The sequence below is a fragment of the Protopterus annectens genome, chromosome 6.part1, assembly GCF_019279795.1.
Source record: "Protopterus annectens isolate FY-2018-M chromosome 6.part1, PAN1.0, whole genome shotgun sequence".
Classification (NCBI taxonomy): domain Eukaryota; kingdom Metazoa; phylum Chordata; order Ceratodontiformes; family Protopteridae; genus Protopterus; species Protopterus annectens.
In genome coordinates, this window is record NC_056738.1 from 394683366 (window position 1) to 394755454 (window position 72089).

Below are 72089 nucleotides of genomic sequence, written 5' to 3' on the forward strand. Positions count from 1 at the left end.
CGTGTCATTGTTGAAACAAATAGTAAAGGTAAGAGCACTACAGAGACCTACAAAACCTTATTGCTATCTGCAGGTCTAGCTGTACAGTAACAAACCATACACTCACTGTGTTTAACAACTTTGGATGATATTCATTCTAAACTTAAACCATTCACTTTACTGCTGTCATTGTTTAATTTAGCAATAACCCATGACTTGGTGTGGTATCAAAGGATTTACCCACAGTTGGTGTGGTTTGATCATGAAGGCAAGACATGAGTGATGAACTAAAGCCATCCATGGGTAAATCCTGTGATACCCACACTCAGTCATTGATTATTGCTATCTTACAATGACAGTCACCCAGATTCACTATCCTTCCATGCAGGACTAGTTTAGTCCTGCATGGAAGCAGTAGTTTAGGAGCAGGGTGGCAGAGTGTCATGCATAGTAATGAAGGTGCGCTGCCTGAGCTCCTAAACAGACATGGAGCATGTACGAGTGCAGGGGGGGTGTCTGAGAGCAGAGTTGTCAGAATATGCACACCCCTGCAATCAAGAACAGCAGTGTAAGAATAAGAATGAGCGAGACCACTCATAGGTGTTTGCATACCCCCAGCAACATCCCCCAAGTGTATAAGAGCAATAGTTACAACATTTAAATATGAAGACTTTTTTTTTATGAAACAGATCAAATTTAACCATAGGTGTGCGGGTTTGCCCATCGCTTAGCTATGGTTAGTGCAGCTTAAATGGCACAAGAGGATAAAAAGCAAGATATATGACAATGAAGCAGTACAGCAATAGTGTAGTGGGCAGAGCATTTGCCTTACAAGCAGTCATTCCCAGTTCGAGTCCCACTCCAGTACCATCAATTTTCCATGTCACATCACTGTATGATCAATTTATCTTGTTGCATAACCTACGACATAACATATATTTGTGAATTGGAGTACTGCATTAAATGCAGATGTGAGGTGTCATTGTCATAATGTTGCAAAGTCCACAGATAATCACAAGTGCCCCATACAGTATATGTACACAGGAATCAGGGATACAAATGGAAGGTGAAATGTGTAATGAATGATAAATCCATACAGGTGCGAAATCCACCTGCCCAAGAAACATTAGACATCATTCTCTAAATTAGTGCAGTGGTAAGCGGGTGTAAGCAAAAGTTAGCATAGTTATGCAGTAGTAAGAGGGAGTAAGCATATTTAAGCAGTATAAAGTCCAAAAAGCAGGAAATGTAACCAAACCAAGTAACAAAAATCCAGACCAAGAAGCAGAACAGCCAACGAGTGATTAGTAGAAGTCGAATCCTTTATTTCAGACAAACAGTAACACCAGTAACACAAGCGCTTTCACTCAGAAAATTCTGAGCTTTTTCAAGTAATGACACTGTGTTTTAACAGATAGCTTATATACTTTAACAGCCTTTCCATTAATTGGAAAACCTTGCTGTTAATTAATGGTTTAAAGTGAACTTGTTCTCTTTTGTTCATAAGTTCTTATTTAAAACAACATAAAATTCAATTACTTTTTAAAAATAAAGAATAAAAACATATTCCATGTACCAGCCTCTATCTACACTCTGTACACAATCCCTAGGGGGTAATGACTTCAGTTATCTGTTACATTACAAGGCATAACTGAAACCATCACAATCACACCGACAAACAGAACAGTATGTATGGCAGGAAGCAATAGGCCTGCATTTACCCAAGGTGAATTGTATGGTAATGTACATCCAGATACCTTAAGGCAGTTTACCCCTGATACCCCTCACATGTTGTAACAGCCTAGGTTAGTTATGGTGCATCCCCTCCATAGACTGTCATACAGGGGCATATACCACTGTTACATACACTGACCTCTGGACTGCATAAGGGCACACATGTATTGTGCAGATGAAGCCCACACACATATATGGACCCAACCCCACAATATGTGTGGGGGCCACAACAGCAGTGGAATGGTGGCAGGAATGGCAGCATGACATACTCACAGGCCACTACATAACAACCCCTGACAGCATGTCATATGGACAAAGCCTAGTATGTAGGCGGAGGATAGAGGCTGGAACACAGGCCCATATGTGAAATAGTGTTGTCATATACTAAGCAAGTCGCTGATGTTACAGGATAGTCTGCAACATACCCTTAGTCAGGAATATGAAGTCAGAAACACAAATGGATTTAGCCATGTACTGATAGCACTCATCACACACACTGCCATTGATATATCTGACACAAGACCTGTGTGGTGGACAGGCAAAGCATAACAGGCACACCTCTCACCATCAAGTGGATAGGCACACAGCTGAGAGCTATGCAGACAGACTGCAGTCCATGTTAAACTAGTATGTACACACAAACCCTGTAACACTGGTGCTATACAATGCATACAACAACACTACCCACACTCTGTTTGTAGTTCTGGAACCTCATACAAATACGCAGCTGGGCTGACTGTGCAAGTTCTCTTGTAAGAGGTATTGCTACCTGTGCAAAACTGCTGCCCACACAGAGGAAGGATTCCACCATACAGGAAAGGTAAAGGGACCACACCCACATGATGTAGGGATTTATAGTAGTGGGTTACCATGACAGTGGTAATTGAAAGTACTACACAGCATGCTGCATGCAGGTAGCAAGTGGACGACACTGATTGGTGCAGAGGCCATCACCTGATCATGTGCATCAGCTACAAAAGTCATGCTGCAATCTATTCCAAGCAGCTCAATCCATTTACTGGAGAGAGAGAGAGAGAGAGAGAGAGAGAGAGAGAGAGAGAGAGAGAGAGAGAGAGAAAGAGAAAACATACAGATCTGGATCCAAAACCAGAACCACAACCAAACCAAAAACAGAAACATAGGAAGTAGGCTAAGGCCATAGCCAAGGAGAGAAAAAAAAACTCCTACAAGGACACCATCCACAACAGACCTTATTCCCACAACAGGTATGTGAAGTATATATGCATGTAATTGACTGTAGTACTTGGTCTATAATACTGGGGTAGATGATGTGGAATGATATATATGTGCCATCAGGTGTTGTTGTTGTAATGATGTTCAGCTGAACAACAGCTATGGACATTAGAGTATGTCCCTGTGGGTAGTGGGCCATACCCGTCAAGGTGAGTAGTGGGCCATACATGTCAACTGTGCAGAGCAGCACTGACTGACAAGATGTAAGCCAACATAGTGTGTGTTGTGTAATGGAAAGGATGTATATTACTTTGGCCAGTAGCTGGTGGTGGAAGTAATGTCATAATGATGGACACGTGGGTTCCAAAGCCCACCACTTGCAGGACACTCAGCTTAACATGTATTGTAGCATGCTGAAATGTCATAGGTGTGTAATAGGCTTACCTACAATCTGGCCCTAATATATACCCCCCCTAATGTTAGGCTATGTCCATATGTGGCACCTGTCTGTGTTGTAGCAAGGCAGAACAGTGCAGTTGTGCAGGAGGGAGAGTTAGAGATTGTGGACCTGATATCCGAATGTACACCATATATAGATATGTATATGTGTACACACATGCATATATATATATATATATATATATATATATATATATATATATATATATATATATACACACACACACAAAACCCAAAAAATGAAAATGGAGGTAAAGCAAGTCCATAGACAAGTTCAATAATATAAATAAATCCAAACAAGTTCTAAATATATATTACATTCCTAATATAAATAAATCCAAACAAGTTCCAAACTTCTCCAAAGCCAACTTCATGCTACTCAAGTCAGAAGTGACAAACGTCATGACACCCATGCAGATGGGAACTGAAAGTTCAACTGCTGAATCCTACACTAAGGTACTGTATGAGCACATCCACTCATGCATGAATCATGCCATCCCAAATAGAACCAAAAAGCTCTCATCCAAAAAAAGGAATCCAATCTGGTGGTCCCCTGCCATAAACAAACTTTACAACAAAAGGAAGAAACTTTTGCAGAAAAGAGGAAAATCCCAGGATGCAAAAAACTCCCTTACTAGCCTCAGTAAGAAACTGAGATGCCTCATAAAATCCTCCAAAGCTAGTTACGAAAATAAAATTGCCAAAGATTCCAAAGACAACCACAAAGCATTCTATAACTATGTCAAGAATCTAAATGGCAATGCTCAGATCTGCTCTGAGCTAAAACAGAATGGCATTAAATATACTGATCCGAAGGATATTGCCAATATCCTGGCAGATCGATTCAGTGCCAACTTCACCCCCCTCTCACCCCCTAAATGGCCCATCTCAATACCGGAAGATTGCCAAATTCCTGTAATAATGGCCACACAGGTACAAAACGCACTCTCTAAAGCCAAGAATACAGCATCCATGGGACCAGATGATATCCTGGGCTGTGTACTACATGAACTACAATATGAACTGGCACCTCACCTAAGTGTCATGTTTAATCATAGCCTCACCTCAGGTTTCATGCCCACTGAGTGGCGCAGAGCTACAGTTATCCCAATCCACAAGGGGGGATCCACCTTGGATCCCGGAAACTACCGTCCCATCAGTCTGACAAGCCTTATCTGCAAGGCCATGGAGTGTATTATCATGGAACTTATAAACAAAGACATTGGCAACCTTCAAACACTGGACCCCACCCAGTTTGGGTTTGTGAAGGGCCGAACTTGTCTCCTGAACCTGATTGACTTCTTTGAATCAGTCTCCAGAGCCATGGACAAGGGTAAGGTGGTCCACACAGCCTATCTAGACCTTGCCAAGGCCTTTGACACCATCCCCCACTCTGGAATCATAGATAAACGTACTAAGTTGGGCATTAATCCCTATGTCACCCAATGGGTTGCTAAATGGCTTACTGATAGAACCCACACTGTAAAAGTAGCCGACTCCAAATCCAGCTCCAGACAAGTGACAAGTGGAGTACCTCAGGGTTCAGTCCTGGGGCTGCTCTTGTTTGGCATCTACTTCTCTGAAGTACAGGTCAACACTAAGGGACACTGGCTAACAAAGTTTGCAGATGACTGCAAACTGGGAGCCATTATTGAATCCCCAAATGATGTGGATACTCTACAAAAGGGCCTCACAGAAACAGATGCTTGGTGCCAGAGCCATGGGCTCAAGCTCAATGCCAAGAAATGTATTGTTATCCCCTTTGGGAAAAAACATGTATCCATGAATTACCATATAGGTGGCAGAACACTAAACACAGAAAGTGTGATAAGAGACTTAGGGACACAGGTGGACAGTGGTCTCACCTTCGATAACCACATCGCCACAATAGTCAGGAAATCCTTCTATGTGGCACACCTCATCACAAAGGGCTTTTCATTCAGAAAAAAGGAGGTCATTGTCCCACTGTACTCATCCCTCATTAGACCCATTATAGAATACAACGCCCCATTTGGTATGTACCTCTCAAGACATCTGCAACAACTGGAAAGGCCTCAGAAATACCTCACTAAAAGAATCACAGGCCTAAAGCAGATGCCCTACGCTGACCGCCTTAAAAAACGCCAGCTATACTCTGTCACATATCGTCTACTCAGAGGCGATCTCTGCTTAACATACAAGGCCATGTCAAACCCAGAGCTGTTGGACATGCTACACTTAAAGAAATCCCAATCCCTCAGAGCTACACGCTCCAGGGATCTAAACCTTGTCATCACAATAAACAAAACATGCTGGAGGGATAGGTTCCTGACCCAGAGACTCCCCAGACTCTGGAATAGATTGCCCATACATGTAAAGCAGAGTGCCTCTTTGGACCTCTTCAAGAGGAACCTTGACGATTGGATGAGAGAAAGGAAATTCACCCCAGGGATCACGTCAGTCGCCCTGCTAGACAGGGGTCCAGGAAAGTAAATAATGTGGGAAGAAATAGCCAGGGAATTGTTATGGCTAGGCTTGTATAGGCCCTAGGGCTGATAGCCTAGTACCAACCTATGAACCTATGAACCTATGGCACCAGCTGTAAACCAGACATCAGGCATTCACAAATGACATCTGTCCATATATCATCCCATGTATGTGTCACTGAAAAGCATAGGGGCTGTGAGCATTACAGCAGACATAACTGACACACTAATACACATTCAGCAAAAGGCTGTACACCTGTGATGTTTGGTGCACAGTACATGGCAGGGTGCAAAACAGGTGCACAGCAATAGAGTGTTTTCCAGGGGAAGGGGCATCACCTACTAACACAGCCCATGCATCACACACATGTATACTGTTGCTAGCATGGATTGACTATAGCTGCACTGCATGCTGTTGACTACCATATGTTATGCATGTTGACAGATGGGTAATGGGAGGACTGTGTGTACTATCTTTCTGCAACCTCACCTGTGTGTGTGTGTGTGTGTGTGTGTGTGTGTGTGTGTGTGTGTGTGTGTGTGTGTGTGTGTGTGTGTGCATGTGTGCGTGTGTGTGTGTGGGGGGGTATTTTGTCGGTAAGTGCAACTGGTGGTGTGGAGGGTTGATGCATGTAGGATGTCTGTGTGCATGTGTGTGTGTTTGTGTGGGTGTCCATGTATGCACATGTGTGATTGTGGTGTTGTTCATATGGCAGTACTTCCCTTTGGGATTGTGCAGTACATGGACATGGACTGACACATGAGACACCAGGAATACTTGTCTGATATGTAATCACAGGACTGCTGATAGTATAATAAGGTCTGTAGCATGGAACATGCATTGAGTGGGAAAGTAGATACTAGGTGTACCCTTAATATAGCAATCTGCAGAGAGGTGAACATCAACCCACGTATGCAGCACTACATAAGATTCCAAAAACAGGATTAGTTATTACTTACACTTATTTCACTGAACTGCACTTCTGAAACACTTATAATTGTGCTATACAGTTGATCTACTACATTTTGCACTGTTATAAAGTTTTTTTATTGTTTCACTGCATTTATGTACTGTTTTATACTGTTTTAACTGTACTTTTCATTGCTAATTGCATGTTTACTGAATTACTTAATTGTAAACTGCTTTTTCATACTGAGAGTTGTATTTTCTGTTTGTGAGTGCTCTATCCGAGCTTTTCTGTGCATTTTTGATAATTGTCTGTTTACAGTGAAAAGCATTCTCTAGAGTCTGCTCCTTGATCTGTTTAAAACTTGCATTTAGTGGCTACAGCTAGGAACTGTAATAGTATGCATTACTATAATTGCATTTTTATTTAGTTACTCAATTGTAAACTACTTTTTCATACTAAGACTTGTCTTTTCTCTTTGTGGGTGTACTTTATATGCTTTTAAAGTGAGGTTTCTGTGTTCTGCTCAGGTGGCATAATCTTGATAGAGGCCTATTGTCTAGGCTGGTAGTTTTGTTTGAGTTTCCTGTGTTTCTGGTAGCCATTTTCTGCTGAGTGTCTTCATTATTATTGAGAGTAACAAGGCCTCCTGACCTTCTGTAGTACAAGTGATTGCGTAATAGCAGGGGCTGAGTAGTAATTTGATCTTCCAACTCTTCCATTATTACTGCTATATAAACCCTGTGTCTTATAAAGGCTGTGCTTGTATTGCTCAGGCTCTGGATTGCATTGCATAAGTGGAAATTCCTTAAGATTCCAAGAGCAGGATAAGTTATTTCTTACACTTATTTCACTGAACTGCACTTCTGAAACGCTTATAATTGTGCTATACAGTTGATCTACTACATTTTGCACTGTTATAAAGCTTTTTTTATTGTTTCACTGCATTTATGTACTGTTTTAACTGTATTTTTCACTGCTAATTACATGTTTACCAAATTACTTAACTGTAAACTGCTTTTTCATACTGAGAGTTGTATTTTCTGTTTGTGAGTGCTCTATCCAAGCTTTTCTGTGCATTTTTGATAATTGTCTGATTACAGTTAAAAGCATTCTCTAGAGTCTGCTCCTTGATCTGTTTAAAACTTTCATTTAGTGGCTACAGCTAGGAACTGTAATAGTGTTGTTGTTGTTATTGTTTCTTTCGGCTTTTCCCAGTTAGGGGTCGCCACAGCGGAACTCCGGTCCGCTAACGATTGGCAGTTGATTTTTACATGCTGAGTTGCCAGCCCTAATGCACAACCTTCAACGAAGGTACGCCCATTCACGCATGTCTCCACGCAGAAGACGCTCTAGCTGAGAGTCGAACCGGTCAGCATCTTACTGTGAGGCGACAATGCTATAATAGTGTGCATTACTATAATTGCATTTTTATTTAATTACTAAATTGTAAACTGCTTTTTCATATTGAGACTTGTATTTTCTCTTTGTGGGTGTTCTTTCTATGCTTTTAAAGTGAGGTTTCTGTGTTCTGCTCAGGTGGCATAATCTTGATAGAGGCCTGTTGTCTAGGCTGGTAGTTTTGTTTGAGTTTCCTGTGTTTCTGGCAGCCATTTTCTGCTGATTGTCTTCATTATTATTGAGAGTAACAAGGCCTCCTGACCTTCTGTAGTAGGAGTGATTGGGTAATAGCAGGGGCTGAGTAGTAATTTGATCTTCCAACTCTTCCATTCTTACTGCTATATAAACCCTGTGTCTTATAAAGGTTGTGCTTGTATTGCTCAGGCTCTGGATTGCATTGCATAAGTGGAAATTCCTTAAGATTCCAAGAGCAGGATAAGTTATTTCTTAAACTTATTTCACTGAACTGCACTTCTGAAATGCTTATAATTGTACTATACAGTTGATCTACTACATTTTGCACTGTTATAAAGCTTTTTTTATTGTTTCACTGTATTTATGTACTGTTTTATACTGTTTTAACTGTATTTTTTCATTGCTAATTGCATGTTTACTGAATTACTTAACTGTAAACTGCTTTTTCATACTGAGAGTTGTATTTTCTGTTTGGGAGTGCTCTATCCGAGCTTTTCTGTGCATTTTTGATAATTGTCTGTTTACAGTTGAAAGCATTCTCTAGAGTTTTCTCCTTGATCTGTTTAAAACTTTCATTTAGTGACTACAGCTAGGAACTGTAATCCCCCCCCCTAGTGCTTTGTGTTCTTATACTTGGTGGCTTTGCAGTTGCCCGCCCATACTGTATATTTGATCTGTGACATTCCTCCCAGTCTAGTGTAATTAGTTCACTCAATCTAATAGAGAACATTTGTGAAGGCCAACCCACTCAGATTCTTAATGTTGAATTACCTTCTGTTCCAGCTTTCTCCATTTCCACTTTTACTGGAAAAAAAATTCTAAGCTTGCTTCCCCCCTTTCCTGTGGCAGGTCTTGTCCAGATACGGATTTGCTGTGTCCAGGACTGTTTGTGAGCTCCTAAGCCCCCCCCCCACACTTAACTGGGGTTAAACTATTCCTGGCACCATAAAGTCTGTTCTTTAAACTTTCCCTTACAACTAGCCAGCTTTTTAGTTTTAGCACTCAAATCTGTTTCTTTGAGCTCAGCACTTGTTCATAACTCATTATAAGCACTAAATAAGTTACAAATTACTACAGCACTCAACTTTCCTCACTTGTCTAGGGGAAAACAGTTTTTAGTACTTAATAAATAAGCACCTACTCAGTCATGTCTAAAGGTCAGCTCCTGGTGTTTTCTCCTGTCTACCTGATGAATCTGGGCATTTTGGGACAATGCAGCAATTCCCTCATGCACACAGACAACCCTCTCCTCCTACCACCCATCACTATGACCTGTGAGAGATGCACTTATATAGCCAAACTGGAAGCAAAGCTCTCTTCACCAAAGACTGGCCTAGACAGTCAGGAGGAGAAGGTAAACACTTGCACAGCACCACATCCCTCAAAACCTACACCACCAAAACACACACACAGAAGCACAAAACACACACCTACATTCACAGAGGCTCTCAGTACAAATCGACCCAAACAACGGAGACCTCCAAAGCAGAAATGCAAGCAACCTCCACCCCCAACACAACCCAAATGACACATAGCACACATACTCAGTGTGCCACTCAACTACAGCCCATAAGGCATAATGTACCCAACACTCTAGTCATAGGTGACTCTATAGTCAGGCACACTGATGTTCCACTCACCAGGCTAAACAAGGAAAAAGTTACTGTCAGCTGCCTGTCAGGTGCCAGGATCCGCCACATAACGCACGCACTCAGGTCACTCCACAACAAGTACAAATATGACTCTGTCATTGTCCATGTTGGTGTGAATGATCTGAGACGTACCTCCCTGGACTAAATGAAAAGAGACATGGAGGAGCTCTCTGATCTTGTAGCCCAGGCAAGTATGACCCTAGCCCTGAGTAGCATCCTGCCATCACCCAGAATGATACCACGGTACAAGGACAAAATGATTGACTTTAACAATTGGCTAACCTTATGGTGTCATCCTAAGGGAATCCAGTATCTGTCTGCCTGGGATGACATGATCAACAGACCACGCTGCTTTGCCAGAGATGGCCTGCACCTGTCGCCCTTGGGATTCTGGATATTGGCAAAGGCTCTTGCCACCCCTATAGTGCCTTTTTTCGGCAAGGTTCAAGTGAAAAAAATCACCACCATAACAGGTACAAGCAAGCAAAATCTGAGGGTAATGCTACTCAATGCTAGAAATCTAAACCTCAAAATGCACTCACTCGAGGCACTCCTTAAAATGAAGAACATTGACATCTGTGCAGTGACAGAAACCTGGTTCAAAGCTCCAGAGAGCACCCCTGCATTACCAGGCTATAATTCATACCACACCTTTCGGCCACCAAACCCGGACCGAAACACTAAAGGTGGAGGTGTGTCCATATTCATTAAGGATATCCACACCTTCAAGCTAGTTGCTCAGCATAATGCATCCAAGATTATCCAAGTTCAACTAACTCTGGGCAAAACCGCAATCCAGATTGTAGTTTGCTACAGACCCCCCACCATGCCTCAGGATTCCTACTCCTCTTTTCTTGATACACTGGAAAATATTAAGGTACAACTCAACACTCTAATAATGGGTGATTTCAACTACCCTACCATTAACTGGGAAAACTGCTCATGTACCAACTCTTTTGCACAACGTTTTCTGGAAATCATCAATTCCAACACCTTGGATAAACTTATTCACACCCCCACCAGGGGCAGCAATATCCTAGACCTGGTCATCACCAACATGGGTGACCGATGTTCCACACCAGAGGTCATCTCCTTATTGGTCAGATCTGACCACAAGCTAATCACCCTAGACATCCACATCCCGCTCCTACCCCCATTAGGAAAACAACCGTAAAAATTTCTCCAAAGCCAACTTCACGCTTCTTAAGACAGAAGTGGCAAACTTCACAACACCCATGCAGATGGACAATAGAGGTACGACTGCTGAATCCTACACAAATGCACTTTATAAGCACTTACATGAGTGCATGGATCATGCTATCCCTAACAGAACCAAGATGCTATCCTCCAGAAAAAGGAAGCCAATCTGGTGGTCTTCTGCCATAAAAGAACTCTACAACAGAAGAAAGAAACTGTTGCAAAAAAGAGTAAAATCCCATGATTGGAGGAACTCCCTGGTCAGCCTCAGTAAGAAGCTGAGATCCCTCATAAAATCCTCCAAAGCTAGTTATGAAAACAAAATTGCCACTGATTCTAAAGACAACCACAAAGCATTCTATAGCTATGTCAAGAATCTCAATGGCAACACTCAGATCTGCTCTGAGTTACAGCACAATGACACTAAATATACAGACCCAACTGATATTGCCAACATCCTGGTGGATAGGTTCAGTGCTAACTTTACGCCCCTCTCACCCCCTAAAGGGCCCATCTTTATACCGGAAGAATACAAAGTTCCTGTAATCATGGCTGCACAGGAAAAACCTCACTCTCCAAATCCAAGAACACAACATCCATGGGACCTGACAACATCCCAGGTTGCCTTCTACATGAACTACAGAATGAATTGGTACCCCACCTAAGTACCATGTTCAATCATAGCCTCACTTCAGGCTTTGTGCCTATTGAATGGCGCACCGTGACAGTTATCCCACTCCACAAAGGGGGGCCACAACAGACCCCGGGAACTACCGCCCCATTAGCCTGACGAGCCTGGTCTGCAAGGCCATGGAACGTATCATCATGGAACTCATAAACAAAGACATTGGAGATCTACAAACTCTGGACCCCACACAGTTTGGGTTTGTAAAAGGCAGAGCATGTCTCCTAAACCTGATAGACTTCTTTGAAGTAGTCACCAAAGCCATAGATGAGGGTAAGGTGGTTCACACAGCCTATCTAGATCTTGCCAAGGTGTTTGACACCACCCCCCATTCTGGAATTATAGATAAACTCACTAAACTAGGTATAAATCCCTATGTCACAAGATAGGTTGCCAACTGGCTTACTGACAGAACCCACACTGTGAAAGTAGCAGACTCCAAATCAGACTTCAGACCAGTGACAAGTGGAGTACCACATGGTTCAGTCCTGGGTCCTCTCCTGTTTGGTATCTACTTCTCTGAAGTACAGGCTAACACAGGTCTTTGGCTAACTAAATTTGCAGATGACTGCAAACTAAGAGCCATAACTGAAACTCCTAATGATGTGGACATCCTACAAAAGGGCCTCACTGAGACAGATGCCTGGTGTCAAAGACATGGTCTCAAGCTCAATGCCAAAAAGTGCATTGTCATCCCCTTTGGTAAAAACTCTGTACCCATGAACTACCACATAGACGGTAGTCTACTTAACACCAAAAGTGTGATAAGAGACCTTGGGACACAGGTGGACAGTAGTCTCTTCTTTGATAATCACATCACCACAGTGGTCAGGAAATCCTTCTACGTAGCACACCTCATCACAAAAGGTTTCTCATCCAGAAAAAACAAGATCATTGTTCCCCTCTACTCATCACTCATTAGACCCATTATAGAGTACAACGCCCCTTTTGGTATGTACCTCACCAGACATCTACAACAACTGGAAAGGCCACAAAAATACCTCACAAAGAGGATTACTGGCCTCAAACAGATGCCTTATGCAGACGTCTCAAAAAACTCCAGCTTTACTCCGTTGCATATCACCTACTCAGAGGCAATCTCTGCCTAACATACAAAGCTATGTCAAACCCAGAGCTGTTGGACATGCTCCACTTAAATAAATCCCAATCCCTCTGAGCTACATACTCTAGGGACCTAAACCTTGTTACCACAATAAACAGAACATGCTGAAGGGATAGATTCCTGTCCCACAGAATTCCCATACTCTGGAACAGACTACCTATCTATGTCAAACAGAGCTCCTCATTAGCACGTTTCAAGAAAAATCTTGATGATTAGATGGGTAATAGGAAATTCACCCTGGGGATCACTTCTGTGGTTCTGCTTGACAGGGGCACAGGAAAATAATTTTCTTGGGTGATGAAAGCCAGGGTACCTTTTTGGCTAGGCTTGTATAGGCCCTAGGGCCAATAGCCTAGTACCTACCTATGAACCTATGAATACATGCATTGGGGAATTACTAGACAACACCAGGGAGTATATCCATATATTACAGTTGTCACATGATAGGTTGATTGAGCAGCAGATCTGACATGTACTGAGCAATACTTACACATGACACTCCAGTGCGTGACATTATGGAGTGAACGTAGTAGCCCCTAACATATAGGGGCCATGCCCACGATGTCCAGACATACACAGGGTGAACACTGAATGACAGCAGTGAGGCCATGTTAAACCTACTCCATTCAGGTCAAGGAGGTAATGGCGCAACAGGTCTTGTGTTGTGATCACTCATCTAGGAATTTAAAGGAATGATACATTAATGAGTGGTATTAATGAGTGCATGTTACCAAGTGTGATGCAGGATGGGGAACTTATGTGAATAAATGTAGGACTGTCTGTAAAATCAGGGACAGGTAGGTATTAAGGTGGAATGTGTGTGTGTGTGTGTGTGTGTGTGTGTGTGTGTGTGTGTGTGTGTGTGTGTGTGTGTGTGTGTGTGTGTGTGTGTGTGTGTGCATGTGTGTACTGTTATGCAATGCTGTACAGGTCTTAAAGTGCATTTCTAGTTTTCCCCCACAGGTGGTGAGGTGGGTCAGGGTCCCCCCTGCATGCAATCTGATGTTGGTGTCCATACAGACACCGAAGATGATGATAGTACTTTTAGCGTACCACACTTTATTCAATGCTTTCATCCGAAGACTTCCTCAGAATACAAGATAAAAAGTTCACTCAAATCAATCAAATAAATAATCACATCAATAAAATCATTAATCAATTAACAACCTTTCTTTTTTTTACACATGGTTTCTAAATGATGGTTTATACCAAGGTTGTTAATTGATTAATGATTTTATTGATGTGATTATTTATTTGATTGATTTGAGTGAACTTTTTATCTTGTATTCTGAGGAAATCTTTGGATGAAAGCGTTGAATAAAGTGTGGTACGCTAAAATTACTTTTGACTCGCCTCTGGTTCCTGAGATTTACTGGCATTTTTCTCTTTTTGGTTGGTTTTGCATCTTTTTGTTCATTATGATAGTACTGTTGAGGTACAGGCGGGGTTGTCAGGGGCCAAAACTGCACCATCGTTTGACATCCCCCTCTCAGCCACTCCAACCCTGCACACAGTTACAGTGCCTATATATACACCATCACCAGTGGTGTAACAGAGGGACAGTTGGCGCTTGGTAGCAGTGACCAGGAGGGTGTGGTATCTATGCCTACTGTGTCTGGTCACAACAGGCATAGCTGGATGTCCGGCAGGGCACCACATAGGCAGATATACCGGGGTGCTCCTGGTAAGGCTGCTGGTCATCATGCCCCTGGCAGAAGCACCACAACTGGTACCACCAGGCGCATGTTTCAGACTGTCATGGGGGCGGAGTCACATATGGAACTGTACACCAGACAGGGCCTGAGTATGCAGAGGGCTGCTCTCATATCTGCAAGTGACAACTTTCATGAACTGTCTGGTGCCCTCCATACTCATACCGAGGTCATGGATAGACGGATGGGTGAGATTGTGGGCCTCATCGACCATTGTTTGTCCCTGCTTGAACATGTGGTGGGAGTGCGGCGATGGCCATGTGGACGTATGCCAGCAACACCAACAGCTGGTGATCAACGTGGATTTGCTAGGACACCGAGGTGCTCCCGTAGTGGCAGTACCAGCCACAGTACTGCAGGGGGGGGTGCTGTCCACACCACTCCACAGAAGGCCACATGCACATGGCCCTGGCCAGTCCCAGGAAGGACATAGTTCCAGTGGACATCTGTCGTCATCGGGGAGAGTAGCACACCAAGTCCTGTACCTGGATGTGCCCATGGAACCCCTGGTAGGCACAGTCCGCATGTCCATGGCCAGAGGCGGTGAACTGCACACCCTGCCAGGTATGGTCTGCAGCTGTCCAAAAAACACCTGTATAGGGCAGCCACATGGCAGAACTGTGTGCATGCATACCCACACACTATACAAACACACCTAGGGAAACCCCGTACCTACACACACCACATCACCACTCCCATGTTAACTAATTACAGCCCTCACCCAAACACATGGTGTCAAATGTATAGCCCACCCTCGGTCCTTGGCAAACCAACAACACACCCTGTGCATATGATGATACCTGTGCCACATCCCTGTCATCCATAACATCGATGCAGGGACAGGCTATTATGGTTCTGATGCATACAGTGACTGTACTACAATGCACCAATGTACTGCAGTGTAACATGTTGTCAGGAGTAATGTTTAATGCATACATGTCAGTGACCAGGAGGGTGTGGTATCTATGCCTACTGTGTCTGGTCACAACAGGTATAGCTGGATGTCCGGCAGGGCACCACATAGCCAGATGTACCGGGGTGCTCCTGGTAAGGCCGCTGGTCATCATGCCCCTGGCAGAAGCACCACAACTGGTACCACCAGGTGCATGTTTCAGACTGTCATGGGAACTAGCTGTCCGGCAATGATGCATTATAGCTGTTGGTAATACTGGGTAATTGTGGTCTCCATAATGTTAGCTATTTGTGTCATAGGTGTACATGTGTCAGCAGGAGGATGGTCTGCAGTCATATTCCAGAAAGGGTATGGCACTGTGGTGACACCATGGCTGTGACATATCCAGGGTACAGTTGAACGCATTTCACAGGTTTTTATAAAAGTTATTGCTTGTGCCACATGGACAGGTGACCCACTGGGACATGTATAATCAGCAACCTGATGTAGACCCATCAACATACATGCACACTCTTACTTGCAACACTGGGAATAGACCCCTACTAGGTATGTAGTGCTACTGAACTGTGTTCCTTTCATTGCACACACCACACAGCGTTTAGGGTGAGCTGTGTACCAGTTTACATGTTACATGCAGAACATCCCCAGACATATGCAGTATGGTAATGGGGGATGTAATGGTTGTATATGGACAATACATAGTGTGACATACCATCATATACACATTAACAGACACATAGCAGGCAGACACACATACGAGAGACCTGGGCCTATTGGTGCTAACTAACTTGTCCATGTGTCCAATGTGTTACAGGTAGGCTGCACACAGCACATGCATAACTGGGTTGGATTGTGGTATCAGTTACCTGTATGGTTGATGGTGACAGTGGTCACCATACAGTGGTACACAGGACATATACTGGATGTACCATGGTGTAATGACAGTGTACACAGCACCCACATCCCACAGTGGATATTGTACTCACTGGAACCCATGATGACACTCCGACATACCCACCATCACACATTGCCTATGACTGCGATACAACCCATTGTATATCCCAACAGTGGTACTACAGGGATATGCATCTAATGCACATGCCACAGGCATAGTAGGGTGTTGCATTTCATGCCTCACCTATGGGCAGCAACAACACTATCCATACTATTGTGTGGCAATGCATATTGTAATAGGAGTATGTGGCCTCGGAATGCTGTACCCTAAAGATATACAGACATCCACACATACACACACTTGCCAGAACTCAATGGGTATCCCATGCCTATCGACCCATTTGTACAACACTGCTGTGCTGCTACTGCAAGGCTCATGTAGCCATTAGGGAGAGGAGCTTAATAGGGTACATGCAATGTCCGATACAGCAGCAGCCACTACTGACTATGGCAATGGGTGTTGCGGTGGTTGTAAAAGCCCTCATGGTATTCCCAACTACAGGTGTACTAACACACAGACACTGCTATCCTCAGTAATGCACATGTACACATGTGTCAGTAATGGGGTTCATCGCTGCAGGTGGTCATAGGTATGCACCTGGCTATTGCCCATGGAGAGACGGGTTGTGTAGGGGATGTGTGTGCAGTAGTATCATGCCACTTGCCATGTGCCAGCAGGAAATCTATTGACAGACACCACTGTGGTGACCCTCAGGGTGAGAGTGACATGCATCAGCCAATCCTCTGGGAGCTTCCTGCAAATGGCCATTGAGGTGATCCAGTTGACATGTATGCAACATGTATTACAACACATGATTAGTGTCTGTGATGGAGACCTGTACCCAAGCATGTACTGTTGACTGTGGTACTGTAGTGGAGGTACCCATGGCATGTGGTGAGTACAGGGTGTCTCCTATATGTGCCAGTTATAACACAGTTGGGCAAACATGTCAGTGTCAGTCAAGCATAGGTTGCCTGTATGTATCCAAGCTGGATACCTGCCATCTGCACATCTCTACAGGGACTGACAGACATCAGCTTGGCAAGTAGCTATGCAGTAGGATGAATGTGTCGACAGATAGACATTTGACAACAATATGTATGCCATTGCTACATATTGGAAGGCCTCACTGATATGTGCTGTACTGACAGTAGTCTACAGATACATTCAACATGTCAGATCATTATCCAATAGGGGATATATACTGTGACACAGCTCACACACCAGGAGCATGACAGTGAGGCCTCAGAGTCCAGCTATGCCTGCAGGTGTGCTTGTTGTCAGTACTAAATTTAGCACTCTACTCTTGGCTGGTAGAGCACTGTCAACAGTAGTACCTCCATGATACACTACATGTCAGTGTGACAACACGTAACCTGGGTTACTACCCTTGTATGTAACACATTCGCATGGATAACAGTGCTGTACAGGTCTTATATACTTGTGTGTCCCAGACATGACACTCACACCACTTGCTACTGTAATGGCAGCACATAGACACATGTATTGTACATGGCATTACATACACTTATTACAGATGTCATTACCCTGCTATGTTATCAGACTGGGATGTGAGCACTGGTTACCAGGGCTGAGCAATGCTTAGCCAGTGTCAGTATTGCTGCAATTTAACAGCTAAGCAGATTTGCGCACTGGTAAGTGAAGCTTACACTGTGTAAGCACCCGTATGTTTAACCATAGCTTAGCACCACTTAGCTTCACGCAAACATGTTTAAAGCTGCTCATAACTGCCTTAAGCACTCTGTATCTAGCAGCGCTTGTTATGGCCAGCAACAAAATAAACAGCCCTTGCAGGTATTGAACCCAAGGCCCTGTACACTATAGTCACAACAGTTAATCACTGCAGCATGACAGCTGTGAAGACAGCTGTTGTTTTTCCAATATATCTCTCACTACACATATTGAATAGCAGTGAACAATTGCTTTGACTTCCACCATTGTGTAGTACTTTTTATTGATATTACTGTTGCATCACATATGTTGTTATATCAAAATATGCACATATCAGATACATAGGGTGAGATACATCTGGGAAAGTATACACAACTGTGATGTTTACACATGACAGGAATATGGATATGTACATATACATATGTTGATATATCAATATAAAAACTTCTTCAACTATTGTATAGTGGATGAAATAAAACTTGCAGACACTAAACAGTTCATTAAGCTTTCGCTCTTATTAGATGAAAGAGCTTCCTCAGAATATATATGTGTATGCACATGTAGATATATATACACACATATACATATATGTTTACCATATGTCTGAAGCCGCAGTGGTGCAGCAGTAGCGCTGTCGCCTCACAGCAAGAGGTTCACCTGTTCGATTCTCGGCTGGAGCACCTTCTGTGTGGAGTCTGCATGCCCTCCCCACAGTCGAGTGGCATTCGAAAGACATGCGTAAATGGGCGTGCCTTCATTGAAGGTTGGGCGTCGAGCTGGCACCTCGGCACCGTAAAAAAAAAAAAAACTACTGCCAATCATTAGCGAACCAGAGTTCTGCTGTAGTGACCCCTTAACTGAGAAAAGCTGAACGAAGAACAACATATGTCCAGAACATGGAGTGGAGTCCTACCTCACCACCAATAGTCCCAACCTCTTAGAGCAAGGGGATGGCATGTATGTATTGCAGATATAAATGTAGACTGTTGCTACTGTAACAGGGGTTGTCTTAATAGACATGTTGTGTATGGGAGGTCACATCTGCTTTTGACATGTGCGCCATTGGCTACTGACAGACATCCTAAGGACATCATAGTACAGTACCACTGCTAGCACAGTAATGATCCTGTGGACTACAGCAGAGATATGACCAATATATATGGACAGTCTGACACTCTGTGGTCAGTCCAGAGGAGTACACAAATCCCCTTCATGAGAGATATGTGGACTATGCCTCACAATGTGGATGTTAATAGCCATGTACATGGGTATATCACGTAAATATGGGACTACATATGTCCACACAGTTTATGCATTCAAACAGGCCAGTCTGTCGTGACACATAATACCAGGTGGTGCAGAGGTCACATGGCCACATACTACCAAGTAGTTAGTGACAAACATCTGTACAGAATCCCACTGCTTTGTCAGAAATACACAACAGTTATGGTGGCCTGGCAGCAGTATGTCTTGCAAATAACTGGACATAACTGCACACTGGGTAATTACACTAAGCTGCTAGGCATGTAAAAAGCACTGTTCAAACTACAGGCAGACTGCCACAACATTGGACTACATTTTGTATGGGGGAATACACATGTACCTGCAAATATAGCAGCCTCTACATACATGTCACAGCACAGAGTAACAGACACCTGTGAGAAAGTGCATACCCTTAACCAATGTGAACACAGTCACAGCCACATATGTTGCACAAGGTTAATATGACACTATATGGACTGTCTGATAAACACCATCCTCATATGTGCCACTCACACACTAACCCTACATAAACTTGGTCATGACACAGTGTGGTCCGATACCTGCCTGTCTGTGGTATGGGACACATGTGTTTGGCCCTACAGACATGTGAGCCAATAGGGTGCCATACACTCGAGCAGCGTGTAACATCAGATAGAACAGGACCAAGAATAATGGCATCTACCACAGTCTGTGCACAGGCCAAGGTACGTATGCACAATGCACATACTGTTGACAATCACCATTAGTACACAGACCCCAGTACTGTACACACAACCACAGAATGCCCAGGTTATGTCCTCAGAAATAACCCCTACTATACATAACATGTCTAGCAGTCTGATATCTGACTGGCTTGTTATCAGGTATGATGTCAATAAATAATGGTGTACAGAACATATGCACCTCTTACTGCATGACATATGTACAAAGGTTGACAGACTTGTGGCTGGAGCCACAAACACTGGGCCAATATTGGCATGTTGCTGTGATACCCTCATACATTTACTGTCATACCAGGGTTTATTGTAACATATGTCCTATGGGGGATATGAAGTCAATAACTCTAATGGCTGTCACCATGTACTGACTGCAATCCTCAGACTATGCTTCTGCAGTTCTAAGATAGGTGTTCTGTGAGTAACACAAGAAACATAAGACTCCATACACTGTCCAATCTGCAGATAACCCTGCAGGTGGGAGTTTCCTCAAACACATAACACTGTCATGACAGGTATTAAATCATGTAGACCAGCCATATCCACACACACCCTGTTGAACCAACATTACTCCAAATGCAGAAGAGCAACATTACATTCTGTAGTCATGTCTGGCACACCCCCTCCTGTTTGTTGGCATTTCTCCACAGTGTATGTTGTTAGAGGTAAATCCTAATACCGTCTGTGATGCTGTTTGCCAAACTCCTAACTGAGGTCCTGCTCACGGTGAATGAAAAGGCCCAACACCCACATGATGTTCCTAGATATTGGAGTGTGTTTCCATGCAATTGGCTATGGGAATTTTACCACAGCTGTTCCACATGCAATCAGCTAGAAGGGAACTTCAGTTTATGCAGAGGCCATCAGCTGATCATGAACATCACTTACAAAACACAAGCTGCTGCCTAAGCAAAGCAGGTGTATGTCTCCACATCCACCAGAGAGGGAGTGTGAGAGACAGACAGAGACAAATTAAGTCAGGGAGGGGGTGGGAGAGTAAAACCTAAGCATGTTTGTGCCACACACTTACCAGTACAGTGCTTCAAACCCCTGACTATGTTTTGCTATCACATGTCTATGCAGTTACTGAATGCACCACATAGCTCACTTGTTGGAGAGCTGTCCAAAGGTATATTTGATGGAGAGTGACATCTGCAACAGTGACACAGGAGCGATAAGGTAGGTGTAGTACATGTGCCTGTCCACATGAACAGGTGTCAATGTTAACACAGCCACACTATCTCAGGAACTCACACACATTAACACAGTTGGCAGGGTCAGGAATAGACTTCCTAACTAGCTGGTTTGCCACAATACAGTAATATGCAGGTATCACATACACCACAGGGGTTATCTGGATGATATATGGGCAAGGTATGTGAAGGTATCTGACATCAAATGGCATGCTTCAGTAGGCCAATGGGAGTTCTAGTGAGTGTGAATGGGGTCGAAAGCATTATACTCCATGCACACAGACACAGGGTGCCAGTACTGACATGCTTGGCTGCATTGCTTCACAGGTGTGTAGTGGTTGACTGTGCCAGAAGGCTGTACAAGGCCAGGTGAAGGGTATACCTTGCCATCAGGGCACATGACAATGGTCTGCAGTGTGGCTCAGGGGTGTAGTGTCTGGATTGGCCCACACAGGTGGTTATTGTAGTCACCATCCAGTCATCTGGGTTACTATTGTGTGTGGCCAGGGTTGTGCAATGCTTGCCATGTATGTGTTCTATAGTCCATGACATGGACAATGTCTGGGATGTGCACACATCCCACATGCATGTTCAGTGACATGTGGAACTGTACCTGGGGTGTCTGGCCCATGTTGTGTACACAGATTGTAATCATCAGATGTGCCAGTCCTGGCCTCATGTGGTGGGAAGTGGTAATGGACACCAGGTTGAACCTGCACCTACATTGATAGCATGATACAGGTATTCCCTGGTGTCAGTGGCATCTGTCCTTACAGGGCATGTGTTTAAGGCATGGTATGTCCTTTGTGGGTCACATTTGATGGCACTACAGTTGTTGCAGGTATCCAGAGGGGAACATAATGAAGGCACACTGTCTGCAATTATTTGCCTATTGTAGTGATGGGACAGGGTGCCATGCCCTCTGTAGTCCACTGCAATCACACCATGGTTACTATCTGTGGACAATATACAGGGTACTACCAACAAAGCAGCTGTTGCCTAGGCAAGTGTGTTTGTGTATGGACATGGGTTATGAGTGTTCTCTGGGTAATACAAGGGTTGCTTACTTTATTTGCCAGGCCTTGATGTCACATGTAGAGGTATGGATTGGCACCCCAGCCTCTTGACTATTTGACATCTGTTATCATTGTAAGGCAGACACTGACATATAATAGGCCCACCATATAGGAAATATGCAAAAACCTGTTCCACAATGAGTCCAGTTGTTACACACTCACCTCCACACAGGATATGAATGGCAAACACAGACACACAACCCACACACACAGTTGCCATGTCTAAGATTAGAACTCCTACCTAACTAGTTTATTACACTACAGCATTACACAGTTATAGGACACACCACAGAGATTACTGGGCTACTCTTTCCCCAAATGTGTATTTCACTGGGAATGACATCATCAGGCTTGCCAAAGAAGGGCAATGGAGGGTGTAGTGACTGTGACTGGCCTCAAAAGCATTGCTTCCTACACAGACAAACACACACACATCCACACTTGCCATGTCTGGGAACAGAACCCCTACCAAACTATTATATCACACTACAGCATCACGCTGTTATAGGATGCACCATGGATATTATCAGTCTACGTCTTCCCTAAACGTGTATTTCACTGGGAATGACATCAGCAGGCTTGCCAAAGAAGGGCAATGGAGGTTGTAGTGACTGTGAATGACCTCAAAAGCATTGCTCCCTACACAGGGGAACAAACACATCAACATCCACACTTACCATGTCTGGGAATAGAACTCCTACCTAACTAGCTTATCACACTACAGCATTACACAGTTATAAGACGTGCCCCAGAAAGTACTGGGCTTTTTCTTTTCCAAAGGTGTATTTCAGACTGAATGACATCAGCAGGCTTGCCAAAGTAGGGCATTTGAATTGTAGTGAGTGTGACTAGCCTAAAAAGCATTGCTTCCTACACAGACAGGCACACACACACAGTTGCCACGGTTGGATTAGAACTCCTTCCTAACTAGCTTATCACACTACAGCATTACTCAGTTATAGGACACGCCACAGAGATCACTGGGCTACTCTTTCCCTAAAGGTGTATTTCAAAGTGTATGACATCAGCAGGCTTGCCAAAGTAGGGCATTTGAATTGTAGTGGGTGTGACTAGCCTAAAATTGGCATTGCTTACTACACAGACAGACACACCCACATGCACAGTTGCCATATCTGGGATTAGAACTCCTACCTAACTAGTTTAGCACACTATAGCATTACGCAGTTTTAGGATGTGCCACAGCGATTACTAAGCTACTCCTTCCCCAAAGGTGTATTTCAAAGTGAATGACATCAGTAGGCTTGCCAAAGTAGGGCATTTGAATTGTAGTGGGTGTGACTAGCCCAAAAAGCATTGCTCCCTACACAGACAAACACACGCACACACACAGTTGCCACATTTGGGATTAGAACCCCTACCTAACTAGTATAATCACACTACAGCATTACACAGTTAAAGGACATGCCACAGAGATTACCAGGTTATCCATTCCCCAATGGTGTATTTCACAATGACTGACTTCAGCAGGCTTGCCATAGTAGGGCTATGGGGAGGGAAGTGTCTGTGCATGGGCCATAACCCATTCATCTAGAGGTAGACACAGCACACTCAGGCACACACAGGTTTATATTCTGCAGGTATGTGTATAAAACTGCTAGATGACTACTGCCTTGTACAGTCATGTTGCTCAGTTAGCACTAACACCACAGAGTCTATAATGCTGAGGGATACCAGTGGCTAATTTCTATGGTGAGTGACATTTACACATCATGTGGTTGTAGCCATTTGGCTGTGTGCTGGGTGGGACAGGCCTCATGATTGAAGGCTCTTTGTCACTGTCACTCTCTTCCACACATCTATGTATGTGTACTTTTGGTATGTTATAGTGTGTTGTCCTTGGATATATGTGTGTATTCCAATCCAATGTGTGTGCAAAGCATGACTGGTGCCGACTGAGGAGTGTATTCACTAACATCTGCAACTGTCACATATGTATGGTCCACTCTTGTTGCCGGACATGAGCTTCATTCGTTTAAGTGTGTGAGCATGCCCAGTATGACTGCTCAGTATGTTGTCTGACATTGCCTTCATTTCTCAAAGTGTGGGAGCATGCCCAGTATGCCCTTCTGTATTGAATGTGTGGATCCATTCCAGGTAGATTGTACTCCAGTGCAGACTTTTGTGTTCTACACCTACAGCTAGCAAACTATTTCTGCAAGATATCTGTAGATCAGTTGGCAATATGGGGTCAAATTGGGCAAGGGATAGTGGCTACTGTAGGTAATTGTGTCTGTGCTGCTTCTGCTACATGGTCCTGGTGTTAACAGAGATATTAAGACATGTGTAGTGTTATACACTGTGATGTTTTATGTCCTCAAGTACTGTCAGATAGACTTTTTGCTCACAGCGATGTCCTGGGGAACACAGGATGAATGCAGCTGCGTTCAGTATTGTGGTCAAACGCCTACATATTCCTGCAAACTAATGCCATTCTGGACGGGAAGCTGAAAACACTTGTTGCTGGGTCTGTGTAACTGGTTCAGCACCTTGGTACAGTAGTGGCAGAGGATCCCATACTTGTACATCCATCGATGTGACAGTATGGCCTTATCTTGCTGTGGCAATACCTCACAGCTGTATAGATTCACACAGGTTACCCGGAGGCAGGGGTCATAATTCAGGACATTACCCCTATTGTGGTGCATGGGCAGGTATGTAGCCACCCATTTTTGTGTTTGCAGCCAGGGATAGTATGTGCACATGGCTGTGTTTTGGACTTCGTACATTCCATGCTGCCCATACTCCCACCTACCCTCTATTATTCTATCCTCTTCCATACATTATGCAATCATTCTCTGATACTTTCCCTATAGTTATCACCTCATCACAGCAGTGTAATGGTGTTTTCCACAGTTTATGCGGTGGGACATGGTGGACATGTTACTGTAGTTTCTCCACATGGCCTTGCATATGGGTTCTGTGGACTGTGTTATGTTGTTATTTGGGAGTCCATGACATAACATACATTGGCAGTACGGGTGAGACACAGGCCTTTGACAAAGGACTGTAGGCCATTTGGAAGTGATGCAGGCCAGCTGTAGCAGGCCATTGCATTATGTCAATCCTACAGTACCAGACTGCCATACAGTATATTCCCCTGGGGTGATACGATAGGTGTGCTAGGTGTTCATGCCAATACGTTCTGTCAGTATTGATCTGGTGGTGTGGATGCTAGCAGGGTGCTTCTTGCAGCTAGGGACACACCTGCATGGGACACCTGTACTGCATGCTGCATTCTTTCACTATTGCCATACACAGGAGGGGGTCATATTGTACCATTCCCAACAGCAGGGATAAGACCGGAGAGGTAGCTGTGGGTGGTGGTTGGGTGAGCTGGCAGCATGTGTGCTATGGACACTACTTGCATCTGACTCACATATATGCATGGGGCATTCCACTTATGCTGGCTTGCCCAGGGACATCAGCTGATTCTCAATACTTCATTCCTATGACCTTTGTGATCTGCAAGTGTTTGGCCAGACGACATTGGTATTCCATACTACAAGCCCAGATAATGTGATGCAAAACTGTATGTACAATTCCAAGGGTGTGTCCATTTCACAGTTACACATTATACACTGTCTGTCTGGGGTACTTTTCCCTGTGTACTGCTTGTATATCTGGCCCAACAGTCATGCCACATCCATCTTTCAGTTGGTGACACATATTACCTCCATACATTTACAATGGCTTACTGCTAGAATATGTTATACTGGGGAGCATTGTGTTTGGCACTGCAGTTGTGAGGACTTGGCCCTGTCATCAGCAGCACTGGGCAATGGCCAACAGGTCAAACCTCACCATGCATACATACTGACCACTCTCACTCAATATGAAACACACACAAACCTAACACACACATACCTGCATATTGTACAAATGCTACAATCTATCCTGCTACCTTGACCACCTCAGGTCATCTGTGCACCACTGGTATTATACCTACACATGCATGTTACTACATTTCTACATCGGATTGGGGGGGCACACCTGACTGTTACTACATGTCTACATAGGACTGGGGGAACTCCTGACTGTTACAACGTGTCTACATCGTATGGGGGCACACCAGACTGTTACTACATTTCTACATAGGATTGGGGGGCACACCTGACAGTTTCTACATTCCTACATATGATTGGGGGGTGCACACCTGACTGTTTCTACATTTCTACATAGGATTGGGGTGGCACACCTGACTGTTACATCTTGTCTACATCGAATGGGAGGCACACCAGACTGTTATTACATTTCTACATAGGATTGGGGGGCACACCTGACTGTTTCCACATTTCTACATAGGCTTGGGGGGGCACACCTGACTGTTTCTACATTTCTACATAGGATTGGGGGCACACCTGACTGTTTCTACATTTATACATAGGATTGGAGGGCACACCTGACTGTTTCTACATTTCTATATAGGATTGGGGTGGGCACACCTGACTGTTACATGTTTCCATCGGATTGGAGGGGCACACCAGACTGTTACTACATGTCTACATAGGATGGGGGGGCACACCTGACACTTGTACACATTTGCTATGACTGTACTGGTATGTCAGGTACTCCATTTTATTCTGTATTCTAACCTATCATGCTGGCTAGAAGCATATCAGTGTACTACAGGTCTTAGGTCTGATTGACCTACATATCAGCTCCTGACTTCTTACCCTTCAGAACTAACATTCCACTGCCTGACCTGACGTAGTCTGTCTGTGTAGGCCTGGGGGGGGAGGTTACCCATAGCCATCATTCAGAGGCCTTAGTACAGCCTTTGTTTGTGTTTGTCTACACCTGTCCTGACTGGCATGTGTGTGTCATATGGACACACATGTGGCCCAGCACATTTCCTGCAGTGGGTTTTGTCACCATGTGTAGTACTGACTACTGTGGTGACACCAGTATTTGTTACAGATCTCATGCTGCCACTATAGGTGTCTACTATCTGCTGGCATCCCATTCAGCCACCCTATTCCCTTGCATGCTCACATCCATACCATAGATACAAGTAACAACACATACTACTCCATTCGGCAATTGGTAAGAAGAGTGACTTACCTTGTGGGTGTGCCAGTATTGAGGATGGTGCTGGAGGGCTGCCTATGTCAGATGCACATAGTACACTCCCTATACATGGTTGAGCACAGGTAGTGTCATGTTTGGCATCCCTTTTACTGTATGTGAGAGTCAGAGAGAGGTGTCATTCCCTTGGTCTCTAATGTGTCAGTGTATGTGCTATGCATTGCCTCTTTGCCAAGGCCAAGGCATACTGGGCACACCTCCTTCTGCCTACTGGAGCAGGCTCAGTTTGTTCCACCTCTGAGTCACTCTGTGCCTGTGCAGGCCTTGGCACTGGTGGGGAGCTGTGTGGCCCTGCCTCGTGCTGTTCCTGCTGCAGCTGTTTCCGCAGGATCATATTGTGTAGCATGGCACATACGATGATAATTTGAGTACATGTAGCTGGTGAGTACTGCAAGGCTCCACCAGATGTGTCCAGGCACCTGAACCATGACTTCAGCATCCCAAACACAAGCTCTATTATAATTCTGGTCTGTGTGTGTGCCTCATTATGGAGTTCTTGTTCGGGTGTGTGTGCATTTCTGATGGGTGTCATCAGTCACGGCTCCAGTGTGTAGCCAGCATCCCCCACTAGGTGACCGTAAGGGATATCCCCATTGGCAAATCTCTGGTACAACTGCATCAGATGCCAGATGTGGGAATCATGATAGCTTCCAGGGCAGCCAGCACACACATTCATTATAATGCCATGGGCATCGCACATGACCTGAAATTTAATGGAGGGGAAGCCCTTGTGGTTGATGTAGACCCTACCCCGCTCACTGGGAGGTGCTTTGATGCATATGTGCTTGCAGTCTATAGCACCCTCTACCTCAGGGTATTCTGCTATTTGGTGGAAGAGATGCGTATTGCTGGCCAACACCTCACGGGTGTTGGGAAAATATACATGCTCACTGGCATGTGCTGACATGGCATCCAGGAACTGATGGAGTACCCTGGATGCTGATGCCTGTGAGATCCCCATGATATCCACAGATGGCCTTTGAAAGGTACATGTGGCTAGTATTCTTAGGCCTACACATACCTTGGTATCCACTGGGATGGGTTTCCCTCTGATAGTTCTGTGTGTCAGGCATGGCCGGCACAGCTCAACAATTTGCTGTAGGAGGTCCCTGTCCACCCTATAGTGCTCCACTGTCTGCAGCTCATGTAGCCCCTGATAGGTTACCCTGGGTCTTTACACTCTTCTTCATCTCCTCACTGTGGGTTGGTCGACAGCATTCTCATCCTCACCACCCTCAGCCTCTTCCACATGTTGATGTATGATAGCTACTGCAGCCCCTATCATTTTTTTGTTTTTATTTGTTAAAATATTCCCGCTTGTATACACCAGCAGTGTAGAGTATGTGGAAAAAAACAGAGGGAAAGGTGTTTGCATAGTTTATAGTAGTGTTCTAGGCTGTGCTGGTCTGCTGCCTGTGTAATTGGCTGATTCTGATACATTTCACCTGCCAGCTATGCTAGTTCTCCTTGATTACCTTCCTACTACTGTTTTCCCTTTCCATTGCCTTCCTGTTTAAGCCCGAGCACGTGCCGCGTAAATACAGTGCTCAAATGTGCACAGAGCTGCTATTTCCTGGTTTACTCTTTTCTTTTTCGTTAAAACCCAGTGCATGGCACACACACCCGCTTAGGCAATGTAAAGAGTGCTAGGCAGCTTCAGACACACCCCCTTGCTTAGCTCTGCTAAGCTAAGGGCAAACTCGAGCCACGGGCTCCAATCCACTTACAGTATGCCTGACATACACACCTATGATGTCATCTAACTCCTAGGCTTGCAGCAAACTATTCCTGCACTTACACTGTTGGGTGCTGACTAGAACTGAGGTGAAATCTGGGATTCAGTATCATTCCCCTCATTTGCATAGGATTGCCTGCTGATGCCTAGTTACAGGTTCCACACTGAGCCTCTCACCTTAGCAACCACTATTCACTGGCTATGTTGTCTTCTGCCTGCCATTGAGTATAATGGCAAAATAGTGATTTTGGTTAGAATGCTTATTTCAGGTAATTTTCTTTATTTTTCACCCGATCCCGTTTGCGCACCACTGCCCTACACATAAACGGCAGAAATTGGCTAAAAAAATAAAAGTTTTTTTTTTTTTTAGTTTTTTCCATGCCAATGGCCATATATTTGGCCATTGGCATGCTTTACACATTATATAACCCTTTATTTGGAGCTGTCATGGCTCAGTTTTGTATTTTTCAGAAATGTGCTCGTTACTAACCGAGTACATTTCTGCAGATTACACTAGTCCTGCACGGCCGGTTTCCAGCTTCCTGGATCACAAATTCACCTCATTTGCATGGTTTTCACCTGCAAATGGGGTAATTTGCATACAGGAGCTGCGTCCATGCAGAAATAGTGCAGGAGCACTCGTGCACATCCCTGCAGCTTATTCCTGGATCGCACGGCAGACATATTGCCTCCTGGAGCTCCTGCACTGTTCCTGCACACCGTGCAGGGCTTGCTGAATCCGGGGGAGTATTTAAGAAAGAAATTGCTTACCTTTCTTAAATGATGTCATTGTGTGATAGCAATTTAGGGTTTTTACATTTCCTCAGCTTCGTTCCGATGTACTGCATATGTGCTTGGCACATATGTTTGCACGTTTCCACAGTACATCAATGCAGTGCAAGAGAGGAGACAGAGAAGAGAGGATCTATATAGTAGTAGTTCTGTCTAATTTTTGGAAATATAAAACTGTAAAGTGTAGTATTATTTGATGATAGAAATGCTCAGTAATGCACCAGAAAAATAAAACATTTACAAGGAACAGGGAAAATATGAGGAAAATCATGGGCATTCTGCAAAAGTGTGAAGAGCTGAGAGAAATGGTTACTGTAAGTATGATCAATTGCACTTCCAGTAACCATACCTCTGAACTGTCCAGAGTTTTGAGGAATATGCCTGATTTTCCTCATATTTCATCCTGTAGCCCATACACTATATTATGGATGGATAAAAAGTCTGGCCACTCAACAATACTTTCATGGCCAAACTGTTTTCTATTAGTATATGGGCACAATTATTTGGCTATCTTGCCAGCATACATACTTTGAGTAAAGACCCATTATTGCATAATTAACAGCACTTTACTGCTGGCAAATGTCTAAAAATGATAAACATGAATGCCAGGAGATCATTAAAGAAAGCTAGACTCCTAACTTTATTTGAAGCTCTTTAAGCCAAAGATAGAGGGTACAGAAATCATCTGCAATTTATATCAATATTTTTGAAGGACTCTGTTCACTTTTCAGTCAGAAAATATATTTCTATTTTCCTATCACAGTTTTCACTTCTTCTCTTTCAGGGAGACAGGATATGCCATGGTTATTAGGAATTTAGATGGTATTGTTTGCATCAAGTGAAGATGCTTTAATAGACCGATAGTTATTAAGTAGCATTTAATAAAAATAATTAAATTCTACAGTAACAATAATAACAAAATAATGTGGCATTATCCTTTGAATTGTAGTTAATCGGAGTATTACTATTATAATTGTGTCTAAAATCCTAGGAAAACATCCACAAAAACAGATTACATATTCAAATGCTTCAGGCTATTAGGTTTGTTACTGAGCATATTGAGAACAACAAACCACCTTTTTTATATTGCCCCTCTTGCCTGCCAACTTTCAGGCCCACTACACAAGAATTATGACCTATTTATATCCCTAAGGAATGACAGACAGTCACAACCATCCAACTATTCGTGAGTTCTTTTTTCTTTATATTGCCTAACCTCACTCCCTGCAATTGACATGCATACTGCCACAGCAGGTGTCTGCTGAATCCTTCTACTTGTATGAAGTTCCATACACATGCCATGAAAGCTGCTGTAGGAATGCAGCTTGTCAGGGAGAAGTAAACTTCCCTGCTCTGTATGCTACACACTCTACCTCCATTTTCTGGTACTGCATGGTACGTACACACATACACACACACACACACACACACACACACACACACACACACACACACACACACACACACACACACACACACACACACACGCACGCACACACACACATACATGCACACACACACACACACACCCTCCTCCCCCTCCTAGATGGATGAAGCATGAGCATCCATTCTCTCTGGTCCTCTCATGCCGCTAATCAGTCTCAGTTTGTTTGGGTCACAGTTAGGGCTTCATTCCTCTGTACCAAAGTTAGCTTGACTGTTTTATTTATTAAATAAATTATAAATTTTCTTTATCCATTTAAATTTTTATATTTTCAATTTATTTACACAGTAATCCATATTACATAACAGCTTCAGGTTGTTTGGCACAATTATTAATCTGCAAAAATATTATAAAACTTAAAAAAATATGCTGGAAAGCTATTTAAATAGTGTACACTTTTGGGAAATTTATATAAGCTGATACACTTTTTGGACACTATGTAATTGTTTTAATATTACAGGAGATCGTATTTAATTTTTAAGTAAAATAGATTGCTAGGCAATTAAGTTAGTTATTATTTTTTAATTTGTAGTGCACCTTTATTGCACCTTGCTGTCTCCTTGTGTGGGTTGTCCTGCTGAATATTCCCAAAGCTGTGCATCTGCATAATATATGAAAAGTCCAAACATATCAGTCAAATCTCTTCTGGTTTTCAAGCATCAGGTGTCGTCATGCTGTGATGCTACCAAGCACTGGTCCCATGTCCCTCATCAGAGGCATTAGTGCAAACAGAGATACCTTGCTACAAGAATACCAGATTTATTTGGTAATGCTGTTACTCAAATTTTCCAGCAAGTGCTGGACCAAATAAAAGCTTAATGTGTTAATCATGTACTTACCCTCAATGAATGTAATATGGTTTCCTTTGGTAAATTTAGCATCACTACTACATACCATATAGACAATCTACTTAAATCTAACACAGTACACAGGGGCTTGAGTACCTATGTTGATAAAAAAAAAACACTTGACTACCTTGTCTCTGTAATTGTTATAATATCTGCATGGCACTAGCTTCCTCTCCCACTACACCTCTGCAGGATATCTTGAGCTTAAAATTGCATGTTTCAGTGCAATAAGACTGACCAATAAGAAGCCAGGGTCCTGAATGAAAACCTAGATTGCTTGAACAGACTATTCCCATTTCCCATTTGCTGTATGATAATTAATAAGAATTTATGTGCAGTTGCCCTGTTGTACATAATGGTGATGAGCGGCTTCAGTTTAGAAAAAAGTTAACTACAGGCCTCCATACTATAGAACTAGTTTTACTAAAATGAGTGATGGACCATCTGGGTAATGCAAGTTCTTCTTAGTGATCCCACAAAAATCAATATCTGTGTTGTCCATAGGCCTCGCCTCACTGTACTCACTTTACTTGATAATCTTCTGCATAAACTCAGATATGGTACAAGAGAGTTGTAACATTTTGCTAAGAGATTTGAGTTTCATCTGTCTTGCAAAACTAACTTATAAGCTTATAGGTTTACCCAGTAACTGCAGTCTATATCAGGTAATGCCTGCTTTCACCAAACCTAATCTTGCCGGTAAAAACTATTATGCCTCAGACTTAATTATTTCCATCCAGTTTAAAAGGAGTAGTTAGTTACAATTGTTCACCATTGTCCACTAGTATTTCACAATTCACTCAAAAGGGTAAAACTGAACACCATCTTAGTCGTTAGATGTTCTCTCTCCCCGTTTAAAACAGCTAGCACTACTATGCCTCAAAAGCATCAGCATTTGTGTGATTACAGGAACCTGTTCCAGTGTATTGATAGCATCCCCTCTTTTACAAGGTACAATGTCAACCATGCATTCAGATCTATGAGCAAATGCACTACACAACCTTTGTACTCATCTGATATAACTACAATGGCGAATTTAAAACAAAACCCTATGGTGGCATTCCCATGTCAACAACCTCTTTTAAGATACTTGTCATATATAAAAGACACTCACTTCATCATTATGAAAATAATTTAAAACTAGCAGGGAAGTCCCTTATAATTACCATTCAGAAATGCAAGACCAGCTATGAACTAGGGTTGCAACAAATTAAAACGATAACCATAAAACCTTCATCAGTTATAATACAAAGCTTAAAAGTAATTCAAACGCCAAGATGTCACCAATAAGTGAACAAAAAAACTCCGTGCTTTTCTTAAAAAATATTGAAGAATTTATTCCATAAAAAACAAAGAAACGTTAAGCACTTTCACCCATCACAATGTGGGCTTCTTCAGAACATTGTAATTGAAAAACGCTAAAGCTTAAATTTAAAAGTTGGCGCCAAACTTTTTTTCTTTAAAGCTACATACACATGCTGATCCTGCTACCTAATGTAACACTTTAACCACTTGTATATGCTGCTATATTAACACTCTTTGAGATAAATGTATACAAATTGATGCATATATTACTACATTGTGTTTCCCCTCTTATAATCATACATTTATCTCAAAGAGTGTTAATATAGCAGCATATACAAAGTAGCTGTTGTGATGCTCTTTCGTAAAGGTGGTCCCTCTAATGATCCTGGAAATTATAAGCCTATTATTCAGACTAGCAATATTTGCAAGGCTTTGGAACATATTATAGCTGAACTAATACCAAAAGATGGGTGAGATCTTATATTTATTTATTTATTTGTTTATTTATTTCCAGTTTGATGACTGGGGATGTCCACTGGGCTCAGGGAGCCCGTTTTCAGTGGAGGCCCAGGGAGAAAAGCTCCATGTTACAAAGTTTAGATACAGATACAATATAGAAAAGAAGAACAATTTACAATTATGTTTCATGCTAGAGAGCAGGTGTAATTTCTTAGGTACATATTACCTTTAGATACAGACACAATATTATTAATGAACAATTTACAGTTACATTTAATGTTAGAGAGCAGGTATAAATTCTTAGGTACATGGTACAAATTTGATATTTACAATATGTACATATGTGTGGTAGTCTACAGATCATAGCTAGAGAGGCTAGTAATCATAGCTGGAGAGAGGTTTAGAGGTGGAGAGAGAATTATAGGACTAGGTGGGGAGAATGCAGTTGCATTTTCTGTTAGCGTAAAAGTAGGAATGTAACTGAGATTTTAAAGTTTCAAAGTTTGCACAAGTCTTTAGATAGGAAGGAAGAGAATTCAATTTTTTTGCTAAGGAAAAAGACAGCAGGAGTTGACCAGCAGGGCGATTGAGTTTTTGGACACAGATTAGGTTTTGAGAGTTCTCTGAGGGGTGGGTGTAGGGGAGAAGGATGTTGCATAGAGCAGGGCACTTACAGGGTGAAAGATTAGTCTGTGGGCTGTGGTAATCTGAAAGATCGTCTAGATGGTTGGAGAATTCAAGCCAGTTTAACAAATTAAGGGCAATACAGTGATGGGAGGAGTATTTGGCTTTGGTGACAAATTTAGAAATCTTATTATAACAGACTTCCAATTTTGAAGTGAGTGTGGCACATAAGTTATTTAATAGAGGAAAGCCATACATTAGTGAGGGGAGTAGATAGGTAGTGGCAAGCGTTTGTCTGGTGGAAGAAGAGAGAAACTGGATGTTCCTGTATAGCATACCAAGTTTTATATGGGTTTTCTTAATATTTTGCTGGATGTGAGTATCGAATTTCAGGTGTTCATCAATACTGACCCCAAGTAGTTTGGCAAAGGGAACAACCTCTATAGTGGAGTTGTTTTGGCTAATATCTCTGGATACACATAATTTCAGCTTCATAAAAAGCAGCACATGCCTGTTTACCCTGGTTGTGTTCTTTGAAAAGGTTACCAATGCCATAGATAAGGGAAATTCAGTCCATACTCCAATCCTGGACATTGCCAAGGCATTTGATACTATCCTGCAAGCAGGAATTATTGACAAACTCTCCATGTTCAGCAATGACCCATATGTACTTCACTGGATAGATAACTGTCTATCCGACAGAATCCAGTCTATTAAGGTGGGGAGTATTTGATTTAGTCAGAAAAATGTCACCAGCAGTGTCCCACATGTTGCTATCCTGGGTCCATTTATTTTTATCATATATTTCTCAGACATAAACATTGATATCAGGGGACTATGACTAAGTTAAGAGCAGTTAACAAATACCATTCTGTTACTCAAATTTTCCAGCAAGGTCTGGGCCAAATAAAAGCTTAGTCTGTTAATCATGTACTTACCCTCAGTGTATGTAATATGGTTTCCTTTGGTAAATTTAGCATCACTACTACATACCGTATAGACAATCTACTTACATCTAGCATAGTACTCAGGGGTCTGGTACCTGTGTTGATAAAACCCCACTTGACTACCTTGTCTCTATAATTGTTGTAATATCTTTCTACTTTGTACAACTTATCATTCATGGTATCTCAACGAGGTCCAAAGAGGTCCTCATCAAAAATATCTTATGTCCAAGTACAGTTAGCTAATCTGGTAGAATAAAAGCCCAGAAAGTCAAGATTGGTGATTCTATGTCCACTAAAAGACTGGACACCAGTGTGGTACCTTAGGGCTGCATGCTGGGACTGCTTCTATTTGGCATCTACTTCTTGGAGGTAAAGGCTAATGTCAAGGCCCTTTGGCTGACCAAGGTTACTTAAGTAGTTTTATTTTATATATTTTACATTTGTTGACCAGAATAGTCTGACTGAACACAACAGCCCTTTTTCAGAGGAGGCCTGGGGAGAAAAGTTCCATATAACAATATAAAGACGCAAACACAATTACAAGATTATATACATTATAATTATAAAGAGTACAGGTAATGCAATAATCACAGAAAAACAAGAGAGGAAAAAGAGATGAAAAAGAAAATAGAAATATTATATAGGGTACTTGAAAGAACATTATACATATCATGAATTATTCATAGTATATAAGGTTGCTACAGTGAAGTGTGGATACAAAAATTTCAAACATGGAAGGAAGAAGCAGTTTCTGCATATGCCAGACAATAAACAGGTAATGCAGTTACATTAAACAGATTTTTTTACAAAACAATATTTTATGAGTTTCATTCCAAGTAAAACTTCCACATAGAATTTCATGAGTTTCTTTCTAAGCAGAAGGAGTTTTTTTGTGGCTCAATATGGGTGTATGTGGACATACCCCTGGATTCATGAAGCTTACGCCAGGCACAGGCGTAGCGTAGGCGGCATAACACCAAATATGTCTGCCGAGCGATTCAGGTACGAACCAATCCCACGTGCACTACCGGTGTACGCCAGAGCTACTCAGCCCTCGGCATAGGTATGCAAATCACCCCATGCACAGTGTCGCACCATGCTAATGAAGGCATACAGCGATTCATGAAGTGGTGCAGGCATAGTGCAAGCCTATGGAAATGTAAACCAAAAAACACAGTTTACATTTTCCCAGACAGAACATCGGAGTTATGGAAGCGGACCACGCGCATGTATTACAAAGTTAACATATGCCAATGGACAAATACACAGCCAATGGCACAAGAAAAGATGCACAACACCTAAAAAAACAACATTCAATGTCATGTCCACAGTAACGCACAGTACAACCGCAGGGCATGTGTGTGCAAACAGGAATACAAAGGAAATATATAAAAATGGCAGAAAATCGCAATGAAAGACAAATTAGGATTGCACCATAATATGCAATGGTAGGCATGGCACACCACAAGCAAGGCGCAAGGGTTGCCAGGGGCCTGCGACAGTGTTCAGCACTGTAACTATGAATTAGTAGTCAATGCCATGCAAATGAAGCAGGTAATACTGAATCGCAAACATCCCGCCGGATTAAGGATGTACCTGACGGTGCAGCACTATAACACCGAGGAGTGTATCAAAGGTGATACATGACATCAGCAGAGGGGTGTGCCACTGAATGAGTAAGCACATTGGAGCAATGCAAATCTGGCCTGGCCATTGCTAAGCAAAGCTGAAGGACAGGGGTGGGGAGGAGGGGATGAACTCGTGCCCGAAACCCGGTAAGCAGATGCATGCATCACGAACAATAGCACAAACAGGAAGGTCAGGGGAAGAAAAGAAGGAAATACCGAAGCAGGGTAATTGATGTACTAATGAGCAATTAACACCAATCAACACACGGCGGCCAATCGACGGCAGTAGACAAGCCTGCATGCAGAAACCTGCAAAACAGGATAGGGGAGGCATAGGATTGCAAAGAAAGGTGTGGAGGACCTGGAATGCAAAGATAGAACTGTCATAGCAGAGCAAAGCAAACCCACAGTAGATCGGCAATAGCACACATTACGCAAGATAAGCCAGGTCTAGGAAAGTACAAATGAAAGCAGGCAGCTGGATGCATGCCAGCAAATGGTAGGTGTAATGTGCACAAATGTAAATGGAAGGGCAGGAGGTAATTCACAGCATCCAAATGTAATGCAACACCAAAGGCAGCACAATAGCGGTTTTGTAAATAAAACACAGAAGATACCCTGTAGCCACGATCATACATACACACCCTATGACATCATCAGTGTTCACAGCAAAACAGTATAAAGTGTGAAAGCACCCAACACACACCTGTGTATTCCCAAACACCGCACCATAGGGGTAAACAGACGGGGAACTTTTTAAAATGTACATGTTGGGAGCTGCCATAGCTGTGATTCATCAGCATGTGTTACAGACCGACGGTGTTGTGGAGGATGATGCCAACAACCACCGTAGGCCTCGGAGGAGGAAAAGAGTGTTCAGACCAAGGGTAACCTACCAGGGGCTACATGATCTGGAGATACTAGAGTGTTACAGGGTGGACAGGGACATCTTACAGCAAATAGTAGAGCTGTGCCGGCCACACCTGAGAACCAGAAACAACAGAGGGGAACCTATCCCAGTGGACAGGAAGGTATGTGTAAGCTTGCGAATACTAGCCACAGGTACCTTTCAAAGGCCAACTGGAGATATAATGGGGATCTCACAGGCATCGGCATCCAGGGTACTACACCAGTTCCTGGATGCCATGTTATCACATGCCAATGAGCATATACACTTCTCCCGAACTCAGGAGGAGTTGGCCAGCAATATGCATCACTTCCACCGTGTGGCAAACTACCCGGAGGTACTGGGTGCGATAGACTGCACACACATACAAATTAAGTCACCACCCGGTGAGTATGGTAGGCACTACATAAACCGCAAGGGATTCCACTCTATCAACTGCCAGGTCATGTGCAATGCCCAGGGCATTATCATGGATGTGTGTGCTGGCAGCCCTGGAAGCTACCACGACTCCCATATCTGGCATGCCTCACAGCTGTATCAGGTATTTGTCAGGGGGGACATCCCACAAGGTCACCTTCTGGGGGACGCTGGCTATGCACTGGAGCCATGGATGATGACCCCCATCAGAAATGCACACACACCAATGCAAGAACGCCATAATGAGGCACACGCACAAACCAGAATCATCATAGAGCGTGTCTTCGGGATGCTGAAATCACAGTTCCGGTGGTTGGACACATCTGGTGGAGCCTTGCAGTACTCTCCAGGCACGTGTGCCCACATCTTCATAGTATGTGCCATGCTACATAATATGATCCTGTGGAAACAGCTGCAGCAGGATCATAATGGGGGAGGGCCTCACAGCCCACCGCAAGTGCCAAGGCCAACACAGGCACAGAGGGATCCAGACCATGGACACACTGTGCCAGCCCCAGTAGGCAGATGGAGGCATGCCCAATATGGCTATGCCTTGGCAAAGAGGGAAAGTATAGCACATACCTTGACAGTGTAGGCTCCCACGGACTGACACCCCTCCCCACCTGCACACAGTAACATGGATGGCACACAAACACGACTACCTGTAAATTGTGATGTATAGGTGGCCCACTGTGGAATCCTACATAGGCAGCCCTCTAATATTGTACACGCAACAGCCATGGGAACATGGAACTGTCAACACCTGAACAGTAGATGCGCCCATCAGCATCTGTCGGTGCTGTGTGTATAGGTTCCCAGGTACATCGGTAGGTACACACCCGACTGTCAGAGGCAAAACACCAAACGGGGCAAACAGTGACACCCATCGCCACAACATCGAGTAAGCAACTGTTGCATACTGGAGCAGAGGCAATCGCGGGAGCACATGTGTGTAAGCACTGTCCTACACACAGTCATCATGGATTACCTGCCGTGTAACTGAGGGGCTCCACAAAATGTAATCATGGATGTAGTGTCAAGGCAGGGGATGTACCCATGACAGGCATTAGTCACCCCGGCATGCTGCATCCACAGTCGTATGAAGGTGTAGCAAATTATCGGGTGTACCTAATTGTGATATACATACCCAGTGCTGGAGTACAGCCAGTAAACATCACATGGACATACCATTAACTGGACCCATCAAGTTGTAAACTAATGGAGTCATCCATGTGAGTGTAGTGTGGAGTAACTGCTGTAGTGTACTGCACATACAAATTGACATAATTTATGTACAACCCCCAGATGTCCAAGTGGTACATGCAGTGACTGTCGTGCATGTTCCCGGTCCCACGTCCCGCAAGGGATGTCACATAATCCTGACGGCACAGGTAATGCAGTCTGGATGCAGGTCATCAGAATATATGTAGCAAACGTTAGCGGGAATAAGCGTTGCCCACAGCTGGTAAGCGATGTTTAAATACAACTATACGGATATGCGCGAAACAGGGCTAAGTGTCACTGACCACTGCGCAGATCACGGTCAATGATGTACAGAACAAGTGACACCAGCATTAGTCACCCCTGAACAAATAGCGCCTGCTCTGAAGGCTAAAACGACCACTGCCAGGAGTGGAACAGGCAGTCATGTACACAATCACCCAACACTATTGCTAGGCATGATGTACGTACGGTAGGGTTGCCACAGTTCAAATGACCAATGTGGGACATACGCCAGATGTCAGCAGAACAACACACACCCAGCCAGGACAAAAACCAGAATGACAGTGTTTTGCATAGATAAAAAGCTTATAGTCTAGTAATGGTCGCAGGTACGTGTTCCGTGTCCTGTAACATGTAGGTGGGTCAGATACAAAATAAGTGTGTCATGCAACTATGACATAAACTATAGGGAATATGTTTGTCCCAAAGTCGCAGGACATTTGCTATGTTCACAAATATTTTGCAGGACGCAACTGCACAAAGAGGGATTGTCCCTCGCAAAGTGGGATGGGAGGTAATCTTAACCTATGGCAGGTGTGTAATGTGATAGGTACAGACACAAATGTGCGGAGTCCAGGAAACACAGTATACACTGACAAACACTGAAAGGCATAGCGTGCCTGTCACCACCCCTGTCCGATATATATATATATATATATATATATATATATATATATATATATATATATATATATATATATATATATATATCTACACATATATAATACAGATAGAAAGGGCGATAGTGCGATATATGTCGATATACAAGGGGTCACTGGCATCTGCAAATATATAGATAGGTCGACGACATTCTAAACACCTTTGAGGTACAAATAAACAGGATACCGCCAACTATGGAACGTGTCACACACCGACACGTGTAACCAGGAGGATGAAAGACAGAAAGAACACAGTACTGGAACAGTAGAACCGCGAGCATTAGGATGATAGTAAGGACATGTAGTCACCACTGTCGCTGGTGCAGTCCACATAGGTACCGTGTACAACTGTGGTTGTGAGTGATGTAGCCTGTGTATGTGTGTGTTGAGGGTGCCATGTGTGTTCCCATGTGACTAAAGTGTGTGTGTGTCTGCATAGTGTGTCAGTAGGTGGCAACTCGGAGGTAGATGATTACGGTAGGTGCGGGTATAGCTATCCATAGGCATGCGGTAAACACCTGTCCCACATTGTGAGGGACAGCCCCCCCTGGGCAGGTGTGTCCTGACATGAAACATTAGAAAGGGCAACTGTCCGTGAGTGTAGGACATTAGTATGTCCCACATAATATGCAATAGTTGCAGGAAATACTCATGCCTGTATGTAAGAAACGGAAATGTTACATGCAAACCGATAAGTAGTGAAGGACCAAGACCAATAGGTATGTAATGAGGATACAAGTATGTGCTATCCTGTGTACTGACTGTGGCCATATGTCAGTCTGTAAACACCACTGTGTGACCCGCAAGTGTCCATCTATGGCCATATGAAAATTTGGCAAGCCATGTGACAGAGGGTCTGACACCAACACCACTGCAATGACTGCAAATATCTAGGACAGACATACACGGGATAGCGTTCATTTACAAATATCCCCGCACATATCGCCGTACATCCGGAGGTATGGAAGTATCAACCACACCTGCATACCATATAGGAACCAATTAACAATGGCCCAAAGTAAATTCCCATAATAGAAGTCTATTAAGTGATAGCACTGTAATTAGGGAAGGTGCCCACACACATATATATGGACTACGTAGAAATGCAAGCCCCACAAAACCGTATATGCTATGTACACCCACCTACATCCCCCAGACTGTAAACAATAGCAATACAGACCAAAACCACAGCCCAAACATCTAGTTAGTCAATTACATCTGCTGAACCATTGACATACCTTGTGAGAGACATTTAAAGGAGCCATGCAAAATTGTATCCGTCGTATAACGGAACAAACGGCAATGTTACAGGTGTTTGCAATTGTCCTTTATCAGACGGGTGGGATAACAGGTACAGTCACAGATAGAACCACATACTCAAGCCGTCACACACAATCCACGGGGGACATGACCCCAAAATAGACTTGGCTCTACACAAAGCAGTTGCAATTACACACAACAAAACACAATACAGGCCGTCTCCCTGAAGGCAGGGCAAATGGCCAACGCCCAGTTGGAGAATTCAATTATACCCCACTGCTGCCGCGTAATTGGTGAATGGAGAAGCTGCACAGCTGAAGTGCACATAATTAGTCACACCTGACCACCAATTGGCGGCAGTAAACCACATGTTGCAGGTATAGACGTATATAAGGGTGACTTGCCAGATATGCAAACTGTATGCTCATACCGTATAACAGTTGAAAGAGTGATACAGAAGAGCAAGATAGAGACAAAACACCAGAACGATATCAAGGTATGTATAACACTTACTGTATGTATAGTATGTTCTGTATTACGTAATGTCAGTGTATGCATAGCCTGGTTTTCAGTAATTAACAGTGCCCGCCATGCATAAAGTGGGGAATGGTATTTATGTAGTGATGTCTCGCTGATCGTACTAATGCTTGTAGAAGATGTGCGTCCAGCAGTGGGCCACACAGTAAACAGCACAGACACCATAAGGGATGCAACATGACGGCGTTAAACAGAACAATGTCATACAACCTGCCATCAGTGGCAGGGTATGTCCAATAAGTACATGCCATAGCAGGGGATAGTATATGTAGATATACTGTAACAGTACACATGTGTATGGGCATATAACATCAATGACATGTCTAAGGTGGACCCTCTGTGCAAGTAATGGTTGAATTATGGGATACCATGTAAAACATGTGTAATGTATAGTACAGTAGATTGATACGTCAGATATGTTACACAGGAGAACAGGCATATGATGCATAACAAAGGTATCATATAGTGATGTGAGTAGTATGTAATTAAGATATGTATAAACAGTTATGATGAAATAACTATGTACTCCACTCCATGCATTTGCAAAGGGCGCAAACATTACTCCCATACTAGAATAGCAGAAGAGATGTGACAGACAAACATGAACATGATTGGCATGTACAATAACAGCATACATATGGCCCATAGTCACGGGACATTGTAATAGCGTGGCAGCCAATCTAACTGGAAGGGCTATACCAGTAACCATGCACAAAGGACATGTAATAGCTGCACAGGTTCATAGTGGGGTACCATGCAGTCTGGCAAGTCAATGTGTAACAACAACTACAGTGTGCACACCAGTGGCACCTCTCCAGGGTAATGTCCTGTGAACAGAAGAGCCATGTGTAACCTGCATCACTGCACAGTACAGCCACTTCAGTGATCCCTGGCGTACATGTGTCCACCATCCAGCAAGCGAGGTATCACATGAACACTGCTACTGACTGTCCATGTGTGATGTACATAGGAATCATGTCCCAAAGCATGGTGAGTGTCCAGTCTGGGAATGCAACCCCCAAGCACATGCCACACACAGTCGCGTGTGTGCACATATCCATGAGCGTCATGGTCATAGTGGCTCTTGTGTATGTCGTGTATGTGGAGTATATCCATAAACATATTTGCAGACATGGGCCCTGTCTTTGCAGCAGACGTCACCCCTGAGTATGTAGTCTGCAAATGTGTACAGATGTGGTGTCTGTACATAAGCCGCATATATTAACAGTTGTAGCTCAATAAACATCATGGCGTTTTAATGTTGGGTTATGTAAAGCTGTTGTGTAAGGTACACCCTACGCGGGGTGTTGTACCCATGGATGTGTGTATACGTCTGGTGTTCAGAGGTACAATTGGTGCCTATGTACCAGCTACACACCCAGTACAGACATGTGTGAACATGTAGAAGGATATCCAAGCCACAGTGGCAATGTGGTAATCACAGGAGTGTGTGCAACATACATGTGTCTTACAAACATGTACAATGCAACATGTATGTAGGGGACTAACACCTATGTGATAATCAGTGGGAGGATGGTGTACTGCAAAGGTGATGTTCACACCAAGTGTCATGCAGGTAGAGGCCATGATGTTCATATCGGTATCTGTCACAGTGACACCCATATGGATGGGGTCTGTATCAGCTGGTGGAGCAACAATGGCACTGGGTATGCAGTGGTCTGTAAAGCTAGGCAGGGAAGTCCCCTCAGTGGTAGCCTGTACCTCAGGGAAGCATATACCGAACATGAGGGCCCCATGACTGAGAACTGTGGTAAGCCAAGTGTAACTGGATTTCAGTATGTGATATGGTATGCCACCCTCAGTGTGTGTGTCCCATCCATTAGCCACATTGCATAACATCCGGAGACATATGTTGTGATGTGCAGGTGTATGTGTATGTAGTCAATATCAGAATGGCGAACGGTGCTGAATGGCAGCGAGAGGACAATGCAGGCTGTGTGGACACCCGTGTCATCATGAACTACTCTGGCGACTGTAGGAAAGGTGTTCAACAGGTGTAGGAGGCATGCTGTGGCCCCAACAAGACCAACCCAGCTGGCATCAAAGGACTGGAGCACAACAAAGACTCGACGAATGATGTCCATGATGATGTGCCCTATAGCCGTGCATAACAGTCCAGTAAGGTGTGTAGGGCAATAGTCCCAGTCATGCAGTGTAGTGCCACCTGTGAGGAGTGTTACTGTCACTGTGTGCCAGTCAGGGGCCACAATGTCTGGTACAAGGCTATTACTGAATATGGTGTCCCAGTGGGGAGACATGCTGTTCAGAGTTCTGTGGACATCACAGCCTGGGATATTGCAGGGTGACAAGGGGCCTGTGTCCTAGGACATATAGAGTGCAGGTCAGTACTGTGTAGGTGTGACTGCAGGTATACCGCAATGTACCTGCAAGGAATGTGGCCCTGCAGAGAGTGAGAGGGTGTAATGTTAGCAATGAAGCCATCAGACAGTATGTGTGAGCAGATGTGGGTATTGCATACGACTACTGACATACCACCATAATGCCTTGGGGTACATCTCGGAATGTGTCGCAGTAATGTGTACATAGCTAGTTATGGTGTATGTGATGTGGGATCCTGTGGCCCTACCGAGACTGACCAGTGAGTCACCCCACCCATGGGAATGTACGCCACTGTGTAACAGCCCCCACCTGTTGTTGTAAAGTATGTCCGTGGGACTTCACCCCCAGTGTCGTCTCTATTCTGGTGTGTACCAGCATGGCTCTGTGTGGAATAGCATGAACCATATTGTTGTGTACGTGCTATTAAAGTGCACTGGGGTATGTCTCAGCATTTGCATGTGCATTGTCCACCTGCACGTGTGTCACGACAACAACTACTGCTGTCATATGACATCTGTAGTTGGTGTTGTAGTACTCATCTACTTTGTATGCTGGGAAGTGTGTGGTGCCAGTATGTGGCTAACAAGGGTGGGTAGCAGATGTTCGGATTCCACCAATGAGGGGATAACTGCAGGTGTGGAACAGCAGTCACATGTTGGTAGTGTCCATGTCAAGGATACTGTTGGTCTTGGAGGTGGTGTATGGGTCGAACCAGCTGAGCGAAGGTTATGACTCACGCACAGTGTACGCCTAATGTGTCAGTACATGTGCGGCTATCACAGTTAAGTGTGGGTTACTGTCAGTCTCACATTAGTAGCAGCAGTAGTTCCGGACACAGTTATATGCATGTGGAGCACCTGTGATGCATTTTGCGAAGTAACCAGCCGGGATGTGTGTACAACATAGTGGAATATGGGGACACCTCAGCTGTGGGTGTGCCAGTCCAGGTACATGCCTGAGAGGTATGGTCTGTCTATACCCAGTCATTGCAGGTGTGCTCCGCAGAGCCAAGAGGCAGGTCCCAGTCACTGCATAGATATTGCAGTGGTGCAGTATCAGGTGTGTCTTGCCTGTGTGCATCACAGAGGATGATGTCAAGCATTGTGTGACATGACCACATGCTTCACTAGCCAGTTCCCATTCTGGTGGTGACTGTTATTGGGCACTGTGCAAGACAGGCAGTATAAAAGCAACAAGAGTCCAACATGTGATCTGTACTCCCAGGGCTGACAGATGCAGGTCAACTGTGCCACAGCATCATGTTGTTTGGCCGGGTCTGTCAAAGTGGACATATACAAGATGCCTGTGGAATGACAGCAGAAGCATGGACAACTGTTGGGAGTGACACAGTCATTTGTAGTACAGTGGTAACAGGCCCGGATGACCGCAAAATGCTTCCCAGGGCGTGGACCACACCATCAGGGCAACAACACTGGTGGGCTATTGCATGTCCCTGCACACATAGTCTGTGCCCTGAGTGACAACTTCAGTCACACAAACATGGAAGGGGAGTCACATCGTACCTGCTGACTTGTGGCATGTGTGCATAGGTTATGTTGCAGAACCAGTTACTGGACAGCAGGATGTAAGTGACTATCGCCTTGTGTAGCCTGCTGAGTGGAACAGCAGTGTGACTGCAGACAGTCACCTAAGACAGGTGTGTTTTGTATGTTATGACACCCTATTGGCTGTATGTGATGGGCACACGTGCCTGTGGGCTATTGTGGTTGTGTTTGGCAATGTGGGCTGTTGTCGGTGCCCACACAGAGTATGGAGGGGTACTGTACAAGTTGTCTCCGTATTTGTGGCCTGTGGTGGGGATCATGTGGGACCATGTGATGTGTGGGGTGCGTTGCCAATGTTGCACAACCCCACATGACTGTCAGGTGCAGTCAGGGTTGGTGACAGTATAACCCCCAGCAGGGCTGCATATGTGCATCCCCCACAGGCTGTACTGTTGTATGTTGGGAGGTGTGCATTGACTGTGGACATGAGAATAGCTCTATTGCCACATGTACAACATAGTCATCATAGTGACAGGCAATAGCACTGGTAAATGCCAGTTGGACATGCCTGTATATAAGTGGTACGTGGCAGGTGGACAGGCCGTAGAAACCACCATGTCTCATGAGGTATGTGAGTGATGTGTGTACGACAGCTGTTGTACAGTTATCAAGCTGGAAATGTATGGACAGACAGTGTACCTGTGAGGACTGGTGTGAAATGAGTGCTAAACTAAGCAGTAGCTCATAATGTGCCAAGAAGCTCTGAACAAGTGCTGAGCATGCCCATACATTACAGATAGGGTGTTGTATACTATCAACCCACAAGTGTTGACAACAGTCATGATTGGTGGCACCGCATCAGAACACTGCTGGGTATGTTCTGCAGGTCCATGAGCCATTATCAATGTAGATGTTAGCAGTACAGATGTACAAGACAGTACGGATGTTTGGCTACAGATGCCTGTGTATGTCACAGGAGTGTTCTACTACTGGCCTGTTGACAGAATCACAACTACCAAAGGTGCTACAGTGACATGTGCATATCACACGGTGTCAGCTACAGTAAACCAGTGTTAATGTGTTGTACCCCACCCGCATTGTAGCCCATACCACACAGACAAATGTCAGCCATCTGTGTATGTGATGATGTGAATGGCCATGACCTGTGGGCAATTGTTGTCACAGTGTTGTGAACAACATACAGAATGGGCTGTTTGTGTGATGTGTGTGACATATGTGCACATTCTGGTGGATGATATCAGCAATGACACCACTAGGGGAATACCCCCGTACCTATTAAGAAACACCTAGGCTGTAGTCAACAGTATGGACGCTGTGTTAGGGATGGTGTAGTATAGTACACCTCCCTGAGCTGCAGACATCTCCCTGGCCATTTAGGTAGTCATCCAAGGTACCCATGACATGACAGGGTGGTATCCATGAGCACAGAGATCATTGGACAGGCATACACAGCACTCGTGTGACCAATATTGGAATACACATCACCCTCCAGGGGTAGGGCCCATGCGTGGATTGCCGATACCAGCCTCCACAATACTCACCTCCAGTATGCAGCATACTATCCACCTTGCATACATACATATGCCACACTATGCTGTTAGACATGCTACATGTCCATAGCCTGATCTGAAAGACATACGTCATGGACAACCACCGTCCTACGACTAGGATGGTCACATGCTGGACAGATCCCTGTGCCATACCTGTGACATACTCCCACCATACCATGCAGCCCTGTCCACATAGCTGCACATATCATCCCTGCCATACATGGTGTGATGGCCGTATGGTAGATGTAGTATCATCTATCTGGATCAGTAATGTGTCACTGATGCCCCTTGTGGTGGCGTAATGGGTGTCGGATACAGCTAGGAAACCCAGCCCATACATGCTATAGCCGATAACCTTACCTGTGAATGACGTCCAACTAGCCATTGTCCCATGTCTATCACATGTGCAACACAGGTGATCTGTAGCAGGATGTTGAACAATTGTGCAGTGTAGATGTCTATGGAAAAACAGATGCATGTACAGGTTTCCATGCACACTTGGTGCATTGTCACTGCCCAAGTCCAGTAAGGCTGTGTCTGTGTTGATATGTGACATATCCACAGCATCTAGGTCAACAGCATTACAGTGGATACATCAGGCATGGGTAGATAGGTAAGAACACCAGTGCATGCAAACAGATATGTCCACATGGAGACTGATGTCACATGCAGTAGGAACACTAATGAGGTGACACACATATATGGGGATGATATCCAATACATACTGGGTGTTGCATGTGTGGGACACATACATGCCAGTGTGTTAGTGTCATGTTGATTTGCAAAGATAACTGTGTGAATGTACTAGAATGTATGTGCAGCAGTATCACTGTACATGTCTGTAAATGTGACCTGTCACCTTCATGTCTTACAGATAATGCCGTGTACACGCCTACCAGCATATAGCCGACAGGAGGATGATGTCATAATACCGTACCTCCATGAGAACTACGACGTGTTATTTAGCCACGTGCCACAGCATGCACAGCATCGGGATGACCTGTGGCAGGATCTTCGCAGGAGGGTCAACGAAGTGGGTGGCCACAACCGCACCTACCAGCAGGTGCGCAGACACTGCACAGACCTCATACATCATGCAAAACAGCGTGCCACTGCATTCGCCAGAGAACAAGGTGGTACGGGTGGTGGGCCACCAACCCAGCCTCCACTCACACACAGAGGAGCTACTGGCCAGTCTGGGAACACCCTTGGAACAGCCCCCACAAACAGTAGCTGCCATCGTGGAGGTGGGTGTTTCCCAACCAATGAGCCTGGAGTTGCCTGGTAAGTCAGTACTGAACATATGGCCAGTATATCCCACGTACATGCATGTGTCAGTGTACATCATGTAATGTAACAACATATGCAAGGTATGTGGACACACATGCTTTATGCTACCCTGTGTATGCACCATACCTCTGAACTGTACGGGTATTTGCAGGATGTCCAGATGTTTGCCTCATATTGTCGGTGTGTTCCCCTTAATATCTGTCCCTTTCTGGCAAATAGCTGAGGAATGGAGTCATTAAATGATGACATACAGTTGTGTTTATGACTGCACATTCCGTTGCAAACCCATGTGCATGCAAACCTATTGGTCTATCAAATATCCAGGTTAGTAAGAGCAATATGTCACAGTTGTCCCTATATGTCCCCCATCATAGTAGGCTTTGTCCACATTTATTGTTCTAAGAGGTTGAGAGGTATGGTATGCATACATGTGCTGACTATATGCTATTGTACAGGCAAATGTGTTAACCTGCACTGTGCACCCTGTGGCTGTCATACAGTCATGGATAATGTTCATACTGCTGTGTCACCCTATACAGGTACCTCTGGCGTGCCGCACAGACAACAGTCCATTGCAGGTGAGTCTATCATCAGTATCAGGCATGTCAAAGCATAGATCTATTCACCATGTGGCCAGTTAATACATGGATATACAGGTCACATCACCCATCATCCACACAGGCCATCCATGTGCAATATATACAACTGAAATGATACACAGACATGAAACTACAGTATTTGTCATTGCTACATGTGTGTCCAGCTGTGCATACAATGGTGGAGGTTTTCTACAATGGAGGCATATGTACTATACAGTGGAACAACTTGTGTGGTACACAAACCAGTACTGCACAGTGAGCAGTGATATGGGCAGACCACAGGTGTCACCATTGTGTTATATGCCCCTGCAATGGTTTCACACATTGTGATGTTCCATCTGACATGTCTGAGACACATAGCATTTTGGTTGCAATATTGTCACAATTTCCCATAACCCATATCCCACATACCACACATACACCTGTTGTCTGCATAGCCCTGTGGATGGTGACATAACCAACATCTATAGGTGTATGTCATATGGGACAACACAGACATGTGTGATAAACGGCCATCACATACATGACCAACACATGTGCACACATGGCCATGGGGGATGGCCAGAGACATGTAGCCACACAGAAGACGGGATGTGGATACATCCTGTCCCACTTTGTCCACACATGGTCCAAGTACAGCCATACTAGACCGATTGTACAGGTGATGTGGTACACTGTACATCATAAATGCCTGTGCACATCTAGTGGAGGTATCAGTGACATGTACCTCATAAGATGTGTTGAACATGATGTCTGTGTCATAGCATGATGGTAGTCACCTTCACAGATTCCACTGACAGTGACACCAGGCCACAGACACTGTACTTTTCCTCCCTGCTGTAGGACATCACTGTTAGCTGTGCACCATGTGTGCGTGGTACATCAATGTCATGTGTGAAATGGTGATGTGACAGGTCCGCTATGTGTGGACATGGTTGCCAGGCAGCTAACACTCTGTAGTCATCATGCAGGGGTGTCATCTGTATGTCCTCCAGTGACCTGTCACATGGCACAGCATGGTTGGGTGTTTATACACCTCAGCATCGTAGGTTACATTCCACAGGTATGTCATGGGTATGCATGTGTACATAACATGCACTGTTTAGCAATATAGATGCCTCATGATTCAATGCAATGGCACAGTGTCTGTACATCACACTGTACAGCAATGTAGACCGCCCAGTCCCCTACCATGCCCATGCACATTTGCTCAACATGCATTCTATCTGTAGGGCATATGGACAGCACTGCAATGTGATACCCAGTACAATGTTGTACATGTGTCATGACACCATTATGTCAGGCATGCATGCATGTTAATGAACATGTCAGCAGATTACATGTCAAGGTCACGTCAGCCATGTGTACTGTTATCCTGTTCTGGTCCACATGGTGTATCATGGGGATGCATGCATACTACCATGATCGTGTGAATTGCATGGATAATGATATGACACCTGCCTGCTGTAGTGTGCATTCCAGGGGGTATGCTTACAAACACTATTGATGTCTGAGCTGCATGCTGTCAGCTGTATCACAAGCATGTTGCATGCCATCTGTCATCTCACATGCATGGTGTGTCGGTGTGTGTGTCAGTGTGTCAGTGTGTGTGTCAGTGTGTCAGTGTGTCAGTGTCAGTGTGTGTGTGTCAGTGTGTCAGTGTCAGTGTGTCAGTGTGTGTGTGTCAGTGTGTCAGTGTGTGTGTGTCAGTGTGTGTGTGTGTGTGTCAGTGTATCAGTGTGTGTTTGTCAGTGTGTCAGTGTGTGTGTGTCAGTGTGTCAGTGTGTGTCAGTGTGTGTGTGTGTCTATTGTAATGTAGAGCATTTCTTTGCATTCACAGGTGATGTAGGTGCGTTACCCTCCTGCGGTCCATCTGACAGTGTCCCCACAGATGCTAGCAGTGATGAACATATGCACGAGGTACAGGCAGGGATGTTAGGGGCTGAATCTGTGCCAACGGTTGCCATCCCAGCTATGTCCCCCTCTTCCCTGCACACAGTTCAGCTGCCAACACATACCGCATCTACAGTGGCCATAGAGGAAGGACAGTCAGCATTTGTTAGCGTTGAACAGGAACATGTGGTGGCTACAGAAGGTGTGTCTCCACACCATGGTGGCAGTATACTGACTGCAGATGTGCCACACAGGCATGTGGCTGGTGCTGCTTGTAGGAGGACCTCTGGCAGACATGCACCTGCAGGACATAGCGCAGAAGGTGGGATCACCAGATGCATGTTCCAGACTGTAATGGCGGCACAGGCACGTGCCGAACGGCAGAACAGAGAAGGGCAGAGGCTGTAGAGGGCTGCTATCAGTAACCTAAACAACAACATCCAGGCATTGGCAGGTGCTCAACAGCAGCTTGCTGATGTTCTGGACAGGCGATTGGGTGACATGGTCAGAATCCTTGACCGTGGCATGGCAATCCATGAGCATGAGCTCTCTGTGCTGGAACATCTGGTAGGGGTGAGGCATAGGACACATGGACGTAGGCCAGCTACACCACCTAGTGCAGGTCAACGTGAGCGTGCCACCTCACATGGCCACTCCCATAGTGCCAGTAGCAGTAGCAGTGCAGCTGGTGCTGCGATGCCCACACCAGGTCACAGCAGGCCATGTGGACGTGGCCCTGGACGTTCCCGGTGGGGACACGGTTCCAGTGGCCATGTGTCACTGGACAGTAGCCATTCTGTACCTCTGCCTGGTAGTGCCCGTACAACCCCTGGCAGGCACAGGACACGTGGCCATGGCCAGTCACAGTGAGCTGTACAACCTGGTCTGTACAATCTGGAGCTGTCCATAATACCCTTGTGTAGGCCTCACAAATGACAGAACTGTGTGCACACATACAAGCACACAGCAAACACAACTGTAGGGCTCCACAACACCCACATGCATACGGAACAGACATGTCCATTCAAATCACTGGCCCTTACCCGCACACATGATGTCATCCATTGGAGCAGCCTATGCCCCTGGCAAAGAGTATCACCCTGTGCATATGATGAAGCCTGTGCCGCATCCCTGTCATCCACACCATCGGTGCAGGGATATGCTCGTATGGTCTGATGCACAGGGTGAACAGAATAGTGAGAGGTGTATCTAACATTACTTGTGTATGCATATTGCGGGATGTGTATGTTGTATTGGTCATGTGTGAATACTGAGATGTGAGAGGTGTATCTAACATTACTTGTGTATGCATATTGAGGGATGTGTATGTTGCATTGGACGTGTGTGAATACTGAGAGATGTGTATGTGACATCAGTGGTGTACTGTCAACATGCACCAGTCATACCATGTAGTCCAGGTGCAGCATACATTGTGATATGTTCACAGTATGTGTCTCGGTTACAACAGTAACAGCATGTTGGTAATGCCCTGGTTCCCTCCTATGGTGTACTGGCATGTGCCTACAGGTAGCAGTGTTTGCAGTCCCCCATGTGTAACTGTGGAGTACTCACAGGCACGTATGGCAATATCAGCATGCTAAACGTACCCTCAGTCTGACTGTTGGACAGTCGAACATGACACAGATGTCCGAACATAGGTTCATAGGTTCATAGTAGGCTATCTGCCCTAGGGCATTTATAAGCCTAGACAGAGTGTGTTTGGCTTTCACCACCCATTTTAAAATTAATTTTGCTATGCCCTTTTTTGAGGTTAGTATACTGTGCCTCTGTCTAACAGTGACACAGAAGTGATACCCGGGGTAAACCTATGATCCCCCATCCACTCGTCAAGATTCCTCTTGAAGAGAGTCAATGAGGGACTCTGCCTAACCTGAACTGGGATTTTATTCCAGAGTGAAGGGAGCCTCTGGGTTATGAATCTGTCCCTCCAGCATGTCCTATTTATTTCAGTGCTGAGGTTCAAGTCTCTCGAGTGCATAACTCGATGGGATTTGGATTTTCTGAGGTGCAGCATGTCCATTAAATCCGGGTTGGACATGGCTTTATACATCAGGCACAGATCGCCTCTGAGCAGGCGGTATGCCACTGAGTAGAGCTGGAGTTTCTTTAACCGGGCAGCATATGGCATCTGTTTCAGCCCTTTGATCCTCTTGGTGAGGTACTTTTGGGGTCTTTCCAGTTGCTGCAGGTGTCTGGTAAGGTACATCCCAAAAGGGGCATTGTACTCAATTATGGGCCTGATGAGGGATGAGTAAAGAGGCACGATGACCTTCCCTGATCTAGATGTGAATCCCTTCATGATTAGGTGGGCTATATAAAATGTTTTTCTAACCACTTTGGCCACGTGATTGTCAAATGAGAGATTGCTATCAACTTGGGTCCCCAGGTCCCTAATTACTTCTTCCGTACTTAATGGATTAATACCTATGTGGTAATTTGTGGGCACTTTGTTTTTGCTAAAGGGGATGACTATACACTTTTTGGCGTTTAGCTTAAGGCCATGGCTCTGGCACCAGTTGTCTGTTTCTATGAGGCCCTTTTGGAGGATGCTTGTGTCGGCTGGAGAGTCGATTATAGCGCCCAGTTTGCAGTCATCTGTGAACTTGGTCAGCCACAGTCCTTCCGTGTTTGCCTGTACCTCCGAGAAATATATACCGAACAGGAGTGGTCCCAGGACTGAGCCTTGTGGGATGCCATATGTAACTGGCTTGGAGTCTGACATGGCTCCAGCAATTCTAACCATGTGGGTTCTGTCCTTGAGCCAGTTTGCAACCCATCTAGTGACATAGGGGTTTATATTTAAGCTGGTGAGCTTATCTATAATGCCCGAGTGGGGTATTGTATGGAAGGCTTTTGCGAGGTCCTGGTAGGCTGTGTGGACCACCTTCCCCTCTTCAATGGCCTTGGTGACTGTTTCAAAGAAATCGACCAGGTTTAAGAGGCAGGATCTGCCCTTAACAAAGCCGAACTGGGTAGGATCCAGTGTCTGTAGGTCCCCAATATCTTTTTTTATGAGGTCCATGATGATCCTTTCCATAGTTTTGCAGACCAAGCTAGTCAGGCTTATAGGGCGATAGTTTCCAGGATCCGTTGAGGCACCGCCTTTGTGGAGAGGGACCACTGTTGCTGTACGCCACTCTTTGGGTACATATCCTGTGGTAAGGCTGAGATTGAACAGTAGTTTTATGTTTGGGTTTAGCTCTTCTTGGAGTTCATGTAGGACACAGCCCGGTACACCGTCTGGTCCCACTGATGCTGTGTTTTTTGCTTTGGAGAGGGCGGCTCTTACCTGAGCATCAGGGGGGCAGCACTCTGCTGGGATAGATATTTGCCCTTTTGGTGGGGGGGGGAGAAGTTTGCACTGAACCTGTCAACTAGGATGTTGGCAATGTATGTGGGTTCAGTGTATTTTTTGTTATTTTGGACTAATTCTGAGGATATCTGGGAATTCCCACCCAGGTTCCTAACATAACTAAAGAAAGCCTTGTGATTATCCTTAGTGTCCTGTGCAATTTATCTCTCGAAGCTGGCCTTAGACGATTTTATGAGTGCCCATAGATTTTTGCTAACACTGATCAGAGATGCCTTCCCTTTTTGGGATTTTGCTCTATCATGTAGTAGCTTCCTCCTTCTATTGTATAGTTTGTTTATGGCTGGGGTCCACCAGACAGGACGTCTGCCTTTGGAGGATTGGGTCTTGGTTTTATTTGGGATTGCATGATCCATGCATTCCTGAAGGTGTTCATAGAATGTGTTTATAAAGGATTCTGCGGTCTGGGCCATATTTTCCACTGGCCTGGGGGCTTTGAAGGATTCCACCTCGGTTTTGAGGAGTGTGAAATTTGCTTTAGAGAAGTTTTTCACTGTGGTTTTCTGGGCAGGGGTTGGGGTCAGGATGTGAATATCCAGTGAGATTAATTTATGGTCTGATCTTACCAGTGAGGGATACAATTCTGGTCTGGAGCATAGAGTCCCCATGTTGGTGATGATCAGGTCCAGTATGTTTTCCCCTCTTGTGGGAGTGATAACAAGTTGTTCCATAACATTTGAGTTTATAAATTCTAGGAACCTTTGAGCTAGAGTGTTGGAGCTAGAGTAATGCTCCCAGTCTATATTTGGGTAGTTGAAGTCGCCCAATATAATGGTGTTTGGAGAGACCTTCATATTTTCCAGTGTTCTCAGGAAGGCTGAGTGGGGTTCCTGGGTTTGGGAGGGTGGTCTGTAGCAGGCTATAAACTGGAAGGCAGTTTTACCCACTGTTAGTTGCACATGGATAGTCTCTGATGCTTCGTGCTGTGCCACCAACCTGGAGGTGTGGGTATCTTTGATGAATATTGATACTCCCCCTCCTTTTCTGGTTCGGTCCAAGTTTTGGGGTCGAAAAGCATGGTATGAGGTATAACCTGGTAGTGCTGGGGTGCTCTCAGGATCCTTGAACCAGGTATCTGTTACTGCACAGATATCGATGTTCTCCATGCTAAGGAGAGCTTCGAGTGCATTCATCTTGAGGTTTAGACTTCTGGCATTGAGTAGCATTACTCTTAGTTTCTTATCTCTTGTGATGCCTATGGAGGTGGGTTTGTCTTTTGAGCCTTGGCTAAAAAAGGCACTATGGGGGTAGCAAGAGCCTTTGCCAATATCCGAAAGCCCAGGGGTGACAGATGCAAGCCGTCCCTAGCGAAGCATCGTGGCTTGTCGAGCATGTCATCCCAGGCTGATAGGCATTGGATCCCCTTTGAATGACACCAATACTTAAGCCAATTGTTGAAAGTGATCATCTTGTCTTCATATTGTGGCATCATTCTTGGTGAGGGTAAGATGCTACTCAAGGTCAGGGTCATACCGGCCTGAGCCACATGCTCAGAGAGCTCCTCTATGTCTCTTTTCATGTAGTCCAGGGAGGTACGTCTCAGGTCATTCACACCAGCATGGACAATGACTGAGTCATATTTGTACTTGCCTTGGAGTGACCTGAGTGCTTGTGTTATGTGGCGGATCCTAGCGCCCGACAGGCAGCTCACCGTGACCTTCTACTTGTTCAGCCTGGTGAGCGGGACGTCAGTGTGCCTGACGATAGAGTCACCTATTACAAGTGTATCAGGTGTGTTGTTTAGCCTTAAGGGCTGTGACTGTTCGGCACACTGGCTTTGTGAGCTATGTGTTGCACGTGTTTTGTTTTGGGGTAGCGGTTGCTTGTGTGTCTGCTTTGGAGGTCTCTGCTGCTTAGGCAGATTTTTATTTAGAGCCTCCGAGTATGTTTATGTGTTTGGTTTGCTGTCATTGTAGGTCTATGTGAGACTGGATTTGTAGTGAGTGTGGTTTCCTTCTCCTCCTGACAGGTTTCGCCAGTACTGAGTTGAGAGAGCTTAGCTTCCAGTTTGGCTATATGGTTGCATCTCTCACATGTGTTGGAATTTGTTGGGAGGAGGAGAGGGTTGTCTGTGTACATGAGGCAGTTGTAACATTGCCTCAAGATTCCCAGATTCATCAGCTGGACTGGAGAGGAGATTGACAACTGACCTATGGGCATGCTAGAATAGTATTGGGAATTCCTTTATAATTGAAAAAAAAGAGCCAATGGGGAACAAGATACTCAAGGGGAGTTTGTGAGGGTGTAGTGCTTTTAATTTTTTAGTGCTGAGTTATATACTTGCTTTAGTGAGCAAGTGCCAGGTAACTTAAATGCAATGTGTTACAGGTAACTTAAATGCAAAAATACAAACAGTAACTTTCTTTTTAAGTGAAACAAGGAAATAAGTACATAAGCAATGCAGATGTCACTAGGGATCCACAGAAGCGCTGAAAAGCCACGTTTTAGGTGGAATTAGCGTTTCAGGGAAATAACAAGCAAACAAGCATACAAACAAAGCTAGATTCAGCAGGCCTGGATCTAGTCTATGCTACAGCAAACAAGGTGTACCAATTCCAGTAAGAAACAGTTCAAATATGCAGGCACTATAAGCCTTTAACCAGAAATTCCCAGCTCAGAAGGGCAGAGTCCAGCCTCTTCTCCCACAAGAGTGCAGACCACGAACCTTCTTAATGTAAAATAACTAGCCTGAAGCCCAAGTGCTTAAACCAGAACTAATACACTTTTAGAATAACAGACACTGAGCCCTCAATCAGCACATGACACAGATGTCCGCACATATACTGCACGTGAAGCATGTGGTCAGTTGAACAGGCTACAGCGGACAGAAATGTGACATACATACCGGGAAACATTACAGGTATGTTGACATGGTGCAGGGGTTGTACACAGCGGTCAGGCCAATGATTATGTCAGAAGCCACCTGATAGCATGAGGCCACACTGTGTAGCAGTAATACCCTGTCACAGTACAAAAACATGGCCACATTCACGGGGTCTACAGCACTATAACACACCCCATAGTGTACATGTGTGGACCCTTGCCTATGTGGTCATCACCCTCGCAGTACTTTGCGCCCACACAATGTGGCACAGAGAAGGGACATGCACAGGTAGCCAGTATGGCTGGGACCAATAGCATCAACAGGGTAGTAGACTGCATCACCATGAGGGGTTAGTGATCCTGTTTCCACAGTATGGTAGCATACACCCTCACACCAAGCACCAGACAGCCATACATTCATACATACACACACACACTGTGGTGATCAGATATGTGTGTATGGATAGCCGATGTGTGTGATGCACCACACCTGCTGACCTCATGCTTTCCACACTGCAGTATGTACAGATCTCTACAATGGTGTACAGGGATGTATTACATCTGGGACATAGTCCCCACCATATGTGGCATGTGTGGTCACACAAGCGGACACACATGGCAGTGCTGGGAATGATACACCTGCCATATGATGATCCGTTTGATAGACATGCAGCGGTACTGTCCGCAGTATGTGTACCAATGCTATGTCTGGCAATTGTGTGGCTATGTGCACATGGGAGGATGTCAGTGATACAGGTGTCACATGACATACAGTTGGTTACACCTGACCGCAGTATGCGTTAAGTCATCACCATCAAGTAACAGTGACATAGCGTACTGTTTGCACATGGCATGGTAGGGTGGCATGTGACACACATGTGAGCCATCCCCGGCACACATACATCTACACAGGTGGATCACCACTTTATGTACACAGATCCCTCCATACGTGATGTACAACCAACTGTACTGTCTGTATGTCACCATATACAGGTGTCAATGATGGGGCTGCATTGTGACTGCATGTTGTAGTTAGGCACAGCTGTATTACGGACATCGGCCACTGCACATGCATGGTTGCTGCATGCACAGTACAGATTGTACATGTGCATTGGTCCTACATGTGTCTCCTGTAACCATGTTTGTATGCATTGCTATTGGTGGACATGTGTGTTGACATACATGACACATGGACTGTGGCATGATATCACGGGTGTCATGGGTGACTACTACAGGGGAATGTGTCCTCCGTCAACATTGCTACCTCCTGTACTGTGAGCATTCAACAGACATGGACCCACCTTCCATTTGCGTGCGTATGATTGCTTAGGCCACTGTTCTGCACGGGGGACAGCAAAGGCGTAGCTATGTACATATCTGTTGTGTGTGTGGTCCATGCACACATCCACTACAATCACATGTTTGATATATCCAAACATGTGTGTTCGTTGGTGTACAGCAACACTCATCTGTCACAGCTGTGTAAGACCCGGGGCCCCTGGTATGTCTTGAGCTGACCTGGTCATGTATAGTGGTATACTTGCAATGCATAACACCTGTTGGAACCCTATCAGTACATGTGTACCCTGCACAGTTGCTGTAGACCTCTGTACAGTCCACTGGTCATGTGTCACACGGTGTTGTGGTAATGTTAGGCTGTGTACTGTTGCAGCAACAACATGGTGATGTCTCGAGGGCTACAGTGTAGACTGCAGTGTGTACATCTGGGATCTGCACCTGTGACAGCTGTGATGGCAGCTGAGCATGTACTGGTCACTGCATGTGTGTGACCGCTCTGTGCGTGGGGACAGTTATACCTTACTGTGCCCTTCCATGTCTAGACTCCGTCTGCATGCAAGACGACCCTTTGCAACTGCTAAGTGTGTGAGCATGCCCAGTACGCTGTTGTGTAGATGGACACACATGACAGTCCCAACTGAGCCCTTGCGAGTTGAGACTCCATCCGCATGCAAGACGGCCCTGTGCAACTGCTAAGTGTGTGAGCATGCCCAGTATGCTGTTGTGTAGATGGACACACATGACAGTCCCAACTGAGCCCTTGCGAGTTGAGAATCCGTCTGCATGCAAGACGGCCCTTTGCAACCGCTGTGTGTGTGAGCATGCCCAGTACGCTGTTGTGTAGATGGACACACATGACAGTCCCAACTGAGCCCTTGCGAGTTGAGACTCCGTCTGCATGCAAGACGGCCCTTTACAACTGCTAAGTGTGTGAGCATGCCCAGTACGCTGTTGTGTAGATGGACACACATGACAGTCCCAACTGAGCCCTTGTGAGTTGAGACTCCGTCTGCATGCAAGACAGCCCTTTGCAACCGCTAAGTGTGTGAGCATGCCCAGTACACTGTTGTGTAGATGGACACACATGACAGTCCCAACTGAGCCCTTGCGAGTTGAGACTCCATCTGCATGCAAGATGGCCCTTTGCAACTGCTCTGTGAGTATGCCCCGTACGCTGTTGTGTAGATGGACACACATGACAGTCCCAACTGAGCCCTTGCGAGTTGAGACTCCGTCTGCATGCAAGATGGCCCTTTGCAACTAAGTGTGTGAGCATGCCCAGTACGCTGTTGTGTAGATGGACACACATGACAGTCCCAACTGAGCCCTTGCGAGTTGAGACTCCGTTCGCATGCAAGAAGGCCCTTTGCAACTGCTAAGTGTGTGAGCATGCCCAGTATGCTGTTGTGTAAATGGACACACATGACAGTCCCAACTGAGCCCTTGCGAGTTGAGACTCCATCTGCATGCAAGACGGCCATTTGCAACTGCTAAGTGTGTGAGCATGCCCAGTACGCTGTTGTGTAGATGGACACACATGACAGTCCCAACTGAGCCCTTGCGAGTTGAGACTCCGTCCGCATGCAAGATGGCCCTTTGCAACTGCTAAGTGTGTGAGCATGCCCAGTACACTGTTGTGTAGATGGACACACATGACAGTCCCAACTGAGCCCTTATGAGTTGAGACTCCGTCTGCATGCAAGGCGGCCTTTTGCAACTGCTAAGTACGTAAGCATGCCCAGTATGCTGTTGTGTAGATCGACACACAGTAGAGTCCGAACGGACGTCTATTACTAAACGTGTGGCCATGCCCAGTGACACCTTGTGTCGGTGATGTCCCTCTGACATCCTGTATAGCCATGGTGGTCATGCAGGCAACAGATGTCCATTTTCAACGTCACGATGGATGCCTACTGAGTACACACTGGTCGACTATCTTGAAGGGTGTACTGTCTGTGGGGCGTCCCGTGACTATGTCATATTGTCATGGTGCACCGTAAATCTTACGTTGCCACAATCACACCACTGCCGTGTGTTTGTCTACGTGTACCGTGGGACAGTAATATGTCTGTATGCTTTCAGACTGATCACTCTCTATACAATCCCTGTCGGCGTCCTTGTCAGTGCGGATGATGACACACGCCTAGAAGTATGCCTCTGGGACGGCTGTGTTTAGTAATCTCGGTAGCGCATTCTGTAAATGCGTCATGCTGTAGTGTGTTAGGGTAGTTAGGTGTATGTTTGACTCCCAGCCCTGCCAAGTGTGTGTGTGTGTGTGTGTGTGTGTGTGTGTGTGTGTGTGTGTGTGTTTGCGTGCATGCTCCCGTCCACCTGGGGACTCAGTCTTGCTTTTAGATGCCTCACACCACAGCAGTTTCCTACCGACTTCTTTGCCTTTGCGGATGATGACACACACCTAGATGTCTGCCTCTGGGACTGCTGTGCTTACTAATCTCGGTAGCGTGTTCTGTAAATGCGTCATGCTGTAGTGTGTTAGGGTAGTTAGGTGTATGTTCGACTCACAGCCCTGCCAAGTGTGTGTGTGTGTGTGTGTGTGTGTGTGTGTGTGTGTGTGTGTGTGTGTGTGTGTGTTTGCGTGCATGCTCCCGTCCGCCTGGGGACTCAGTCTTGCTTTTAGATGCCTCACACCACAGCAGTTTCCTACCGACGTCTTTGCCTTTGCAAATGATGATACACACCTAGATGTCTGCCTCTGGGACTGCTGTGCTTAGTAATCTCGGTAGTACGTTCTGTAAATGCGTCATGATGTAGTGTGTTAGGGTAGTTAGGTGCATGTTCGACTCCCAGCCCTGCCAATGTGTGTGTGTGTGTGTGTGTATGTGTGTTTCCAGCTGCATGACAACAGTACATTGCTTTAACAGTATTCACTCTCCATAACATCCGTGCGGCGTCTTTGCCTTTGATGCTGCTGTCTACAGGCTAGACATGTGCCTGTGTGAATCATGTGATCCACTGATCATGGTAGCGCTTTCTGTAACTGCGTAATGCTGTCGTGTGGTACAGTGCTTACGTTTGTGTTCTGCTCCCAACCCTGCCACGTGTGTGTGTGTGTGTGTGTGTGTGTGTGTGTGTGTGTGTGTGTGTGTGTGTGTGTGTGTATGCATGTATCTACACACACACACACATATATATATATATATATATATATATATATATATATATATATATATATATATATATATATATATATATATATATATATATATATATATATATATATATATATATGAAATGTATATTGTATATAGATATGTATGTTGGGATTATCACTCTTGAATGTTCTGCATTATCTGTACGTGAGCACCTTGGATGTATGTACATCTGCTATGGTTCTGTGATAGTGCACATACTGTGTGCTGTAGTGATCGTGGGTTATACATGTGTAGTGACCGGTTATTGTGTTGCTGGGTATTACACGGGCATTGGAAACAATGTTAGTACAGCACCTTTGAATGGTCATATGCAGATCTTGGCAACAGTCAGCAGTGGTTATTACATTGGAGTGTGAGTATGGCTCATATCCATCTGTAGTAACAGACAATTATATGCACCTCAGGTTAACATTACAGACTCACCTTTATCCACAGGTTGTGGTACAGATCACAGGACTGTATGTGTAGACATTGACAGGTGCAAGACTGGGTTGTGTTGGATGCATGGAGGGGTGTCCATGGCCAGTAATGGGGATCTCTACAGCCTGGCAGGTAGGGTCTGTGACTGTCCCACAACCTTCTGTATATGGCTGACACATGCTGTACCTGTGTATATGCAGACACACACACTTACCACAAAGAGCTACGGCTATCACATACACACACCCATTGCACCACCATTGGGCCATGCAATAACCGTTGTCCCTCACACACACACACCTATGTGTACATTGGATGGCTCAATGACAGCTCTGGAAATGTTAACACCACACCCTGTGCATATGATGTCACCTGTGCCACCACCTGTGATGTGTAACATTGATGCAGGATCTGACTAACCTGGTGCTGCTGCACACGGTGGCTTTATTCCACTGTATTGATGTTAGCATGCTGTTAGCACACAGTGTGTTACTTCCAGGTGTATATCAGCAGGCATGGTGCACTGCAGCTATGACCATCACTGTAGCATAGTTTACAGCACTGTTACTTCTGATGATGTATTCTCCATCCATGTGCCATTTCACTGATGTGTGTAGTATTGGCAGCATGTGTGTCTGTGTGTGCAGTACGTGTGTGATGTGTGTAGTACACATGTATACATGCTTACAAATGCATACACGACATTACACGGGCTTCACCATTCGTACACTAGCTTACTCATTCTTCCACACTCCACACGCGCACACGGGCTAACACGCCCGCACACATGCTTAATCGGGCTTACTGGCGCACACGGGCACAGACACACTGTGGGCAGGTTTGCAGGTCACATCGGTGGTATCCATGGCATACACCGTCAGTCTCCTGATGTTCCCTAGGATAGCTCATGACACGCCTCTTCCACTGAGTACTGACAGCACACATGTGACACTGCTCCGGTGAGGTTACAGTGTTTTATACATACACACTCATGTTGTCACCTATCTTCTACTCTAATAGTCCCCTTAACCTACACTACACTGTAGAGTCTTGGCCCATATGGCATGACATGTTGTGATTCACTATCCTCAGCCTCACTTGCCTCACATTGCCTACAAATGCTTCGTTACATCTCTGACAGAGCACTTCCACACATAAGAACCAGTACGCAGTAGCCAAGTTGTCTCCAGCATGCCATTCATCTGCATGGCGTACTAACATCTAACTAAACCTACATTTTGTATGTATATTATACATATGTCTTGTTTTGAAGCACAGCGCGTTCTCGTGGCGCTGCACTAGGCTTCCACACCAGGGATCGGGGGAGGACACCTACTGGTTTATTGATATCCAATGGACAAAGCCGCCACGGGCCTTGGACTTGGACATTGGCATGCTTCTTCGAGTGTATTCATACTGTATTTGCAGCTGTCATTGCTCCGTTTAGCAACATGCAAAACGTTAGTCGTATAACATCCTGGTACATTTCTGCATATAATTCTGCTCTTGCACAGATAGCTTACTGTTTCATGTATCATGTAATTACATCATTTGCATAGCTTACACATACAAATGGGGTATGTTGCAAATCCCAACATTGTCCGTGCAATGTTCGTGTTACGGGCGGTCTTGCACACCCCTACGGGTGTTTGCTGAAGAGCCTGGCAGTCATCTTTCCTTGCTGTACTCTCACTCAATCCATACACACCAGAGGCTTTGTGTATCATGGCCTAGGCTTTGCTGTGTGCAATGTCTAGTTGTGGTGTATGCATGGCTGTGGGTATGTCCCACTGTCATCACTGGTAAAGGTGATGCCCTATAGGTACTTCATGTAGACTGCTGTGTCATTTGACATGTCAGCACATACCTGCAGCCAATACTGAACTTCCTACTGCAGCGCTTTTCATACTTTCTGAGTTATCTTGCGGTCAATAATGCTGTTTCCTCAGACATGTATCTGTTTCTGATCATACCTATCAACCTCCTAGAGCAAAACATCTGTACAAAGCCTAACATGATGGGGGGACAAATAGGGGAAGATTCTACATATTGCTCTTACAAACGTAGATAGTTGACAGTATTATAGGTTTTGCATTAGTATGACCTTTCTGAGGGATTTGGGGTCTTAAACTCATATGTTTATCATTATTTAATGATGTCAGTTCTCAGGTATTTGGCAGACAGGTACAGATTGTAAGAGGAACACACCACACATATGAGGCATACATCTGCACATTCATACAGTTGCGAGGTATGTTTCTGATACTGGAAATCAATTTTCTTACACCAATACACACAATACATGGCGCCATCACAGGCCAGTTGCCATTACATTCCTATTGCAGGACACACCCACCCAGAGGGTATATTCCTCACACAGGCCAACAGGTGCTTATCCACACTAATTATTCTATCATGTACCTTATGTGTACGCCCGTATTTGCGCTTTCCGTCAGTGGCAGAGCTCATGTACGAGTATGGGGGACTGGACCCTGTATCGGTGACACTGCATGACACCCTGAGGGACACATGTCTTTTGAGTCTATTAACCTTCCACATTGACTTTCACAGGGCATAAATTGTCATTCACATTTGTGGAAATACATGCTTTTGACTTGTACATGTTTTGTCATTTGTCCTGACGTCTTTCTTCTCACCTGTCCACCTAGTATCACTAGTCCTGTACATTTAATTAGGACGGGTTACCTTCATACCTCTCACCTGTACACATTATGGGTATACGCCCCGAGGTTTGACCTATGATTCTGTCACATTTGTCATGATAATGTGCCTTTCTGGTAGATTGCTGGCAAGGCATGATGGACTGTGCGGTTAGGAAATCATGACTGACATTTTTATTTCATGATTATTAACTCTCATAGCATTCGTATTCCTGACTACGCAATTATTCTATCAACGTTCTAACTTTGTCTGGGGTATATTTAATATAGTCCCTATCTGTCTTTCGTGTACTATGTCTTAGTCCAGCTGTCTTATTCTGACATTTTGGCAGGTATGGTTATCATCTTGGTCGTACGCATGTCCATCCATGATAATCACCTACATGACACTGATATAGGTCCCTACGTCTTCCCCCAATGGTTTACACAATATCCAGTAGATGGGTTGCACCTTTTTGGAGAATATAGGCATGTGCTATACCCACATAGGTATATTGATCACTCCCATGGGGCGTACCTAACAGATCTGTGCCAACCAACACCTTGGCCCATTTCTGCATACCCATGATTCCCATATCTGACACCCCTCCACAGTACCCATTAGACATGTTTAATGTGAGCGATAATAAAGTATGAGGACACTTCCAAGCACTCCCCACTCTGCGGATATCAGGTCGTACGTCATACATTCTATCGACCCATGTGTTATTACCCTTGCACCTGCTACTGTTGCATGTACACCTATATCGTAGTTGCACTTGTGACTTCTTTAGCATCAGTGACGGTTCACACTTCGTACAGGATCAATTTTTGGGGTCCTGCAAAGGACACCTATATTCATGTTTAACGTGTAGAACTCGCAGTCCCTGTCACACTGGTACTTTCCGGGCAATGGTTTGGAAAGCATTGGTGTATTCTCCTTTCATGCATGTCTGTCTGTCTATCCATAATAGCTATACCATGACCTATTTATGTACATGTGTTATATATACAGGGACATATGTTTGTTGTGTATATATCTATTCATGTATCGTGTGTGTATAGATATATATATGTACATATATACATATGTCTGTACATTCCTCATCTCATAATTTGCTTTGGTTTATGTCTGTGGATATATGTTTATGTATATCTCCATATCATACCTTTCAACTGTACAGATTTCCGCTGCATGTACAGCTGTTTTCCTCTTATCTTTGGTCCATTTTTCATAACCTGGTGTCTATCTGGCAAGTTAGTGGCGTATCATTAAAGACTGATGTTGGTAAATAATGACAAACATTTCAGGTTACGACTTCATACCCTTCAGAGAATCCATGCTAGTGACACACCTGTTATTCTATCCACTTTCTATGTTTGTTAGGGCAATATCTGGGGATTGTCCCTATTTGTACCAGTTGTTGTCATGGCTTTGTCCGGTTTCATACTTTATGGGGTTAACAGGTATGAGCCATGTACATAGAACGTGGGGAAAACACCATTCATTTTCTATTCTGTGAGCGGATTACACACGCGCAGGCGCACTTGCATATCCTTATTGTGGGTTACATATGTTTCATAGATAATTGTGCTTACATGAACTTTCATAATTCTGACAGTAACAGTTACATATCTGTATTCCAGTTTATGGACTGCTGCGAAACACACTTTCACCTTTACATATTTAAATGTGTGTACAGCACGAACGCATTCATTACACTTTCAGGTTATATGTGCAGTGGTCGTAGGTCAACCGGGACTGCATTCACGTTGGCCGGATGCCAGAACCACTATTCTATAGGTGTTCTCCCTCATTGATATGCATACCCATAGTACTTAGCTACATCAACATATGCCTCACCGCTTCACCTACAACACAGGCATCCATTCTCCTGCTGGGAAAAAGGCGGTACTACATATTACACATTCCCTATTGCCTACTGCTGTGGACTCCGGCTGCATTGTTAATCACTCCGAGGATATGCAGAACACCAAGGCATATAGTCCAGCCACATACAGGTCTTTGATTGTCAGGGTGTTCATGTAGTGATCTGTGTTTAGGCTTGTCCACCTGGTGAACGGAACTTCCCTTGGCGAGTTCAAATGTCAGACAAAGCATATGGACAGGGATTATCTCCCTATTTTGAAGTTTTACCTGTGTTTATAGACACAGGTGTTTTGGCACCTGTCAGCAGCTTATTCTTTTGGCATTACATATTATGGGTGGGGTTGTTACAGTCCTTATGGGTGGGGTTGTTACAGTCCATACTCCACAGTGAGGGGTGCTCCCATTCACATTTGACTATTACCTGTATACAGTCATACGGGGATTATTATTTTGGATATGAAGTGACTACAGGTATGCAGTTGTACATTACACAAGTGTGAAGGGTTGTTACTGTAAATATGTATGGACCATACCTCTCAACCTCTTAGAGCACCAAACCTGCGCAAAACCTACATAATGGGGGGACAATTAGGGACACATTTTAACGATTGCTCTTACAAGCTTAGAACGTTGAAAGAATACTAGGTTTTGCATTAGCATGACTTTTCTGCAGGTTGTGGAGTCTTAAACTCAGGATATTTCTTATTATTTAGTGATGTCAATCCTCAGCTATTTACCACACTGGTGCAGATTGTCGGAGGCACACACCAACACTATGGGGCGAACCTGTGGTCATTCTTAGGGTTGCCACCTTTTCAAATGCCCAAAGTGGGACATGTTCTGTAGAGATGTCAGATTTTCCAGGACAAAACATACCTACAGCCATGCATAGTACAGAACTTTAACCTTTTTTGTACATATAATAGCTTATTCTAGTAACATTTGAATTGCTTATGCTACTTCACATAACATATAGAAGTTTCATATATAAAATAACTGTTTTATGCGACTATTAAAGAAAATTAGGAAATAACTTTGTCCTAAACTCTCAGGACATTTGCTATGTGTTGATTTTTTTCACAGGACACAACTGCCTACAGAGGGATTGTTACTCGCAAAGTGGGACAGGTGGTGACCCTAGTCATTCTGCAAATATCCGGACAGTTGAGTGGTATGGCATGGACCTCTGTAATATGCTGTTGTGTTCTGGCACAGCAGTAGCTCAGCATTGCAGACTGCAGTCAAAACGTGCTGACAGACAGTTGGGTTTCAGACATCATACTCCAGACATTAATGCCAATGTGCAAACTGTTATTCTATCAAATGTCTATGTTTCTAAGAGCTATCTTTACAGATTGCCCCTGTTTTTGGGACTTGTCTCACTTATATTCACGGCTCTGTCCAGATATCTTGCTCACACAGGTTGACAGGTATGGTCGGTCATGACTGCACACAGTCAGTGTCCCTCACACTTGATCAGGGTTGACCTGTTTACATCAGTGTCTTCCTCACCCTCATGTCGTTTTCCACTTTGCAAATGTGTGCATTATATTCTCCCTCCTATTCATGTCTGGATACATGCATCACGGGAAGGTATTTTATCCTGGGTGGTAGGTTATGCATGCCCACTTAGGGCTGGACAGTGTCATGGACCTCCACTGCACATTCTGACTTGTGTCCAGATATCTACTGGATTGGACATCATGTCGTCATACCCATTCTACTATTTACACAAGTTGGTCATCCTATGAGGGATATCCCAAAAATTGGACTAGACCAAAACAAGTTAGATAACGAAGATTTTTGTGGCTTCACGAAAATGTGCAGGGGGGTTTACATGCAGGGGATACATGGTTTGCAATCCTGACACTGCCTAGGGTGACAATACCTACTACATATGCAAACTGTTATTCTATCAAATGTCTATGTTTCTAAGAGCTATCTTTACAGATTGTCCCTGTTTTTGGACCTTTGTCTCACTTATATTCACGGCTCTGTCCAGATATCTTGCTCACACAGGTTGACAGGTATGGTCGGTCATGACTGCACACAGTCAGTGTCCCTCACACTTGATCAGGGTTGACCTGTTTACATCAGTGTCTTCCTCACCCTCATGCCGTTTTCCACTTTGCAAATTTGGGCATTATATTCTCCCTCCTATTCGTGTCTGGATACGTGCGTCACGGGAAGGTATTTTATCCTGGGTGGTAGGTTATGCATGCCCACTTAGGGCTGGACAGTGTCATGGACCTCCACTGCACATTCTGACTTGTGTCCAGATATCTATTGGATTGGACATCATGTCGTCATACCCATTCTACTATTTACACAAGTTGGTCATCCCATGAGGGATATCCCAAAAATTGGACTAGACCAAAACAAGTTAGATAACGAAGATTTTTGTGGCTTCACGAAAACGTGCAGGGGGGTTTACATGCGGGGGATACATGGTTTGCAATCCTGACACTGCCTAGGGTGACAATACCTACTACATATGCGTAGGGGTCACTGTGTGTAGCTGTTTCTGCAACAAACCAGTGGACCAAGTATGGCTGGATTTGGTGGACATTCTGGTATGGTGGCAGGTTGTGTGTTGTGAAGGGTATGCTGGGTAGGCCATTATACATCCAGGTGTGTTGCGTTTGTTATGGCCAATTCCATCAGGACCCATCTGTGGGTATGTGACGGTGACGTATCTATACATTTGTCTCGCATATTTCCATATTCATATGTTTGTGGGACTGTATTCTACACTATGGCCTATCTGCTTGTCTTGCAGCTGTTTCTACATGTGGTTGTGTTTCTTTCCACTTCACCCACTGCCCCCTCGTACACCTCTGGTTCACCTTTTCTGCATACGACACAGTATCACCTTTGAGGAATTTACCATTAAACACCCACCCCTCACACGCAAATTCCTCACACCCCATAGAGCACTACTTTGGTTGTTGGCCCATGACACGGCCAGACTTACACATTGACTACCCTACATGTGTCGGGTACCTTTATGGTTGTGTGGGCTACCCTGCCATGTTTGCTTTCCACATGCTATACCTCACCCACATAGGTACATGCCCATACTTCCCTTTCATTACTTGGTTGGTGTATCCGGGTACTACCCATTCGACTGTGTCACATACACGTTCGGATTATACAGCTGCCTTCCGGATTTTGCCAGCCTGTTGTATCATTGGTAGGATGGCACCTTTTCCTATGTCCAAGCTATTCCTTACACATGTCTGACTGTTGTGGACAATGCCTCCCCACAGTCGACGGTTGTGTTTCCACCTTTTCAATTGGCCACAGAGTGACATAGGGTTACCACCTGTCCCACTTTGCGAGGGACAGTCCCTGTTTGGGCAGTTGTGTCCTGACATGTAATTGTAAACATGGCAAATGTCATGAGATTTTAGGACAAAATTATTTCTTATATTTTATGTGATAGTTGCATTAAACAGTTATTCTGTATCTGAAATACCTACATGTTATGAGAAACAGAATAAGCAACTAAAATACTACAAGAATATGCTTTTCTGTAGGCAAAACAGTTACGTTCTGTCCTTTGGACTGGCTATGGGTATGTGTCGGCATGTAAAATCTGATGTCTGTACCAAACATGTCCCACTTTGGCCATTTGAAAAGGTGGCAACCCTACTGTGACATTTACGGTGAACACAGCATATTTTACAGGCCGACACATACCCACGGTCAGTTCGGCAGATAGAACTTACAAGTCTTGCCTATATCTAAGCTTATTCTTGTAGCATTTTGGTATCTTATTCTGTGTGTTATGACATTTATGTAATATACGTTCAGTGAAATATGTTTAATGCAACTATTGCATGACGTCTATGGAAGAATTATGTCCTATATTCTCTGGACATTTGCCAGTTTTACATGTTTGTGTCAGGGCACATCTGCCCACAGAGGGACTGTCGCTCGCAAAGTTGGACAGGTGGTAATCTTGGTCGACGGTACAGATCATACTGTTCCTTTCGGCCTACATGTGTCCGTATTGTTATGGCTGTTTATATTCGTTTACATGCATATGCTATTTCCTATCACATTTGGTATGTGAAATACGGACATACCTTTTGTATGTGACTATTACATGACTTGTGGGATATGATTCAGACATACGGTCAGTACATATATCTACATTTCTCCTCGTGTATTTTGTTATGGACACGTCTGCATAGCTATGTTCCCTCCCTCACATTATGGGTCGGCTGGTGACCCTCTCCGTTGGACTGGACGTACCTACTGGTGGCGCGCTAACATATGATACATTTTACTTCCACATGGTATAGCTATCAACACTACGTTGGACTACGGGCACACGGTTTTCATGTCATTTGTTCAAGGGTAGGGACCCGTTATTCCCTACCGTGCATTTGTGTTTGATTCTGCATTTTCTGTTTGCAGGGACTATGCTTTGCATACGTTTCAGTATCCACGGACACTGATAGGTACGATTACTATTGCTGGCGGAATATAATATTCAGCAGTTTAGGTTGCTCCTCGACAGCC